This window comes from Natator depressus, chromosome 1 (assembly GCF_965152275.1).
Source record: "Natator depressus isolate rNatDep1 chromosome 1, rNatDep2.hap1, whole genome shotgun sequence".
Lineage (NCBI taxonomy): Eukaryota > Metazoa > Chordata > Testudines > Cheloniidae > Natator > Natator depressus.
The window spans coordinates 303028300-303100388 of record NC_134234.1 but is presented as its reverse complement, the minus strand read 5'-3'; positions in this window follow the sequence as shown (position 1 = coordinate 303100388).

Below are 72089 nucleotides of genomic sequence, written 5' to 3'. Positions count from 1 at the left end.
ATGAATTCACTACTCAGTACCATGCTGAAGTACTGTGGTTTAATTAGCTATCATGTTAATTCATATTGCTATTGATACAAGCTGTAGAACCCAAGCTTTTTAATTTACAAGCTTTCATCAACAACAATTAACAGCACTACAGCCATCGTGGTAATTGCACCATTACCATGGGAGTTATCAATAAATTTGACAAGGAAGAAGTGGTATTAAGCAGTTAGAGCTACAACCTATGGGATTCAGGAGTAGAGTGGTGTGAACTTTGCAGGGTGTGATTGTTGGCAGCATGTACAAGGTGAACCCTGCTATTCCAGTGGTGTGAGTTTCTTAAACACACCTCCAGTGGAGCATCTCTCACCTTTCTTTTCGAAGTCCCATTCTCTCTCTTCTTTCCTCTCTCTACCACTACTCACCACAATCCGGACCATATACTTCCTATTGCCATCTTTCATGGATGAGCCAACAGCCTTATCCCCTTTCACTGTTTTCGGTATTCATCCTGAAGAGTGACAGCTGGGCTGCTTCCAACATTTTCTGTTTTCAAGAGGCCCTGAGGCAGGGCCACTGTTCCTTCTAAATCCAAAGGGACTTGAGTGGCTGCACAGCTGGATTAGGTCAGAGGCACTATAGCTCCAGCATAGGGTCCAGTTCCTGGAGTCAGGTGATTACTGTGACGTTGCACTTCATATGTTTATAGAAATATGCTTATGAGTGTGAATATAATGTAACTGGAATATGCTATATGCAAAAGGTCTCTTGTAAGGTATCATTACAAAGTTTATAATCTACTGAGTGTGTTCATCCTATTTGTATGAATGTATCATTCCTGTATCTGAAGCTAGAAATATGAAGTATTACTCTGAAGTCTTATTGTAACTATGCAAACTGTGGGCCATTAATGATGGCTTGGAATCTTGATGGCTCCCATTAACTAGGAAAATTGGTGGCAAATGGCTCTGTTTACTTGTAAGCCTTCCTGTATATGTGTGTGCCAGCCAGTGGGTAATGAAGTCTCACAGGACACGTGAACATGTCACATGATTCTGGAATCCATCTTAAACCTGGTGCTTTTCCATTTAGAAGGAAGGGTGGGAACTCAGAGAGAGACAAAGGATTCCTGCCTTGTGCCAAAGATATAAAATGGGGTGGAACAGAACAAAGGGGGCTGCCAGTCACACGAAATCCCCTAGTTACCACCTGAGCTGTAACTAACAAGAACTGTACCAGGGGAAAGGATTGGGTTCAGACTATGAAGGAGTCTAGTCTGTGAAAAGAAAAAAGAAAAGGAGTACTTGTGGCACCTTAGAGACTAACCAGTTTATTTGAGCATGAGCTTTCGTGAGCTACAGCTCACTTCATCGGATGCATAGCATATCGTGGAAACTGCAGAAGACATTATATACACACAGAGACCATGAAACAAAACTTCCTCCCACCCCACTGTCCTGCTGCTAACAGCTTACCAGCAGGACAGTGGGGTGGGAGGAAGTTTTGTTTCATGGTCTCTGTGTGTATATAATGTCTTCTGCAGTTTCCACGATATGCTATGCATCCGATGAAGTGAGCTGTAGCTCACGAAAGCTCATGCTCAAATAAACTGGTTAGTCTCTAAGGTGCCACAAGTACTCCTTTTCTTTTTTCTTTTTACGAATACAGACTAACACGGCTGTTACTCTGTAGTCTGTGAAAGAAGCTTATTGGAACATCTCTGAGGGTGAGATTTACCTGTATTCAGTTTCTTAAATGTATTAGGCTTAGACTTGCGGGTTTTGTTTTATTTTGCTTGGTGACTTACTTTGTTCAGTTGGTTATTACTTGGAACTACTTAAATCCTACTTTTTATACTTAATAAAATCACTTTTGTTTATTAACAAACCCAAAGTAAGTGATTAATACCTGGGGGAGCAAACATCTGTGCATATCTCTCTATCAATGTTATAGAGGGTGGACTATTTATGAGTGTACCCTGTATAAGCTTTATACAGAGTAAAAAGGATTTATTTGGGGTTTGGATCCCATTGGGAACTGGGTGTCTGGGTGCTGAAGACAGGCGCACTTGCTGAGCTGTTTTCAGTTAAGTCTGAAGCTTTGGGGGCATGGTTCAGACCCTGGGTCTGTGTTGCAGCAGTTTTGCGTGTCTGGCTCAGCAAAACAGGGTTCTGGAGTCCCAAGCTGGTAGGGAAGATGGGCTCAGAGATAGTTTCAGCACATCAGGTGACAGTCCCAAAGGGGTGTCTGTGACCGAACCCGTCATAATTACATCAGAATCTCAGCTTTCACTTTTTAAAACAGGAATTCCCACGTGGCTGTGAAGAGCTGCAATATGTGAAAGGTGTAAGTCTGAGTGATGCCGTGATTCGGCAAATTCATGTGGACAGCTTGAAACACTAGCTGTGAGAAGAGTCATTTCAAAACAAAAAAAAATCAAGAACATTTGTTCCAAAAAATGTTGAAACAGGACATTTTAATGCTGCTGGAACTTTTTTCCCCTAGTTTTCCTCCTAAACAAAATTCTGGTGAAATTGACCTGCTTTTGTGAAGCATTTGCCTCAGTGTTTCTGAGAAGCAGAAACTTTGTACATAAATTACAAATCTTTGAAGACGAACACAGAAGACATTTTACAGACAGAACCTGTATTTCCAACCTCAGGCAAAAGGAAAATGTGATGTTCCACACATTAATAACTGTGAACTGTAACATTCTGACAGCTGTTTCACATCCTTAACCTCCAAAGCAGAGATTGGTGGAAAAACTTCCATGTGGCCTGAAATTCCACATTAGATTAATATCAGAATCCTCTTCTCCCAAAATTCTTGGAAATGGTGGTGGAGGCCCTAACTAGGTACCATTGAAATCAACAGGAATTCTGCATTGGGCTTCTCTGTTTCATGAGCAAGTGAATAGATTAAATGGAACTTTATCTGTTACCTGATGGTAAACTTCAGGCAACCCCTAGCTAAGCATTATTGAACCCGTGTGTCACATTCCCCTGATGTTATCTGGACCGGTGATCTGCTAGGCGACTCCAATCCTCGGCTCTGGGAGCCAGCCTTACCCTGCTCTGCTCTGAGAACCCCCACTCCTGGGATGTTCACAGACAGCCTCTGGCATGTAAGTTGCTCCCAGCTATGTGAGTGAGCACTTTTGGCCAGCCGCTGCTTGGATTGTGCAACCGAATGACACTCGCCAATATCTCTGGTCCCAGTCACAACCCTAGGAACCTCCGTCTTGCAGTGTCCAGTTATGCCCATTGCTTATGCAAGCTTATATGAGTTCGTCAATTTAACAAAGAAATTGATATGTACCAGACTTGTTATCCCAAGGGGAGTTTCTGACACACTTCAAATCAAACACACTGCTTCAGGTAGAATAAACAAACACATTTATTAACTACAAAAGCTAGAATTTAAGTGATTATAACTTAAAGCACAGCAAGTCAGATTTGGTCTAATGAAATAAAAGCAAAACACATTCTGAGCTGCTCTTAACACTTTCAATGCCCTTACAAACATAGATGCTTCTCACCACAGGCTGGCTGGTTGCCCTTCAGCCAGGCACTCCACTTTGATCAGCCTTCAGTCGCTTGGTGGTGGTGTCTGTAGATGGAAGTGGAAGAGAGAGAGAACATGGAGAACGTCTCTCCCTTTTATCATGTTCTTTCTTCCCTTTTGGCTTTGCCCTCCCCGCCCCGCACCTTCAGGTCAGGTGAGCATTACCTCATCATAGTCCCAAACTGACCAAGGGAAGGCAGGTGACTCACTCGAGAGTCCAACAGATCCTTTGTTGCTGCCTAGCCAGTGTCCTTTGTTCCTGTGAGGCTGGGCTGGGTTTGTCCCATACACACCCTGATGAGGTGTGAACTGCCTCTCTGTTCCTGGAGAGTGCCTGGGCTTGTTTTAACCCAGGAGGACACATTTTCAGCCTCATAACTATATACATGAAATTACAACCTATAACATTATTATAACATTACTATAACAACAATGCTCAGTGCATCTTGAGCCCACCTGACATGACAAACTTTGCATTGGATATCACACAATCATATTATAAGGATGAACATGGGGGTGCAGGGTATTCCCCCGAGATACAAAGTGTCACACCATGAAATTAAAATAGTAACTGACAACAGTAGGCCAGGGTTCGCTGTATAAGATAACCTATATCCTATTAGGAAAAGGTGCTCAGAGTGTTGGATAACCTGTGGACCTGACTTTGAATTACATTATTTTAGAAATGCTGCCTTCCCCTCACCACCTATCTGAGGCAGGTTTCTTGAATTCACCAGGGGCAACCCAAATAAAACCCACCAGGTGGTAAAGTCTTGCTGATAATTTATGGGAGTGAACTTCTCAACTTGTTTTACAGCTTACTTTGGAATCAAGACACTCAAGTACAAACAGTGCCTCTGGCAATCATTGATACAGAAGGACAGGCTGGTTGTGTCTAACAAAACACTTGGCAGTGTGAGCTGGAATAAGACCTCTGAGCACTGAATGGGTCCCTGGACAGTTTTCCTTTTTATAAAAATCAGTTATTTCGAGTACACTGATTCATTGTAACTATAATTTGTGACTGCGAAATGTAGTTTTCTTGTTATAGAATGTCAGCATAACAAAAAAATTAAACCTTTTAAAATAGGCTTCCTTTTAAATAACTAAATTCCCAGCTTGAAAAAAAAAATCAAGATTCCAGATTTATACATATATCTCACAAACAATAGCACAGTTTGCTGTACTATACATATCACATTTAAAAGAATCCCCTGGATTAAAACTCTGTGAATCATGCTGTGATGGGGCCTAGTGAAGCTATCCTACTGAAATGGAATAGCTGATTTTTGTTATTATTCACCTTATTTATCTAATACTTCATAAAAATAAAATAAAAAGAAACCACTAGGAGTATTGCCTCAGACTGAACTTGAATATTCAGTGTTTTAATTTTTACAGCAGCAGAAGCAATAGTACATATGACCCCTATCTTTGTCATTGCATGTTCATGAATTCAAATAAGGGCATGTCTACATGTACACTTACTGCATGGCAAAATCTACAGTGCTGATGTACTGCTGATTCAAACTGCTGTATGTCAAAGTGAACTAGGAACCTCTAGTGTGCATCAGCAGGGTCCTCACAAACACTTAGTGCGCAGCACAGTGGAGCACAGCGGATTTACACTGCAACTTGTCATGAAGTATGAGTACACGTAGACATGTCCTAAGTGTGTTGGAGCCATAGGAGCCAACTTTTCCCAGGGCCGGTGGGTGCTTAGCCCCCCTGGCCCCGACCCGACTCCACCCTTGCCCCGCCCCCTCCTGCCCCAATTCCCCCCCTCCCTGCCCCTATTGGACTTCTTCCCCAAATCCCCACCCCGACCCCGCCTCTTCCCCGAGTGTGCCGCGTTCCCCCTCTTCCCCCCTCCCTCCCAGCACTTGCAGTCACGAAACAGCTGTTTCGCAGTGGGAAGCACTGGGAGCTAGGGGGAGAAGCGGGGACGCAGCACACTCAGGGGAGGAGGCGGAGTGGAGGCGGAGGTGAGCTGGGGAGAGGGGTAGGCGGAGAGCTGCCGGTGGGTGCAGAGCATCCGCCAATTTTTCCCCATGGGCGCTCCAGCCCCGGAGCACCCATAGAGTCAGCACCTATGGTTGGAGCAGCATTTATCCTGGGATTCATTCTTTTCTAAGACATTCCTTTCCAATCTTAATTACTACAATTTGTATTGCTGCAACATGGTGATACTTCGTAAGACTATAAGGACCTCTCGGATGATAACATTTCAGGTGTCTAGTGAAGAGATTTAGGTCTCAGAAACCAGAATAAACATGAAAATGAAAAAAATGAAATGAAATGAAATGAAAATGAAAATGAAAAAAAATTTAATTTGATCTGAGAAATTAAAACTAAATGACCTTTAACATTCCGAATGAATGTTAATTTCTTCAATTTGTGGTATTTAAATTGTTCTTGTTTGGCTTCGGACAATTGGAATAAGGGCCCATTCTGCGCCACTGTGGTCAATAGGAGTTTTCAACTTGACTACAGTGGGAGCAGGATTTAGTTCTAAATTTTAAACATTTCTCATACCCACATATCCATTAAGCATGGGCCAAATCTTAGAGTCACACATCAGCCTTCAATCAATCCTTATGCAGTCAGAAGTCCACTTTATTTCAACATGAGTTTTTCTGAGTAAGGACCTCAGGATTAAGTCTCATAGGTGTAATCTTCACCCCACTGAAGTCAAATAAGAGTTTATTCATGTTACTTAGGAAACGCAACTCCTGCAAGAGAACAGAAGATTTCCTATTAAATTGAATATTATGCCTTCTCTACAAAACTACATTGCATAAGTATTTAACACTGATTCATGTGTCAGTCAAACTGAAAGTAAACAGGTCAGATGCTGAATGATGTTCTTTAATGACCTGAAAATCAAAAGGGAATCGTACAAAAAGTGGAAACCATGGATGAATTGCTAAAGAGGTACAAGAGAATAGCACCAGCATATAGGGTCAAAATGAGTTACCTAGAAAGCGATATAGAGGCAATAAAAAAAGGTTCTTTAAATACATTAGGAGTATGAGAAAGACAAAGGAAAGTGTTGATTCTCTACTTAGCAGAGAAGGAGAACTAATAATTGATATCAAGAAAGCTGAGGTATTTAATGCCTATTTTGCTTCAGTCTTCAATAAAAAGGTAAATAGTTACCAGATACTCAATGCAATTAATGACAGGTTTCAGAGTAACAGCCGTGTTAGTCTGTATTTGCAAAAAGAAAAGGAGTACTTGTGGCACCTTAGAGACTAACCAATTTATCCGATGAAGTGAGCTGTAGCTCACGAAAGCTTATGCTCAAATAAATTGGTTAGTCTCTAAAATGCAATTAATATTAACAAGGGGAAGGAATGCAAAGCCAAAGAACAAGTTAAAGATATTAGATACATTCAGGTCAGCAGAGACTCATGAAATTCATCCTACGGTATGTTGAAACTATTAGCAATTATCATTGAGAATTCATGAATGGGTGAGGTACCAGAAGGACTGGAAAAAGGCAAACATAGTACTTATCTTTACAAAGGAGAACAAAGGACTCAGGGATTTAGACCAGTCAGCTTAACTTTGACACCTGGAAAGATATTGAGTGGAACAAATTATCAATCCGTATGTAAGCTCCCAGAAGATAATTGGGTTAAAGGAATAGCCAGCAAGGATTTGTCAAGAATAAATCATACCAGACCACCATAATTTCCTTCTTTGACAGGTTTACTGGCCTAGTGGATGGAGGTGGGGAGGGAGCTGTAGATGTGATAACTTGATATTTAGTAAGGAATTTGACAGTCCCACATGAAATTCTCATAAGCAAACTAGGAAAATGTGGCCTAGATGAAATTACGGTAAAATGGGTGGGTGAATAACTGGTTGAAAGATCCTACTCGAAGTGTAGTTATCAATTGTTCACTGGGGAATGTGTCTGCAGGGGTCAGTCCTGGGTTTGGTACTATTCAATAGTTTTGGTTATGACTTGGTTAATGAGGTGGAAAATATGTTTATAAAATTTGCAAGTGACACCAAACTGGGAGGGGTTAGAAGCATTTTGGAGGACAGGATTAGAATACAAAACCACCTTGACAAGTTAGAGCATTGTTCTGAAATCAACAAAAGGAAAGTCAATAAAGACTACACTTAGGAAGGAAACATCAAAGGCACCACTACCAAATGGTGACTAATTGGCTACATGGTAATACAGCTAAAGAGAATCTGGTGGTTATAGTGGATCACAAATTGAATGAGTCAGTGTGATGCAGCTCTGAAAAAGGCTAATAGCATTCTGGGGTATAGTAACTGTCCCACTACTGAGCACTGGCGAGGCCTCAGCAGGACTACTGTGCCAATTCTGAGTGTGGCACTTGAGGAAAAATGTGGATAAATTGGTGAGAGTCCAGAAGACACTTGTTCTCTATGGTCCACTGAAGGCAGAACTAGTAATTGGCTTAATCTACAGCTGGGGAGATTTTGGTTATATATTAGGAAAAAAACTCTCATTTTAAGGATAGTTAAACACTAGAACTGGCTTCCAAGAGAGGTTGTGGAATTCCCATCATTGAAGGTTTTTTTAAGAACAGGTTGGACAAACACCTGTCAGGGATAACCTAGGTTCCTTGGTCCTGCCTCAGTGCCCTCCTGAGGTCCATGCCAGCCCTACATTTCTATGATTCTATTATTTTCAGTTATGAGGCCTTACTTTTGGCACTCAAACACAAGCTGTCTGTTAAAAGATGTACATCCCCATCTTTAACATTCATTTAAATGCGGGGGGGGTGATGTGTGTAGAAGAATACCCTCCCTTTCATAGTACATGACCTTGCTAAAGCTACCATTGGCTGGAAACTATACATTCCAGCATATTTAGGACCTGGGAGGACTCAGACAAATCCACCTAGTGAGCAAACTTGCCATTTAAAAAGAAGAAATAAGCTTTAAATTCTCCAAAATCTCCAGGCTAGCCAAACCAAGTTCAAAGCAGTGATGAATTTAAAGTGAGGGGAAATGAGGGCAACTGAATAAATAATGAAGATGCTAATTGTCTTAAGTAATCAAGAAGAAAGAGGGTTGATGAGAGTTGACATTTACAGGTGAAATATGTCCAGGAGAGGAGTGTCATGTTGAGACAATAATGAGACAATGCAGAGGGGGAAACAACTGTGTCCATCCTTTTAATCATATTACATTAGCATTTTGCACATATGGAAGTGCTTCAAAAGGGTAAGAGATAGCTGACCCCCTACTGAACCAATGTATTAGTGTTCACAAGTGCACCAGGACAGAGAAATGAAAGGAGCTGGTTTATTTAAAGATAGGATCTGTAGCATCTAATGCTAAAAATAATGAGCCATGTAACATCAAGTGAAACACCAAGCCAGGCATCCAACGTGTTGATGTTACTATTTTACACAAAAGGAAATAAAGACATAACATAAAAAAAAGAGAGAGAGAGTCCTTGTGCAGGCGCAGTGGTGGGGATGGACAGCTAATGAGGAGCATCATTGACACAATAGATGGCCCTTTCTCACAGCAAAGATTACAGGAGAGAGTACTCTATAATCAGTATAATCCAGATATGTAGAAAATGTTACTGCAATCAATACAAAGCTAATTGCTGGTAAGTATTCAGTGTGTTCTAAAGGGCAGCTCTAGAAATGCTACAAAAACTACACTGCTTGTTTTCATAAGAGTTTTACTTTCTTAGCCCTGGTCTACACTAATGGGTTAGATCGAATTTAGCCACGTTAGGTTGATTTTAAAATGAATACGTCTACACAACCAATCCCGTTCCATCGACCTAAAGGGCTCTTAAAATTGACTTCTGTACTCCCCAGCGACGGGAGTAGCGCTAAAATCAACCTTGCTGGGTCGAATTTGGGGTAGTGCAGATGCAATTCAATGGTATTGGCTTCTGGGAACTATCCCAGAGTGCTCCAATGTGACTGCTCTGGACAGCACTTTGAACTCCGATGCACTAGCCAGGTACACAGGAAAAGCCCCAGAAAATTTTGAATTTCATTCCCTGTTTGGTCAGCGTGGCGCACTCAGCAACACAGGTGACCATGCAGTCCCCCCAGAATTGCAAACGAGCTCCAGCATGGACCGAAAGGGAGACACTGGATCTGATTGCTGTATGGGGAGAAGAATCTGTGCAGGCCGAACTCTGATCAAAAAGAAGAAATGCTAATACATATGCTAAAATCTCACAGGGCATGGTGGAGAGAGGCTACAACAGGGACACACAGCAGTGTCGCGTGAAAGTTAAGGAGCTCAGGCAAGCCTACCAAAGGACAAAGGAGGCAGTCTCTCTGGGTCAGAGCCCCATACATGCCGCTTCTATGATCATGGCATGGCATGGCATTCTAGGGGAGAGGGGACCCTACCACTGTCCGTGGACACCTGCAAGGGGGGAGTCTCATGCAACAGGGAGGAGGATTTTGTGGATGAGGAAGAGGAGGAGGCGGAGGAGAATGCACAGCAGGCAAGCAGTGAATCCATTCTCCTGGCAGCCAGGACCTTTTCATCACCCTGGAGCCAATACCCTCGCAAGGCAGGATCCCGGACCCTGAAGATGGAGAAGGCAGCTCTGGTGAGTGCACATTTGTAACTACAGCACAGGGTTTAAAAGCAATAGCGTTTAATGTTTGATTTGTCCTGAAGACTTGGGATGCATTCGCAGCCAGTACAGCTACTGGAAAAGTCTGTTAACGTGTCTGGGGATGGACTATTTTCTCTAATGCAGGTTTCCCAACAGTTATCCATTTCTTTTGTTACTCCCAGAATACACTACTGTAGTATGTTCTACCTGAGGCTACAGTTGAAGCCCATCTGGAAGCTCCAACTAGCACAGGATATAGCTGCCTAATTTCTAGTTCGGACAACCTACTGCAAGGACCCCATCTGCTCTGAAGTCTTTGTGCTGGCTTCTTATTCACTTCAGCATGCAATTCAATGGTTGGGGATTATATTTACAGCCCTAAATGGCCTTGAGTCCTTCAAGCTGAAAGACTACTTCTCACCTTATTATCCAGAAGATTGGAGGAGACACGCTCCCCCGTTGTACGAGCCAATGGTCCTGCCCTTTTCTGTCCATGTCAAATCCCATAGAAGCCATGTTGCCATTATACTTGTATTCATTTGCAGTGAGTATTCTTTTTGCTGTCCATTTGCTCCCTGTGAGCCCTTTTGTCGCCTTTCTCTGCACCCTTTTTTGCTTAGCTTCCCCTCTCCCCCCTCCCACACACACACACTTTACTGAGTATTCTCATCTCTTCACCACCACCACTCTCATCTCCCCCACTCTGCGTTCTTTCTCGAGTTGGAGGAGGGCCTGCTGGTTAGTGGCCACAGGAAACTAGTGCTGCCTGTGTTGTCAAGACCAAGATGAACAATAAGTGAAAGTGAGTTTGAGACAGTTCTTCTGCTTGACCCTGAAGGCACGTACACAGTAGCTGCTCCTCCAGTGGGTTGCACTAGGGCCTGCCAGTACCCTGGGAGCAAAAAATCTACAGAATGGTTGTTAGCTGTGTAGAAGGCTGAGGAGGATGGTGTGGGGTGGGGGGGTTTCAGGCTTATTTCCATGTAGATGAGAAACAAAGAAGATTAGCGGTACAAATAAATGATTGAAGAGAAACTAGTCGTTTTCTTGTCTTGCTTCCTTTTTGCAGAGATTCAGGCCTTACCAGATGGTTAACATTGACCATGGTAGCTGGCCATTTGTTTATTTATTTATTTATTAGAAATACAAAGAGCACCATGCAATAGGTTTTCAAGTATCTAATTTTCTCTATAGATCAGTTAAGCAAAGGGCCATTAAAGAATCATCTGTGTACAGTGGAGTGTGCATTTATCTTCAGTAAATACTTAACTGAAGCAAATGCGTGTTTCCCCACTAGAACTCTTTTTTAAGAGGAGAAACAGTAGCAAAGCTTTTCATTTTAATCATTCACCTTCACACAATCTTAGTCAACAGCCAGCAGAAACAAAAGAGCACCAGGGGATACTACCAATAACTTGACTATTTATAAGAAATTGGTGTCTCAGTTAAGACTTTCCCTTTGTCTACTATTTCAGCTAAAATGCAACTCTGTGTATAAAAGTGAAAATGTTGAAAAGCAGAACCTAGCGTTTCCATCCAGTCTACCAAAGCCATCAGCTTTTGATGCTAAATTTTATTTAGAAGCTGTCCAACGTGTGTATCTAAGGTTGAAAAACTAAATCCATCCAAATAAGTGGGCTAATTCTCAGGAGATACTGAGCATGTACAGCTTCCACTGAGAGGCAACCAAGTGTGAAAACTGTGGCTGTAATGTAGTTTACCTTTGACTTCAGTCTGACCAGGATTTTAGCCTGGATGTAGAGAGGAGGAACCATGCATGTTAATACAGCTGAATACACATTACATTACCTCATCACGTTCTCTAATGCAGAACTAGGGAAGGCAATGTTTTGGATGGCCCTGGCCACATTGTCTATTCTAGCTCCTTAATAATTAAGGATTAACCTATGCCCTGCTGCTATGTCCAGTATGTTTTATTACAGCAAGTACTTTTGAGAGAGAAGATGGGTGAGGTAATATTTTATTGGACCAACTTCTGTTGGTGAAAATGACAAGCTTTTGAGCTTTACATAGAGCTCTTCTTCAGGTCCATATACTCTTAGTAAGGGTACCTATGCTTTTATTCCTGGGGCAAATGGCTATAATCAACCTTGTGAATAATCAACCCTTTGAATGGCAATCAAAAGGAGGTCCTGAAACTCAAACTCAAAAGCTTGTCTCTAACCAACAGAAGTTGGTCCAATAAAAGATATTACCTCACCCACTTTGTCTCTAATATCTTGGGACCAAAACGCCTACCAAAAAAAAAAAAAAAAAAAACCCAAAAAACAAAAAAAACCTGCATACAGCAAGTACTTTCATTGGCTCCCACATACTTCCTGTGCATTTTTTAAAACTGAACCAGTGAGTGCCATAATGACTCAAGTTCAGAACACCTTCCACTGGTAAATGTTTTAAATGATACAAATTGTAATTGACTATATGAAACCCACAGTTATCTTACTCTAAGTACAAGATAGTACCCATGCATCTCTGCCTGCCACACCCCGAGTGCTCTCATATTGAGAGTTCTCAGGGGAAGCATCATAAGGGGAACAATCCTATCACTTAGTGTTCCCTATATTGTTACACTTGCTTCCTGCATAGAACTACTTGTGAGAGATATGGCTATTTCCTGAAATATCCTTGAAAAACCTTACTAAATTAAATGTAAGGTTCTTTGGAGTCCATTGTATTAAATGCAAAGCTTATGTATTGTGGGCTGGGATGATCAAAGGACTATATTGAAAAGTGTGACAGATAAGAATGGACTTTTTGGCCAATGCATGTGAAGTGAATTTCCTGGGAAATACCTACAGAGAGATTAATGCAAATTCCCCACTTCTGGTTATGCACAAAAAATCTTGCCTTTTAACCTATGCCCTGTGAAGACCATTGTCTGCTGATTACCCATGCCTAGAGACTAGGAAAGGCCGAAGATGTACAAAAAACAGATCTGTGGGATCTGAAGGAATGAGTCCTTCCAGAGCTCTTGCTGGAGTTGGGGGTCGATGTCTGGTTACCTTATTAGCATGCATGTATGCAGATTCATTTATGTGTTTTCTCTGTAATGCTTTCACCTTAAGAATAAATCTGCTTGCCTAGAAAGGGCTATGTGGTACTTAGCATAACTGCCAGCAGTTGAATTTATAGCCTTTGAAGAGAGAGCAAAATGCAGGCACTGGCCTATTTAGTCAGTCTGACTTGCTGGGGATATCACAGTGTAGGCAGGGAATGGTGCATCCTGGAAAAACCCTGTTCAGGAGGGAGAGAGTGATATGCGAAAGAGAGGTGATCGCTAAGGATCCAAGAGCCTAGAGTGGGTGTCCTCAAGGGACCATGAAAGGGGAATACCAAGAGTTGCCTGAACTATGACACCGCTTCCAGGAGTTCACTTCATACTACACCTCTGTCATTTTGAGTACGATGCCTACATGAGCAGCAGTAGTGACGATTAGCTTTGACTTTAGAAGACAGAAGGAGGAAGCATGGGTCCGTTTATTATAACAGGGAGACCTAGAACAAATACCTTCAACAAGCAATGTCTGCATCATTAGCAGGGTGCTATTAGTCCATAATATTGTCACCCTCTCCTGAGTGATAGCAGATTTTGGGGCTTTCCCCTAAAAGAGAAAACAGTGATATGGAGACTGGATATTTTCTTAACGTAAAGTATTGCCACTATATTGATCAATCTTTGACTAGAGGTCGTCAAAAACAGTGTGCACACGCACACACACAAAACCTTTCAGGAACGTCAGCCCAAATACCAATATCCATTCCCAGGAAACAACCCTGCCCCAAGAATTGACTCTTATTAGAGAGATGAAGGCACAGAGCGAACTCTCCTGCTGCTGTTTGCAACTGCTTTCCCTAAAGATTTTGCATCACAAAACTAACAAGACAGCATTTCTTCAAAGGAAGAACATGAAGAAAACAAAGAAAAGATAATATGTAAGACTGCCATCTGGTGATTCCCATCATAACTTCTATGATTTTATGTTCTCCTCCACTGCTTCAAACATTTTTCTTTCTACAGTAAACCTGCAAATGGCCAGTAAGACAACATTTTCTGGTTTTCATCTGTGATGTTAGCTTTCAGATGTTTCTCTTGCTTTTAAATATGCCCCTATTCCATTCACACATGCTGTATAACCCCAGGACTGTCTGGCGATTAACTTCCCTCTTTTTTTATTTTTTAATATAACTAAAGCAACAAGAGTACACAACAAAATGAGCTTCTCACTTGTTAAGATCTTCATGGAGATTTTACTAAACTTTCATTAGACATTAGGTTCTCTCTAGTCTGTGAAAATTCTAAAGAGGAGACAGACTGAAGTGTGCATGTGTGTGTGTGTGTGTGTGTGTACATTGTAGATAGTTATTAAATATATCAGGCAATATTAATTGAACTATCACATTTTTGGCTTCTGCTCACCCTCATGCAGCTCCACACATTTGTATTTTCCTATTAGAGTGGAGCAAATAATTCAGTGAATAATTTACTTGATAATTTAGCCTCTTTATCTGCTGGCGAAATGCTCACTACCAGATCGCAATTTGCTTGAATAATTTGTTATTCAAATTTACTTATGGAACTCTGAGACTATTTTATGGATTTCTCATGAACAGTTCATTATGATTCAGTGCTTAATATTCAAAATTAGAGGTGTGTCAGTTAGCCAGGATGGTCACTTAAGTCACATTTTTTTCTGTTCTCACATCAGATTACTAACTCCTATAATGAAGAGGAGGATTGAAGAAAGCCCTGTAGCTTTGAGTATCTCAGGGAGAGCATGGCAGAAGTAAGAGGCAGCTTGTCATTAGGAAGTTGATCCTAACCCAAAGAAGTAAATGGGGGGGGGGGTCCTGACTTTGAATTCACTGAGAGCAGGATGTGATTCCAAAAGAGAAAACAGCAATGAACACCAAGTGCAAAAATATACATAAGCCATTGATGCATAGGAATGTAACAGTGAAAACTTTCTCTCATCCTCTAGAGAATAGATCATATTGTGCTTTTCCCTATTCTTATAACTGTTTCCATGAAAATGAGGAGTCATAGTTCCGATGTCATGTTTTTTGTCAGACAAAAGGGTGATATATAATCAAAATGCTCTACAGTGGGATTAAACTAAAGAGTTAGGTTCCATTCTTCCCTGATGTACATTGATATATCACATAACCTAAAAACCATCACTGCCTACAAATCATGTGCAAAGCTCATCTATGTTAAATCTTTGTATTACTGTCACCTCATCCTCCTTCCCTTACCCATCTCCATTTCTTTGTTAAACCCATTTGCTGTGTCTGCTCTTAATCTTATATTGTAAACTCATTGGGGCAGGGATAGATCTATTTGTAACTATTAGTTGCTGCTGTAATATAAATATAAATAAAATTATAATGAATAAACAGGAGCTTCACCCATGCAAAGGAGGGCAAAACTGGACCCTTGGCATTCATCTTATTGCAGTAAGTACTTTATTGATGTTTGATGCTCCTGCAGTGTGGTTTCATGATGCAAATGCCTTGCAATAGGATAAATGCTAATTTTTGAGTTATACTGCTATATGTTACTGGAATGACTACTAGCCATTCACATTTTACCCTATAAGCAATAAGAATCTGAATGGTAGGCTAGACAAAGAATTTCTATAAGTCAAAGTGAATCAAATTTATATATAAAATCAGATATCTTACTTTGTGCATATATTGTGAGGAAAGATATTTTCCCTGGCTCACATGTCCACATACAGAAATATTGGCATACATCTATGCAAACTTCAGTATATTTCTTTATTTAAACTTAGACCATCCTGATTAGTACATTAAAAATCCACAAGAGATTGATGTGGTGCCCCTCTTTCTGTAATTTGTAATTTTCAGTGTGGTATAATGGTATGTTAAATATGTAGTGCTCCCATTTTACAAAGCCTGTTTGCAGACCCCATCTAGAATACTGATTAGATATATAGTACATTGCATAGAACAGTACTGTAGACTTCCCTGCTTTGTCTAACTTCCTTAGAGATGGCCACTCTTTTGGATTTTGTAGTTGATTATTGATTGCAGCCTCTCCAAGGGTATTCAATGCAGTAATTGTCCCTTCACAGGTATCTCATTGAGGATCTCATAATTACGATGTTTTGCAATAATCTCTACCCATCTATTGACAGTTATAATTTTAGCAAAATATATGATTGTTCGGAGATTATGTTTCTCTTCAGTGTTTGTTCCTCCCCTTCTAATCAGCATTGACCTTAGCAAAAAGATACATTTGGCAAAATATAAAGTTGTCACTCCTGTTGATGTCAATTGGAGTTCACAAATGGGAGGAAGAATGTGCTTGATCCAAAGTCCATTGAAGTCAATAGGAGATTTCCCATTATGCATAGGATGTCCAATGTCATAATTATTTCCACAGATTTTTCATTAAAACCACATGGATGAACAAACATTGTGCCTATTTGGGTCCTCCAATGCAATGAGGTCTGTATATGACATGTGTCAGGTGGAAGCTAAAGACACCCAGGAAACCCCAAAACTCCCATATGTTGAAGGAATAGTGTCCTCCACTCCCACAATCAATTTGTTTTCAAGTGTCAATTTCCCAAACAAACATTAACAAGGTTGCATGACCCCATTAGAAGCAACTGGCCTCCTCTTGTCTTGCAGCAGAAAGCTGGGGAGGCCATTAAGATCCCTCACTCCCTCTTCCCTGTCCCTTTAAATGACATATATTCCACTAGGGGTGCCCGAGATCATTATCTCTCTATCGCTTATCAAAATCTTCACATTGATCCCATTCATAGTGGTACAATGATGGAAAGTAACTTGCATTAGGGGATGAAGAGGGCAATATCTGTTTTGCAGAACCTTCCCTCCAAATGCTAATGCTCACTCTCCTGTTTAATTTTAGCAATATTGACTAACACCCTTCGTGGCAATGCCAAGTGTTATGGTGGGTGTAAAATATGGATAACTGAATTTATTCAACCTATGCTATGAAATATAACTGTCTGAGAACTATATTCTGCAGATATTTTCTATTAGGGGTTCTCCTTATCTGATGTTCCTATTTCCCATTTACTAGCAATCTAATGTCACATACAGAACACTGTCACTCAACAGATCTTGTAAGCCTCACAATCTCTATTATATTGTCTTCTTCTCCAATTATATTTGTATTGGTGGATGATTTTATTGAACTATACTTCATCCCATGAGAGGGCAAAGAGACAACTGTACAAAGATAAGTCTACACACTGAGTTGTGACACACACACACACACCCTCGCTTGCCATAAACATATAAGGGAATGACAGGTTTCAGAGTAGCAGCCGTGTTAGTCTGTATTCGCAAAAAGAAAAGGAGTACTTGTAGCACCTTAGAGACTAAACAAATTTATTATCTTCAACTGTTAAGTACTTCATTCTGCCCAGGGCTTCCTTTTTCTTCCTTGTTCTTTGCCAACATTAACTTTTGCAGTGGTTGAATTTTACTAGTTCTGGAATACAAGTGTCTTTTCATTCCATTTATACACCTGGAATATTTGCAATTGCTTCCTCAGAGATCGACAGGCATTTGTCCCTTGGCTAGTTGTTAAGGGTATCTGGAATGCAGTATGTTCTAATTTTAGCTCTCTGGCTAAGGCTATGTCCAAAGGTTATAAAGTATCAGTGACTGAACTAAAATTCAATGTTCGAGTTCTGCAACATAGAGTAGCTACATTTAATTAAAGTTTCCAAGAATTGTTTCATTGTGTTCCCTATTTTAAAAAGGGCATTTCAATTCTGTAAGGAGACTGGCAAGTTCTTTGTGAAGACAGGAGGCCTATTAGTCCTTTCCCCTACATTTTTATGAGGGTTAAGGTCAAAACACATCACTTGCAGCAAAGATCAATGTCTCCCTTTCCCCTTCTTTTCAAGCAACAGTCTCAGTTTAAGGCAGTTCTTAGTAGCCTTTTCACAGCCTAAAGGCATGCATGTGTAATATTCAGCAAGAGAAAGCTGTGTGTAATGAATGATAGATTTTTCCCCTCCAAACTGGATTGGCCACCAGGTTCTTATGCTTTTCCAATTTATGCCAGGACATTAAAAGTTTGAAAGATCAGTCCCTGAAAGACTATTACTCATGCAAGTGACTTCAGTGGAACCACTCATATGCTTAGTCATGTGCTTATGTATCTTGCTCAATCAGGACCTAAATATTAATAGTTATTGAACCCTCAGATTCCTTGCCTTCTACTTTATTTTATAAGTGATCTGGTTATTCTAGTTTTTTCTCTCAGTCCTTCGGATAACTATTGTAAGATGAGCTATTGCCAGCAGGAGAGTGAGTTTGTGTGTGTGGTTTTTGGAGGGGTGTGTGTGTGTGTTGGGGGGGGGGTGGTGAGAAAACCTGGATTAGTGCTGGAAATGACCCACCTTGATTATCATGCGCATTATAAAGAGAGGTTTCAAAGAGGGATGGGCTATTACCAGCAGGAGAGTGAGTTTGTATGTGTGTCTGTGTGTGTGGGGGGGGGGAAGGGTGAGAAAACCTGGATTTGTGCTGGAAATGGCCTTCCTTGATGATCACTTTAGATAAGCTGTTAGCAGCAGGACAGTGGGGTGGGAGGAAGTTTTGTTTCATGGTCTCTGTGTGTATATAATGTCTTCTGCAGTTTCCACGATATGCTATGCATCCGATGAAGTGAGCTGTAGCTCACGAAAGCTCATGCTCAAATAAACTGGTTAGTCTCTAAGGTGCCACAAGTACTCCTTTTCTTTTTTCTTTTTACGAATACAGACTAACACGGCTGTTACTCTGAAACCTATTTTTTTTCCATATGTACAATGATCCTCAATCTATATAGCCTGGGCCTGTAGTAGATAGTATAAGCATATAACTTGTGTTATATGTGAAACAAGCAATTAAACCAATTAAGTTATGTTACTTAAAGTTGCTACCATCCTAAGCCCTGATAAAACAAAAGGAGGAGATGGAGAGTAAGAAAAGGAAGAATGAATGGACAAGAGTAAAATGAAAGGACTGGACAGCAAAACAGAAGAGAATTAACCATGGATATCTTCTAGGAATGAACCCTTGATGCTCACATCAGGCACTCAGATACCAGGGTAATAGTGCAGTATAAATACCTAGGTAGAATAAAGTTAGGGTGACCAGATGTCCCGATTTTATAGGGACAGTCCCGATTTGTGGATCTTTTTCTTATATAGGCTCCTATTACCCCCCACCCTCTGTCCTGATTTTTCACATTTGCTGTCTGGTCACCCTAAATAAAGTAGAACACAAACTCACCTTCATTATTTTGCAGAATGTATGTGAACTTTTCCATGGGCTGCCTCTTTGTCCATTGGCAGTGTCTTAATATCACTACTTTAGCTATCAGAGCAATCTAGGACATCACACATAAGACAACGTTTCTGCAAAAGTGTTTTCGGATGTGTTTAAGAATCTTCCCCAAATCTGAGCAACTCATTTCTATATTTATGGGACATGATCCTGAAAGGTGCTGAGCAAGTCCAGGAGGCATTGAGTGCCCTCAACTCCAGCTGAACTCCTGGGAATCCCTGGGAGATGAGGGCACTCAGCAGTACCTTGAAGGAGCCACTCAGTACTTTGCAGGATCTAGCTCATAATCACCACTTGTTAGAAACGCTTTTGTACAAGCTATGGGGTTTTGAGTATATCTTTGCATTTTGCAGAGAGTCAGGAAATACGTTTAAAGGACATAACACATATGGTTCAAGCCTATCAGCATTGCACCAACTCTATTTTATTTCTCTGGACTTTTCTCTAAGTTAGACAGATATGTTCCAAAACAGACATTCATGTGTGCCAAAATATGTGGACTCATACTGCTGCCTCTTTCCACACTCCATCTGCCATGCTAGCTTTTGTTCTACTGCACATCCTGTGCCACTCCACCTCCCACAAGACCAGTTGCCTTCAAATTGAAAAATGTTATCAACAGCCTTCCTCAGAAATTAGGAGTCATTCTGGCCTGTTCTTCTGTCTGTTCCTTTCTACCTTTAAATGTACATTGTAAACTGTATATTGTCAGACTACTTTCTTTTGTGGTATAGCATTAGCTGTTGATCATATTGAGACACCAGAGTTTCTGCAGGTCTAAGCCCTGGTCTACACTATGAGTTTAGGTCGAATTTAGCAGCGTTAGATCAATTTAACCCTGCACCCATCCACAAGACAAAGCCATTTTTGTCTACTTAAAGGGCTCTTAAAATCGATTTCTGTACTCCTCCCCAATGAGGGGATTAGTGCTGAAATTGATATTGCCATGTCGAATTTGGGGTAGTGTGGACGCAATTCAACAGTATTGGCCTCCAGGAGCTATCCCAGAGTGCTCCATTGTGACCACTCTGGCTGGTACTTTGAACTCACATGCACATGCAGAGCCAGGTCACTGTGTCACATGCACTCCGCGCTGTGTCAGCCTTGGGCGGGGGCATGACCACTTTGTGAGCAGGAAGGCCATAGATATAGACATTGCATTAGGTAGCTTCTGTAGCTAGAGAAAACATTCCTGTGCATTCGGCAAAGTCTGTGGCAAAAAAAGAGAAGCCTCGTGACACACCAAACTATTAAAAATAGACAACCCACATGTTACATAAAGTATAATAGGGACCACACGAGGGATACATTCAAGTTAGGTTTCCATGGTGTAGTGATTATCATGTTCACCTAACATGCGCAAGGTCCCTGGTTTCACACAGGGCAGAAACAGGTCACTGTTCCTTTTTCTGACTCCCCTCCTGCATTTTTAGTCTTAGAACAGATCGTGCTGTGAAATTTTACTTTGAATTATATCAATTATGAGTTAAATAATATGGAAGCTCTCTCTAAGGAATCTCCGGATTCCTTACCCTTTCAGCTGCTCTGATAAATTAACATTTTTGTTAGGGGTGGGGGGAAATTTTCATGAAGCCTTTTATAGGGACTAAATGCTATCTAGGACTCTGAAATAATCTTAACGTGGCCGATAGAGCGCAATCCTTCGTTCTGGATTTGTCATTCCACAAGTTGAACTGCTCCTTAACTACTGTCCAGGCTTCATGAGCCATGGGAGCAAGGGACAGGCTGGGGTAGGTGCGACCGAGTGGTGCTGCCAGCTGGGAGAGCAGCCTGAGGCAGAAGCCTCTAGCTCGCATGATATTGCAGGCAGGACTGAATCTCCATGAGACGAAGCTTAAAGAAGAGAATGACCTGGAGTCACTCCCATTCGGTGCTCTAAGAGGAGAAGAGCCATGTCTGTCCAGGCGCCCCGATCGACCTCACCGAGGTCTGCCAGGAGCACCCAGGAGACATACGACGGCTATCAGTCCTACTGCACCATTTGCCGCGAAGACAAGGAGCTGCTGCTGTGTAGCAATGCAGCACCGCGTCTGCCAGCAGCACGCAGGAGACATACGGTGATGGTGAGCTGAGCAGGCTCCATGCTTGCCGTGGTATGGCGAGCATGGCAGGGGGCTAAGCAGGACCGGCGGCCAAGACCAGCAGTGGGTATTCATGTCTGGATAACTACTCTTTTCAATATAAGCACTCACATATTTGCAAACTGAAGAACCCAGTTCCTGTTTTCATCTTAGAATAATTCAAACCAATCCAGGTTTTGTGGTGGTTGTACTGATTTCTCTGTATTTTATTTTTTTTAGTGATACTGTATGAAAATGACTTCTGAGTAAAACCAAATGAGATTCAGTACATTGTCTTCAAAGAGTTGCCATGGTAATATTCATTAGCTGTGTTGTGATAAATACATAATGCTTCAGGTTACTTTGAAATATGAAAAAAGCTTAAAATTTCTCAGTCTCATCCTAATTCTGTCACCATAAGGATGACATGAAATAGTCAGGGCTTTGATTTTTTGGCAGTCAAAACTTGTCAGCAAAATAAGAGACAGTTTGGACCCTAAATTACCAGGAGATTGAAAGAAAAAAAGAAGTATCATCAGGGATATAAAAGCCAAACTTAAAATAAACGCACAGTCTGTCTTTCAGGGTGGGGGGAGTGTTTTATTTCAGTAACTTCACCCAATAGGAAAAAGGATTTGAGCTGTACCACATTATTACAATCATTACACATAGGTTATGGGAAAAGAGCTATTCCGCAGAATCAAGAGAAAGATACCCAATCTATGCAAGTGGCATACATGAAATTTTAAGACTAATCACTGTGTTCAGGGTTCATTTATTATAACAATCAATCTCTAAAGCATCTCTAAAGACTGCACTAGCACAAGGGGGTGGAGGGAATCTAAAATATACAACAAAAAAAGTTTAATTCTTGGTTCTACTTTGCAAAGTGACGGTGCAAAATGGCATCACGGGGTTCTGTGTTTATTGCATTCTAATGATTTCCATATCAAAAGTGATCTGTTTACAAGTAACAGGAATGTCTTTACTTGCAAATTCATCCTGTTCTGAGAGCCAGCTTGGGTCATTTCCTTGCCATACATTATCACCAGTAATAAAGGTTCTTCAGGCTAAATGCTACACTTATTTCTGTGATTGACATAGAACTGATATGTAATGATGTTATGAATACTGAGATATAGCCATTTTATGAACATTGTACATCACCTGGGCAGTAAGATTATTGTACAACTCTGGTGGGTTATTAGAATTGCCTATATGTCTATTCCACTAACTTATTGGGGTTCGTGGAATGTTTATTATATGCCTATAATGCTGAAATTCAATGGGGTCTGTGAGGAAGGTGATACAATGGCCTCCCAGATAAGAACACCCAAGCACACACTTGAAAGACAATGGAATACTTCCAGGCTCTAGGCCAGTGGTTTTCAAACTGTGGGTCGTGACCCAGTAGTGGGTCGTGGAATGTAAGGCACTGGGTCGTGGTAGCTCTGGTCAGTACCCAAGCCGTTAAAAGTCCCGTCGGCAGTGCTGCCCAGCTAAGGCAGGCTAGTCCCTACCTGTTCTGACACCGCGCTGCACCCCGGAAGCAGCCAGCAGCAGGTCTGGCTCCTAGGCGGGGGGGGGGGCGCCACGGGGCTCCACGCACTGCGTCCTCCCTGAGCACTGGCTCCACATTACCACTGCTTCTGGGGTGCAGCACAGTCCGTGCTGCCAGGACAGGCAGGAAGCCTGACTTAGCACTCCCGCTGCACTGCTGACTGGCAGCTGCCCAAGGTAAGCCCACACCCCAACCCTGCACCCCAATCCCCTGATCCAGCCCTGTGCACCCCCCAAACCTGGAGCCCCTTCCTGCACCCCAAACCCCTCATCCTCAGCCTCACCTTAGAGCCTGCAGCCCCAGCCCAGAGTCCTGACACCCTCCCACACCCCAACCCCCTACCCCAGTCCAGAGCCCCTTCCCACACCCTGAACCCTTCATTCCCAGCCCCACCCCACAGCCCGCACCCCAATCCTCTGCCCCAGCCCTGAGCCCCTCTCACACACCAAACCCCTCATCCCCAGCTCCGTTAGGTCAATTTTCTTCAACTGGGTCACCAAAAAAAAGTTTGAAAACCGCTGCTCTAGGCCAGAGTGACACAGCTGTTGTGCCAGGCTGGAAGGCTATAGATCAAGAGAACTATAAACAGTTTAAAAGTTTCTTGATCCCTGAAGAGAAGTGGGGACAAGTCACCACAGGCTGCCTAGAGGTTGTCAATGAGCTCTGGCAGGGAGATAAAAGTAGAGTTTTGCAGAAAAGTCTATACAGACTTAGCCCTAGGGTCCCTATATGGAAGATGGTTAAACACCTGGTAAGCCAGACACACATGCAATGTGTCCTATTGTTTAAAATAAATTTTCTCTGAAATACTTTTGTTCTAAACACTTTGCCTTAAGGAGGCTTGTGACAGGGTATACAAACCCCACACCAGCATGGAAGGCGTTAAGGAGCTGCTTTGGGCTAGAATGGAAATGACCCACCTCACCAGCAAATCATGCCAGGACTGGAGGAGGAGTTAAGTCAGATGGGGGCAACCCTGGGAAGGACACAGATTCTCAGAGAGAGGCCGGAGCCAGCTGAACCTCTGCCCTTGCAGAAAGGAGAATATGGATCACCTAGGCTAAGAGACTTATACTGGAGACTAGTGGACTCTGGACCACCAAAGCCAGAGGGCTGAACAATGGCCCTGCTAGGTTTCCCCCACCCCCATTCGGTGCATCAATTGGATTCATACTCATATGCTTCCCATGTAGCTCCTGAAGGGGGCACACTGCCAAAGACAGGTTTGTGACAAAGCTTTTTTTGTTGTTGGTTACCACTGTCATGGCTTTCAGAAGGACCAGAACTGCAGGGTCTGAGTTTGAGTCAGACCTGCTGAGGCTTGATCATGGTTAGGGTTGGAGCACCCACGGAAAAGAATGGTGGGTGCTGAGCACCCACTGGCAGCCCCCCGATCAGCTCCTCCCCCTCCCCTCAGCACCTCCCACACACGAGGGTGGGGGTGCACTTGGAGGAGGGGCGGAACAGGGCAGGGCAGGGCCTTGGGGGGGGGACAGGACCAGGGATGGAGCAGGGGTCAAGCACCCCCCAGAATATTAGAAAGTCAGCACCTCTGGTACCAGCGACTGCAACTCAGGCTGAGAAAGAGAATTGTGCAATTCCACCAGGAACCAGGTGACAGCTTGAGGCCTGAGACCTGAAAGGGGGGTGCACTTGACAAGACCAGTTCACACAGTAACTGACACATTTCACCATTGCATCCCTATTGTCTGGTTTGGCCCTGTAATGGAAGTTAGGAAATAATTCTAATTATAATGAAGCCAAGTGATCACAATCCATCTAATATCTTCTTAGATTGTTGCTGTAGTGCCACCAGAGGTGAACACTAATAAATACTCTTGGCACTGAAGTCAGCAAACATGGTTCTGAACACGCCCAGGAGTCAGAGCTGATAAATAAGTATGTGCCATTTTTGCAGTCATTTTTAAGAACAGAACTGCACTTTTAGTGTCCAAGGTGAATGTACCTTACATTTAGCAGAAGCAATATAGCCCATCAGCTAATGAAGGGCTGAGTTCAACAAAGACAGTTTCTCTATAATAGTGTCTGTTTAATTCAGTGTTGGAAGACCAATGCTTTATTTCAGCTCTTCTCAAAACAAGACAGTCACCTGGTTATAAATAATATTGGCTAGCTCTGGGCATTTATCAGCCGCACACTGATTATGGACAGGCAACTGCCTGTGGCTTTAGATCTCAGTTTGGAGACTATAAGGGAGTGACTAATCTTCAGTGTTTGGAGGAAACATGGCTGTCATGGACTCCCTCACAGCTACTGGCCACCAATCTGCATCTGATCCTGTTACCTATCTGAGCTGCTAAGGTAGCCTCTGGCCCCAAGTCTGGAAGTTTCAATGAAAAGCTTGCTCAGCTGTAGGCTGATGACCCACTGGGGACAGAGAAAGAAGACCCAGTCTCCACCTGAACACAGCAATAATAATCTGCCTATGTGGGAAACAACAGGAAAAACACGGGCCAAAGGAAGTGAAGAAACAGTCTCCTCATCTACTGCAACAAATTCACTTAAGTTAAGAGAAAGAATAGGGGAAAACCTCCATAACACAAGAGGGAAACAGGAGAACCCATTCAGGAAGAAATTAGATGGGTGAAGATAAAAGGGAGAGTGGATGTCATGGAAAGGAGGGGAAGGAAAAGGAAAAGGATGGAGAGGACTGGGAAGCAGGAGAGTGAATGGAATGCAGAGAAGAGAGAAAAGAAGGGTAGTGATGAGGAACTGAAATATAGCATAGGAGAGAGTCAGCAGTGGTCAACAGGGAAAGTTCTCTTTTCACAGTAGAGATAAGAGAGAGGAAATGGCCTGGAGGGAGACAGACTCAGAGATGGAAAGCAAAGAGGGGGATAGAGACATGGAAGAGGGAAAACAAGACAAAACAACTTTTCAGTTACTGGGTTTCAATCATTTGATGTATGCTCCCTTGTTTTATTTTACTTCCTTGCAGACATCTGAAGCATAAAGCCAGCAAACCCATCTTATATGCCTCCACCCCCACCACTCCTGGAGCAAGGTGTGAGACAGGCATGGCTGCATCTCACAAATTGTCAGCTGGTGTATGATCTTTTCGGCATCACAGCTAGCTGGCATAATTAAACCAACCGGTGGGATTTTCCAAAATACAGAAGTCTAGTGGTGGTCCAAATATGCTCTCCTCTTTTGGCTCCATCTGCCAAGTGTGTCTTAAATTTGTGAAGGCCCCAAAAATGTCAGAAGCGGACGATCATCTTGCAACACTCCTATAGCCATCCCTATTTGCTGGAGATTATATGCAGGAAAATGCTGCTTGCAGATTTGTCCAGCTGCACGCAAACACCAGGGTCTGAAAACATTCTCTAGATGGATGGTGTATTGTGATCAGTGGAACTGGAGTCAGAGTCCATGTTCCCTGGAGGGACTATTCAGGACGAAACAGGGAATGTGGGGAGTTAGGCTGGGTGGGAGCAGCTCAGCCACATGGACAGAGGGGTGCATAGGGTTTAATAAAGTTCCACTTGTTCAATTTAACCTTCACTCTTCGCAAAGGAAACACTTAGATGCTGCCAGTAGCTTTCCAAATGAGCCCTTTCCCATGGAATATGGTGCTATCAATTAGCTATACAGTGCCATTAATTACCAGCTGTCCTCTGATGGCTGCTGAAATTCTGCTGCTTCAAGCTTGAGGTCGCAGCTACGTCCATTTCTGCTAGAAGCTGCTTTTACTTCAAACAGTGAGTCATTCCTGTTACACAGTGCAGCAGTCAATTGTTTGGCTGAGTATCAGAAGCAGCTGTTTACAGAACAATTTAATTTGCAGCCACCTCCTGATTTTGCTTTGGTTCTCCTGAAGTGCTTAAATTGTAATGAAGATAATGGTGGATAGCTGCCATGTAAAGGTTTGCAACATGCAAAAGCAGATTTAATCGATGGAAGCCAGGATGTATTTTTCATTTTCCATCAAGATAAATGTACCTTCTGTGATGAGGGCAGGCCAGATGCCAGCTCTTGGCCAGGCTGCAGGCATTATCTAAGAACTGAAACTCATAACTGGAGATTAGACCAATTCACCTGTATGTTAGTTTTGCTCAAAATAGGAATTAGTCTTGTAATAATGTAGGTAATGCTCAATTTTTGCCAGGGCTGAGCCCTGGCATCTCTAGACTTGGCAGTTCATAGACCCATCACCTCTAGGCTTGCTGTGTCAGTTATGAAACTGAAAATATCGGTCGAGTCCCCGCACCTCTTTCATTACAAGTCACTGAATGTTTAGTCTATGAAATGCTTGCACGTTACTACATGCATTAATCTCACTTTCAGTGTCCCTATTCCATGTTATAAAGAATATATGTAAGTTTTTCTTTAGAACTTTGAAAATGTTTGCGTTGAACTTGTGAACTCAGGCACAAGAATTGTTCCATCCTCTCCAGGAGGACTATAAAGACAGATGGGTCATCAAGGAACATTGCAATTCAAATGATTGGTTAATGTCCCTATTGCACCTGGGAAATCCTATGTTCAAGGAAGCTGGTCTTGGAAGCTGAATGAAGGAAATAAAACTAAGCCACAGGAAAATTTTCCATCTTTTTGGCTGTTTAAACTCTGACAGGGCCAGAGACTCTAAACTGAAGCCAGAGATCCCCAGGGGCTGCCTCCTGGGTCCACCATGAAAGACAGTTTGAATTGACAGACCACTACAACTCTGTCACTCTTAGGATTTAGATACTAGCTCATTTGTGTATATGTTTGATTGCTTTAACCTGTAAATAACATTTCTTTTTCCTAGTTTATAAACGTTTAGATATTTTGTTAAAGGACTGACTACAGGCTTTGTACGATCAAAAATACCAATTGATATGGGATAAGTGACTGGTCTCTTGGGACAGGAAGCAACCTGAATGAGGTGTGATTTTTGGTATAAGTGACTATTTATCACTAAGTCCCATTTGTCTGGGTGGCAAGATTGATTGCAGAGGCTAAGGGGACTGTTTGAGACTCCATGGTAAGACTTAAAGTGATCCTGGGGTTCGCATTTGTTACTAGGATTGCCAGGTGTCCGATTTTCAAATGGAACACCTGGTTGAAAAGGGACCCTGGCAGTTCTGGTCAACACTGCTGACTGGGCTGTTAAAAGTCTGGTTGGCGGCACAGTGGGGCTGGCAGGTTCTCTGCTAGGCTCCACACGGCTCCTAGGAAGTGGCCAGCATGTCTGGCTCCTAGGCAGAGGAGTGGCCAGGGAGACTCCATGCTCTGCCCCCGCCCACAGGTGCCACCCCGAGCACCTGCTCTGCAGGTCCCAAACCCCCTCCTGCACCCCAACCCCCTACCCCAGTCCTGAGCCCCCTCCTGCACCCAAACCCTCTCCCAGAGCCCATATCCCCTCTTGCACCCCAACACCCTGTCCAGCCCAGAGCTTCCTTCTGCATCCTGATCACCTAATTTCTAGTCCCACCCTGGAGCCTGTACCCCAGCCCAGAGCCTGTACCCTTCCCACACACCCCAACTCTGTCTCAGCCCAGAGCCCCCTCCCACACTCCAAACCCCTTGGCTCATCCCGGAGCCCCCTCCTGTATCCCAAACCCCTCATCCCCGGCCACACCCCAGAGCCCATACCCCCAGCAAGAGCCCTCACCCCCTCCTGCACCCCAACCCCCTTCCTCAGCCCAGTGAAAATGAGCGAGGGTGAGAACGAGAGAGCATGCACAATGGAGGGAGCGGGATGGAGTGACGGGGTGGGGCCTCAGAGAAGGGGCAGGGCAAGGGTGTTCAATTTTCTGCAATTAGTAAGTTGGAATGCCTATTAAGAAGCCTATACAGCTTCAGCCTTCCTGTATCTGAGCTCAGTTAGCACAAAAATCAATGACTTTCAGCCAAATCCATCTTGGGGGAACCCCAAGCCAGACGCCCTGGACTTCCCCCTCCTCAAGTCCCCGACCACAGACTGCCCTGGACCCCACTGCCTGGCCTCCAACCTGCCCATTGCTCCTCCTCTGGGCTTTGTCCTGCTTCCCGGGCAAAGTGTCACCTGGTTGCATACCACTCCAGGGTCTCAGGTTACAAGGGCATCAGCTATCGCCTACATGCAAGCAGCTGGGCAGCCTTACCTAATCCAGGGGCCTCAGCAAAAGTAACACACCCAACTTCCACCACCTAGGCATTGGTGCAGTACACAGGGAAACTGAGGCACACAGTATTAATACAGGACAGTAAGACTCACATGCAACATAACAAGGGGAAAAACCCTACTTTGTCACACCAGGTACCCATGCAGAGCTGTAAGAAGTTTTCCCCTTATTCTCCTGAATGGTGTATAGACCAATCACAAGCAAGCCCTGCTTTTAAAAGAAAATGACAATTTGGGAACTGAACTGAAGCTTCATGAGCTCCAAACGCTACAGAGTGATGAGGAAACAGAGGCAGGCAAATCCATGTAGGGTACTCTAAATAAGAGTATTTGTGTTTAGAAACCTTTGCAAAGGTTTGTGTGGGACTATAGAGAACTTCTTTAGAAGGCAGGTAGGAGGAATGCAATCTTTGGGAGATAATAGAATCAAAGGAATTTTTGGGACAATGTGTGTGAAGTGAATTTTCTAGGGAATACTTGGAAGAGAATGCAGATGACCCATCTCAAATCCATCCTTTTGAAGATGCGTTGTGAACAGAGACCTATTGTCTGGCTGATTACCTACGGAAGGTCTCTTTAAAAGGGAAACTGGATAAATGAGTGACTCTTACTCAGGAGTGTTCTTGTTCAGAGCCAAAGGTGTGATTGACTGGAAACCACTGGAAACCACCTGAAAACCCTTGGTGGGAGTTGAAGGACTGCTTCTGCCAGAGGCCATGTTGCAACTGGGGCAATCTATGGTAAGATTATTAGCATGTGTAGATTTTTTGGTTTTAATACATGTTCTCTGTCATGCTTTTACCTTAAAGAATAAATGTGCTTGTTAGAAAGAATTGTGTGGTAACTTATAATTGTGGCAATTACACTGTCCTGTGTCTGAGGAGAGATGCAAAGGAGGCCTACTTAGGCCAACAGTCTTTTGCTGGGAATGGGACAGTGAAGGCAGGGAACAGTTCAGCCTAGAAATATCCTGGTCAGGAGGGAGAGAGACATGGGTCTCCACCCTAAAGAGGCAATGGCTGGGAAGCCAGAAGCCTGAGAGCCATTGCTGGAGCACTGAGTGGAAATACAAGTGAAATTGCCTTGAACTGTGACAGCCAGATCAAATGAACTGACATGGGCAGGTGTGGGAGAGAGAGGTGTGTCTTAATTTGCCCTATGCATGCAGACGACATATGCCGTGGCATTCAGTCACATTCCATTCACATACTTGAGTGTTTTGAATGCAGATATGGTGGCTATGGTCAATTATTGTTGTTGGTGGCACCTGATACCAAGTGGAAGTAAGACTGTCGAGTGTCTTCCACTTACATCATGCACAAGTGGGCAGAGAGCCGAATGTAGTTCAGTGGTCAGTGTCTAACGCACGATTCACACCCAGTTTATCTCGGTATCATGTTGGATAGAACTCACATATTGTGACCATTTTACAAAGATGGTGACTAAGGTCAAAATGTGCACCAACCTGCTTGGAAAACTGGCTGGAATGACATGGGGCACCAATGCCCAAACATTATGCACTTCAGTCTTGGCACTCTGCCACTGTGTAACAGAGTACCAAGTTCCAATATGAGCTTGCTCACACAAGGATGATCGACATACAACTTCATTCCACCATGTGTATTATTTCAGGCGCACTTCAACCTATTCCTCTGCCGTGGTTACCGGTTCTCTGCAATATTGCTCCATCCAGTGTTTGCAGAGAAGAAAGCGTAGCAAAGCTCGTGACAAAATTGTGCAATATGCCATATCTACCATTAACTAAAGATGTGTTTAATCCACCACATGGTCATCTGCCCTCACGGTGCCCACTATGAATAAATTTACCGGGTGAGGGATCTATGGTAGAGGACACATCGCCAGCTTCATGGTCTGCAGAGAAACAGAGACAAGACCCCACTCAATATCAGTCTGGGTTGGATTTATCATGAATAGGACCCTACCAAATTCATGCTCATGAAAAACTCATCATAGACCGTGAAATCTGAAACCTTGTGACCCCCCCACAACTCCCTTTTGGGTGAGGACCCCCAATTTGAGAAATGTGGTCTCCCCTGTGAAATCTGTATAGTATAGGGAAAAAGAACACAAAAGACCAGATTTCACAAGGGAGACCACATTTCTCAAATTGGGGGTCCCGACCCAAAAGGGAGTTGTGGGGGGGTTACAAGGTAATTTTAGGGGATTGCGGTATTGCCACCCTCACTTCTGCACTGCCTTCAGAGCTGGGTGGCCAGAACGCGGCGGCAGTTGACCAGGCACCCAGCTCTGAAGTCAGTATTGCCACTAGCAGCAGCGCAGAAGTAAGGGTAACAGTACCACAACCCCCCCATAGTAACCTTGCAAACCCGCCCCCCCCAAAACTCCTTCTGGGTCAGAATCCCTACCATTAAAACATTGTGAAATTTCAGATTTAAATAACTGAAATCATGAAATTTATGATTTTTAAAATCGAATGACCGTGAAATTGACCAAAATGGCCCATGAATTTGGTAGGGCCCTAACCATGAAGACAATGAAATGGAGCCCTCTCGAATGGTTTCATACTGGACATGGAATCTGTGCTGCAGCAAAGCTTTGGTGATGTTTTAGAGACAGTCCCCTCTGTCAATGTGGGCAGCGACAAACCATGTGAGTTTGTCATGGTGGTCACGGATTACGTGACTTTCCGGGACCTCCAGTATTTCTGCAGCAGCTGGTGTGACTGACCCCAGGGCCACCGCACTGGCCACTGCTGGAGCTTTCTTGGAACACCTCCTGCTCCCTGGCTAGAGCACTCATGGCAGTCCCAGGCCGCATGCTAACGCCCCTCCTTCCCCACCAGAGCACCTGCGGAGGTCCCGGGTCGCCCCCTGCCCTGGAGCACCCCAGATTTAGTCAGACGTATATAGTACAAGTCATGGACAGGTCACAGGCTGTGAATTTTTGTTTATTGCCCGTGACCTGTCCATGACTTTTACTAAAAATATCCATGACTGAAACGTTGCCATAACCATGACACATATTGTTGAGGACTGCAAAATGTCTCAGCTTCCTGGACGTCTTTGTGCCTTGAACACTGTTGATAAGAACACTGTGGTGTTAGAGAGCTTATTCCTTCACCCACTTACTTCCCTGGTCCTTCTCGCATGAACAGAGAGCAACAATACCCGAAGTCCAAAGGTGCAAACAATTCGATGTTTATAGGGTGAACTTCCAGCAAGTATGATTCCAGTTTCCTTCCTTAGTGTCCCTCTTCCCAGCTCTGACACCACAGAGCCTTACACCTGTGTCCCTGTTCCCATTGCTGCCCTTAGCCAAACATGATTCCAATATCCTTACTGCATTCCCTGTTCCCATTTCCCCCTTTAGCAAAATATGATTCCAATTTCCCCACCCCCATTCCCTGTTCCCATCTCCCCCACGCACACACCCACCCCCTCACTTCCTGATTGACTGCAGACTATATAGTAAAACTGGAGTTCTGCTTAGATATACCTTAACCAATCATTTTCCTGAAATTTAACTAACCAATCCTAACCTGATTCTGTAACCAATTATATCCCACCACCTTAATTAGTTTACACCCAGCAAAATTAATTATACAGCACACAGGAACAATCACAGAACCAGACAGAGATTATACAGACAAACAATAGCAAAGTAGGAACTATAATGACAAAACAATACAGAAGTGAGGATTTCACATCCCAGCTATTGATAAGTGAGTTCTTGCCAGACAGGATGCTATCAAACTAAGTTTCCTTTTACATTTTCTAGGCACTTCCCCCCTTTCTCTGGAGGTGATAGGCATTATCAGGACTGGATTGTATTCCTAACAGCCCAATAGCACCTTCTTTCAATGTGACTAGTTTGGAATGTGAGGATGTGACCGGTTGCTTCCCAGTTTATGGCTGCCTGTTGCTTAGCCAAAGGCCTTAGCCTAAGAACAGGGCCTCAGACTATCACAGTAAGAGAAGGCCCTTACACCGGCAGACAGTGATTTTGATTCTTTCTTTTATCTCTCTCTAACTAGCCAAGTGATAAGAATACACCTAAATTCTTAGAGTATAGGCCTTTACAGACAGACCTGAATATCTATATCCTAACATGTGGCTTGGCTTGACCGGATTGCATACGCTAAATAATAATATTTGCCCCACAAACAACAGAGGAACAGGGATTAAATTGCGACTCACGTGTGTCTAAGAGTCATAATGCCTCTTGGAGCTACCCTAAGATGCTGCAGCTTAGCCTTGCTTTGCTCAGGTCTGTGCCTAAAGTCTTACTAGACATAGCAGGTGTATTAACTTATCCCACTCTTGTTAATTAGCTTGAATTTGAATCAGGACCATTTATATACTAGATAAAAAAAATTACAGATTGCACTAACTATGACCCTAATTACATCTCAGCATATGGTATAAGGAAATAAATAGTGTTAATGTGTCCCAGTGCTGTGCTGTATGAAACTATAGCTTAACCCTCAGAGTGTAAGTAAGTTGATAGTGGCAATGGATATTAGAACTGCCTCCTATGCTGATATTTTTGTTTCAGGGAAATTGAGACTATGTTGAAAGGTTTTTGTGGCTTTTCTATTTCACACACTTCTGCTTGTTCCCTCATTTACCTTAGATGAATAATACCGTTTGTCTGCCAATGGGCTTGCATTGGTGTAGCTGAAAACAGACTCTTACCCATGCTGATTTTGGAAGGACAATGCCGCTATTACATATTGGCAAACCTACTTTCACAAATCACCTGCATCATGTGCCTAATCACCTATACTGTGTCCTCGGTATTTACAGCGCCAGATACACTGAGTGCTCATTAAAGAAGAATGAAGGACAAGCCGTATAAAAATGGCAACTGAAAAGAAAACCTGTTTTAGACCAGACTGGGAAAGCAACAGTGGAGGGGCAAGCTGGAGGCTTCTCCCAACCAGTGCTGAATGTGTATTGAAAGAGGTGCCAGCGAGGGCTCAGCCTCAGCAAGCCCTGGCACAAATTAAGCCCCATCAGAGACATAGCACATTAAAAAGTCAAAAACAAAGATATAAAATATTCATGTGAATCGAGTGAAATATAAGACGAACCAATGAACTGAGCTTTCATTATGGTCCAGTTTACCAGTCATTAGACCTTGTCTTTCATTTCATTTCAATATTGCCTGAAGAAGAGTTCTGTGTAGCTTGAAAGCTTGTCTTTACCAAACAGAAATTGGTCGAGTAAAGGACCCCACCCACCTTGTCTCTCTCCGTACAACCACTTTTAGGCATGATGTTAGGACCTCAAACTGGAGGAGCTGTGTACTTCCAAGCCCTAAATATACACTTATATTTCACTAAAGAAATCTTAGGTTATAGTCACACTATTGTTCATCCTTGAACAACACATACCGGTTGCTTCTGCAAGTCCCCATAACGAGAATGAGGAGATGGCCCTGCGCCCCTCCTCACTAGCCCACAAACTAAAGCCAGTGGTGCTGAAACACTTTTTACAGTGGGGGTGCTGAAAGCCAGTGGTCCCCATACTTCTTACCTCGAACCACTCCTCACCCCTACCCTGCCAGAGCTGTGGCCAGGAGCAGGGCTGGGGCTCCGGGAGGGAGGGAGGGTGTGGACAGGGGTAAGGGGGCAGAGGCTGGGACCACAGATGTGGGTAGGAGCAGAGCCCTGGGTGTGGGGCCAGGAGCAGCCAGGACCCCGGGTGCAGGGCTGGGAGCTGGGGCCTAGGGTTGCCAACTTTCTATTTGCAGAAAATCAAACACCCTTGCTGCGCCCCCTTCCCTGCGGCCCTGCCCCGAGGCCCCAACCCCACTCACTCCATCCATCCCGCTCCCTCACTTGCTCTCCCCCACCCTCACTCATTTTCACCAGACTGGGGCAGAGGGTTGGGGTGCAGGAGGAAGTACGGGCTCTGGGCTGGGGTAGCGCACTTCAGGGATGAGGGTTTTGGGGTGGAGTAGGAGGCTCGGGGCTGGGGCCAAGGGCTTCAGAGTGCAGGAGGGGGCTCAGGGCTGGGTCAGTGAGTTGAGGTGCAGGAGGGGGTTTGGGGTGTGGGCTCTGGGTGGCACTGACCTCAGGCAGTCCCATTTCCCGGGGACAGAGGAAGTCCACGCGGTTCCCAGGAAATGGCTGGCATGTCCCTCTGATTCCTAGGTAGAGGGGTGGCCAGGAGGGTCCATGCGCTGCCTCCACCCGTAGGTGCCACCCCTGCAGCTCCCATTGGCCACAGTTCTCAATGGGAGCTGTGGAGCCAGCACTTGGAGTTAGGAATATTGCCTATGTAACAGTTACAACTGTGTGTGTACTTGGGGAACACACACCAGACAGTAGGCAATCAGCCTGAGTGGGTCATTAGGCTAGACAATAGAATGGGTCTTGGAAGATGCTGATCTCTCATCTTCCTGGAGTTCCTTCCTGTGGACGTTACAAATAACCCTTGTCTCATGGTGGCTTTAACACTGCAAAGTCATGTGATAATGTCACCTGGTATGGAGTACCACCTTGGACACTGCTGGAATTTTTCACCTGAAAAAAAAGGATTCCTGCCTTATGTAAATCCTGTTTAAGGCTGGGAAGTGAGTCAATCAGGGCTCTTTTCCATTGCCACCCTGCCCAAGAAGGAAGGCTGCTGAAAGCACCTGAAGAAACAAAGTAACTAAGCTGGGGAAAGGCAAGGGCTGAGTCCAGGCTAAGACAGGGATCTAGCCTGTGAAGAGAAATAATTGGAACTCTAAGCTGCAGAAACCATGCAACCTGCCTAAAACAACATTTAGGGTGAGAAATTACTATTTGTAACCTGTTTCTTTAGTGAATTAAGCTTAGGTTGCGTGTTGTTTTATTTGCTCAGTAATCTGCTTTGTTTTGTTTGCTATCCCTTATAAATCACTTAAAATTTACCTTTTGTAGTTAATAAACTTAGTTTTTGTTTATTCCAAAACCCAGTTTGTGTGATTCATAATTTGGCAGGCTGGAGGGGTGGGGGAGTAGGCAGAGAGCTGTGCATCTCTGCCTCCACATTGAGGGAGGGGGCAATTTTTTTATGAGCTTATGCTATATAGATCTCCATACAGCACAATACAATATAATTTTGGGTTTACGCTCCAGAGGCTGTGTGCACAGGACATCTGGGCATCCCCTAGCTGAGCCCTCCCCTAGAGAGATAATCGCAGACTCTGTGTGACTCTACAGCTGGGTGTCCCCCTGTCTGTGTGTGTGCTGGAAAGGGGCTTGAGAGCCTGTCACAGCAGCACAGTATAAGAGAAACCCAGGCTGGTAGGACAGGCGGGCTCAATGGGACCCCAGCACATCAGGTGTCACCCCGGACGGGCGGTCCAACCAATCACAGGTATTTCCTCCTAAACGAAACGGATAGGAAAAAAGGATATGCAAAAAAAAAAACCCCCACACCAAACACTGTTAATAACCAGATTACTCACTTCATACATTTGCCAAGAGGAGTCTGGATATTTTCAGTTAGCAGAGATGATATATTTCATTGTAAAACCCAGAGGGTTAGGAGACTAAGAACACATCCAATTCTCGAATTAGTTATCCAGATGAGCGTGGTTTGCAGATGCTAATTTGACTACTATTTTTATGCAAGACAATCTCTCTGCCATATGGTAACGGCTGAAGATTAATTATTATTTCTGTTTTGTTAACAAAGTAGACATAGTTGACAACAGATTATGTTGAAATTTGAGCACCAGCAAGATTGAGTCTACATAGTACATAGACTCTTTTACGTGGTCTTCAAGGATAATTTCACAAATGTCAAAAGAATGTAGGGGAGATACCACATTGTATATTAAAAGACCACCACCCTCCAAAGGTACAGACTTACATTGGAAATGATGAAATTAAAGATTCAAAAATAGCAATAATTTTAACTTCAAGTATCATCTGATAGAATATACCCCAGTTCAGCAAAGCACTGAACATACTCAGCTTTAAGAACAGGATTACATCAATGCCTATAGAGCACAACTCTTAAGACCATGCTTAAATGCTTTGCTGAATTAGGTCCTTTATAATCACAGGTTTTTTGTCTAATTTTAAAGCACATTTAACTAAAAATGACACAGTAAGATGTTCTGGGTCTTAATTTTTAAAGAGATTGTTTCACTACATGTTAGAATATACATACTAATAACCAAGAGTTACATTTAGAGGAATCTTATTAAATTACATTTAAAAAAAAACTATGTTAAGAGGCTGCAAAAATCAGGCATGAGGAAGTTAGGAAATGAGCCAGAATTAAGATTGCATGTGCAACCATAATTCATTCCCCTTGTGCATATGTATTATGATACATTATATTATTATGATAGTTACATGATCCCATGCTATTTTTCCACAAGACCCTCACCTCACTCAGTGCACAGGACGGAGAGGGCTCAGGGAATGAATCGTGGTTGCATAGTGAGTGAGACTTGTTGTCTGTCAGACCCCTGCCTCATTGATTGTACAAGTTTGAAAGTATGGAGGAAATACATGAAGACCAGCTCTACCTCTTTATACCAAATAGTCACACTTCCCACACACCTTTATTTGGAAAGTGGCTAATAGAAAGTTAGTTAACTAAGTATTTTGAATTGAGAGTGGATTTGTTGCTTTCTAGAAGGGATAGGTTCAATCTGCAAATTCAGATAAAAAACTTTTCCCATTTGAGGAATATTTGAATTCAGAGTTTTCATTTTGGCACATCTCCAGCTCCTAAAAATACTAAATAGTGATCATTGTTCTTGTAGAAGTATTGATTATGAGACACGCCTGCACTTAAACCACATGCAGTTTTTCTGACATGTCTGCCAATGAGATGTCGGACACAGTCTGTTTGAGATGGAGGGCTTCCTACACAGTATCACAAAACACTGAACAGCAAACAGGGCCGGCTCTGGGTTTTTCCCCCCACCCCTTTTTTTTTTTTTGGCTTCTACATGTTTGCACTTTGCAATTTTTTTTTTCCCGACTGTTTTAAAAAAAATGAAAACAGAGAATTTGTAGTTAGTGAAATAAAACAGTTTCCTACTAGTGTACTCATTTAAATTTTAACAAAATCACAATTACAAACAATTTCGGTTCAACTATACACTGTAATGAAAAATGTTAGTGTCTTTCGGTGTGCCCAGTTTCTCATAAATTAAAAGAATTTATATGAACTGAATTTTTCTGGTCTTTATACTTGCTTAGTCTTTTAATAATTCAGTGAAATCTAAATTTTTTGCAATGGTACTTTCAATTGAAATTAATGCGAGTCCTGACAAATGATTTTGATACATGGTGGACCTCAAATAATTTTTTAGTAATTTCAGTTTTGAGAAACTGTGCTCACCAGAAGCCACTGATACTGGTAATGTTCAAAGAATGTGTAATGCTATAGCAGTGTTTGGAGTGAGGTACTCGGGGCTATACATCCCGCCCATGGGCCCCCAGCCCAATCTCAGACCTGGCCCACTCCCACAGAGGGGACAGTAACCGACAGAGTGTCTGGGGGGAGGGTCAGCCGCGGGGAGAGGGGCAGACCAGGGGTGCCCACCTAGCGCCAAGCCACCCGGGGCAGTGGGTCCCTTACTGGCCATGGGTCCTTCCCCGACCCTGGGCTCCACTCGGCTCCTCCACCGCTTGTGACATGTGCAGCAGGGGTGGGCGGGGGGGAGGAGCCGCATCGCCCCGCTCCCCCAGCGGCAGGGGGCCAGGGCAGGGACCTCCCCCGGGCCAGGAGCCCCGCGCTGAACCCACTGCCCCGCCCCATGCAGGGGCTCATTAGTTGACTGAGCGGGGCCGGGGGAAAAAAAAGGATGGCCGGGACGCCGCCCCTGGAAATGTGCCGCCCCAACCACGTGCTCACTTTGCTGGTGCCTAGAGCCGGTCCTGACAGCAAAACTTTTCATTGCTGACATTTATCCATTTCAACTTAGAGTATGGACCACAACATAGATAAAGGACAAAGCTGGCCTAAAACCTAGCTTTTTTTTCCTGCTAGATAAAGGATGCTTCACTTACAGAAGTAAGGTGACATCAAGGGGCAAGCCAGGCTACTTACAGCTCTTTGTACCCTTGGGATACTGCTGAGACTGTATCCCAATGAAAGTACTTTGCTTGCAATCACTCGGAAGACACATGATGGCCAACAATCTATCCAAAGCAGTTTTCTATAAAAGCCTTTTCCCCTCCACGCACACACAAATTGCCAAGTCAGAGCTACTCACCTGCATTTGTCCTACCTGCTAAGTTGACTGCCGTCACCAGCTTCTAGTGTGGTCTTTGTAGGGGTCTCTCTGCTTCTGACTGGCCCTCCTTAGCTTGTCCTCAGTCAGGGCAGTTCTTGGACCCTCGCCTCTGATTAAGTCTTCAGCGTCTTGGCTGTGTTTCTGAAGGAAGCATAATGCAGGGCTGTCATCCCTTTGATGCCCTAGGCCTTTCTGCCTCCCTTTCCAGTGCTGTACTCGCCACTTTATAACAGGCCTTGTTTCCTCTATTGGCTGCAGGGGTGCAAGTGTGCATGCCTCCGTGACTGGCAACTCTGGCAGGCTGCATGGGGTGTGACCTGCCTGTAGACAGGAGAGGCTGTCCTTCCCCTTCTACCTATGCTAGGTCTGAAATTTGTAGACCCTGTTAGAGCTGCCTTGTTCAATATCTAAATTTGCCTTAATTATTCCGGTCTTAAAAATCAGTGGAGATTTTAATGAGTTATTGTTTGACATCTATGCTGCTTGAACAACCACCTTTGTAGGAGCTAAAGATTCAATGGGATAGATTATACTTAACATGATAGTTGCCTTCTAAATGAAAGGAGTTAGCACTCACCACAGCCATAACTTGGCCCAAAGGCTTTAGCTTAGTGATTTTTTTTCTTTTTTAATGAGAATGGAACATTTTGTTCCAAAAACATTGTTAATAAAAGGAAGTTACTGTCACTATTCCTTGCCTAACAATTCAATGGATCTTGAAGTACAAACACCTTCCATAGGAATCCTTTATGTTTGTGTGGAGGAAATAAAGGGAAAAGGAAGAATACAGGAATTCACCCCTTCTCATCCGGAAGGTCTGTTTTTCCTTTAGTAACTCTCACTAACACCAATGAATGAGATTCAGAGGAGGTGTAAGAGAGGCTGGGGTCATGGGAGAGTATTGCTTTACATCATCTGAGCTTTGAGATTCACTTTCAGCTGCTGCATTATTGTGTCTGAAGTAGGGCTCATGAGTGGGCAAAATCATGCTCTTATTTCTGGGAGTGAAATGAGCCCTAAATCAGGCACTGAATCAGTCTGTCCTTGAGATTTCCAGTTTAACTGTGTGCCTTCTGGTTTTTTTTTGACAGAGGTGAATCATTTTGAAGATGTCTACATATATATTTTAAAATATATACAATGAGGAGTTCTTGTGGCGCCTTAGAGGCTAACAAATTTATTTGGGCATAAGCTTTCATGGGCTAGAACCCACTTCATCAGATGCATGGAGTGAAAATACAGGAGCAAGTATAAATACATGAAAGGATGTGGGTTGCTTTAGCAAGTGTGAGGTCAGACTAACGAGATAAATCAATTAACAGCAGGATACCAAGGGAGGAAAAATAACTTCTGAAGTGGTAAGAGAGTGGCCCATTACAGACAGTTGACAAGATGGTGTGAGTAACTATAGGGAGAAATTACTATTGGGGAAATTAAGTTTAGGTTTTGTAATGACCCAACCACTCCCAGTCTCTATTCAGGCCTAATCTGATGGTATCCAGTTTGCAAATTAATTCCAGTTCTGCAGCTTCATGTTGGAGTCTGTTTTTGAAGTTTTTTTGTTGAAGAATTGCCACTTTTAGGACTGTTGTTGAGTGACCAGAGAGATTGAAGTGTTCTCCTACTGGTTTTTGAATGTTATCATTCCTGATGTCAGATTTGTGTCCATTTATTCTTTTGCGTAGAGACTGTCCGATTTGGCCAATGTACATGGCAGAGGGACATTGCTGGCACATGATGGCACATATCACATTGGTAAAACTGCAGGTGAACGAGCCCTTGATGGTGTGGCCAGTCCTCACTTACAGACAGCCCCCGCAACCTGAAGCAAATACTCATCAGCAGCTACACACCACACAACAAAAACACCAACCCAGGAACCAAACCCCGCTACAAACCCCAGCGTCAACTCTGTCCACATATCTATTTGAGGGACGCCATCATAGGACCTAACCACATCAGCCACACCATCAAGGGCTTAGGAAGGTGAAAATAGAAAATAAGAGTAAAAGAGCTTTTGAATTGTACATGCACCAGTGAATTCAAGCTCCTAGAGTAACAGCCAGTTATGATCAATTGTACTTCTAGATGGCCTGAATGCACCAATAAGAACCACCATAGAACACATACAGTACACTAGAAACAATATTGTTAAAACAGTGTTTGCAAACTTTTATTTTAACTCCAAATAGCTGTTTTATTTGATCAAATTCCTAGCCTTTTCTCTGTGTCATTTACAATTATTTGTGTAAATGGGTTTTTGTTGGCACAAACATTTGGGGGATGTCTGGGTTTTAAAAGAACCATATTTGCATGTGAACAAGTTATTTGTACACAAACAAGAGTATTCACTATTCCTTATTCATTACTCACTATTTTCTTTTAAATTGACTATTCATCATCCATTTGTCTGTTTAAAAATTCAGATGTCCAAACAAGAAATGGAAACAAAACCACATGACTGAGGTGATCAATCACACCATGAATAAGAATGCATCAAAGTGAACAATTCACAAACAACCTATAGGGTGAATATAGTTCATGAAGAGTATCCCAGAAATCAGTATCATTTTGTGAACAAACCAGCAAAGAGATAAGAGCTAAATTAGTTGGATAAATGTGTTTTCAGTTAATAAATTGACCAATTCACTAGGGACAGAGCACAAAAATTATGGAGCAATAATTGTCTCAACTGTGGACACACTTGGCAGGGGTACACAAAGGTTATGGTTACAGGAGCCTTCCATCCCACTTGCATCTCCCTGCTCATGGGTCAACCACAATTGTGGTCCCTGTGCTCTTCAAAGTACAAGGGCTGTGCCCTGCTACCACCACAAGCCACCTCAAAAGCATCAGCAAGTAGGGAATAGATAAGGCCAGGTTCCAAGGGCAGCATATGCTGGACCCTCCAAAGGAATGGTACAGCAGGCCTGCTCCCTTTGCACTCTAGGAAGTTCTTGGAGGTAAGTCAGGAAATAATGGTTCCCGTAAATGTAACAAACTCATTCTGTGATGCTCTATACCTCAGGGGAACACCCAGAACCCTCATGTTCATCATTGTAAAATGATTGTGTGGTATCCAGTGCAAAGTTTGTCATGTCAGGTGTCTTCGGAAGGCTCATGATGCACTGAGCATTGTTGTTATAGTGATGTTAAGCAATTGGTATAGTAATGTTATAGGTTATAATTTCATGTATATAGTTATGAGGCTGAAAATGTGTCTTCATGGCTTAAAATAAACCCAGGCAAAAACTCTCCAAGAGCAGAGGGGCAGTTCACACCTCATCAGGGCATGTATGGGAACAAACCCAGCCCAGTCTCACAGGAACAAAGGACGCTGGCCTAGGCAGCAACAAAAGGATCTGTTGGACTCTTGAGTGAGTCACCCCCCTTCCTTTGGTTAGTTTGGGACTGTGTTGAGGTAAAGCTCACCTGACTCTGAAGGGGGGGGCAAAGCCAAGAGGGAAGAAAGAAAATGATAAAAGGGAGAGATGTTTGCTATGCTCGCTCTCTCTTCCACCTCCATCTACAGATATCACCACCAAGCGACTGAAGTGCTGATCAAAAGGGAGAGCCTGGCTGAAGGGCAACCAGCCAGCCTGTGGTGAGAAGCATCTACGTTTGTAAGAGCATTGAAAGTGTTTGGATCAGCTTAGAATGTGTTTTGCTTTTATTTCATTTGACCAAATCCGACTTGTTATGCTTTGGCTTATAATCACTTAAAATCTATCTTTGTAGTTAATAAATCTGTTTGTTTATTCTACCTGAAGCAGTGCGTTTGGTTTGAAGCATGTTGGAGACTCCCCTTGGGTGTCCTTTGAATAGATATGTGGACAGAGTTGGCACTGGGGTTTGTAACAGGGTTTGGTTCCTGGGTTGGTGTTTTTGTTGTGTGGTGTGTAGTTGCTGGTGAGTATTTGCTTCAGGTTGGGGGGGCTGTCTGTAAGTGAGGACTGGCCACACCATCAAGGGCTCGTTCACCTGCACTTCATATGTACAAGCCTGGTACATATCAATTTCTTTGTTAAATTGATGAACTCATATAAGCTTGCAGCGTCCAGTGGGCATAACTGGACACTGCAAGACAGAGGTTCCTAGGGTTGTGTCTGGGACTGGAGATATTGGCTAGTGTCATTCAGTTGCACAATCCAAGGAGCAGCTTACATGCCAGAGGCTGTGCATGAACAGCCCAGGGGTGGGGGTTCTCACAGCAGAGCGGGGTAAGGCTGGCTCCTAGAGTCAAGGATTGGAGTGACCTAGCAGATCACTGGTCCAGAGAACACCAGAGGGGAATGTCACATATTCCCATTGCAGATACTGTATGGTACAGGATACATTTAGAAGCCTGGGAAGAGATTTTTAAAGATCCAACCAATTAGGTGGCAAATTTCCAATGAAAGTCAATGGGAGTTTGGTGCCAGACTTTTCTTTGTACCTTTGAAAAATCTCTTTCCCTATCCCCTTGTTGAAGATATGATAGTGGGTAGTGTGAATAAAGTTAAAACTGGTTTGTACTTTTCATTTCCTTACTTTTAGTATATTAACATAATTTTTGCCATTTAATTGCAAATGACTAGATCTTACATTCCCATATAAGCTATGATAACTATGTAAGCCACAATAGAATAAATGTTAGCTTTAACTTTGCATTTCCTGGCTTCTGGTTATTTTAAACCTACTAAGTTAAACATTAAAACATAATTGCTGTGGACAAATCAGCTTCCTATTTGGCCAATTCACCCATTATGTGAAACTTTGTGGTTTACCAGTGAAGAGCAGTAGGTTATGTAGGATTTGCAAAACATAATTTTATTATGCAAAACTTAATCAAGAAATTATGTTTTCCTATAGCTCAAAGTAATTCCTAAAAACCTCATTAGAATCCCTTTAATTAGTGTTGGCAAAATTGTTCAAGCATCAAAGGAGATCGTATTCTCTACCTCTGGTAGAAATGATAAAATCATTTTGCAATTTACATGCACTATTACTTCTGGGGAAATGTGTCCTGCTGACATTTTCTAAAAGAAAATGTTCAAAGATTGTGTGTGTACGTGTGTGTGTGTTGAAGTGCAGATACTGTACTATATATAACAAGGAGGATGAAAATGGGACTTATCCTATGGAAAATAGAATTCCAATTAGACATGTATAAACAAAGGAGGCAAGATACCGTGGTTGTCAGTGCCATAACTTTATATATTGATCTATATTTTAAAAGTCTAATTAAAACCACTAATAACTTATGAAAGAAAATGCTAAGAATACTAAGGTTTCTAATGTACTGTCCTGTTCTTGCAATGCATTTGGATATGTTCCACTCATGTTCATACAGTACAACAGAATGATGGAGGCCAGTCAATAGCAATCATTAGCCCAGCAGTGTACTGTGCACTGATAATGTGTTGATGGGAATGGCAATTGATCTGGAAAGTGAATGAATGCCCTGTGTACAAACAGATTTCAGTGCTGGCAAATCTGATGCATCTGAAAAGTGTTTCTCTCATATGAGCGCTCCAGGTATTTCTAGTCATGGCCAGAAAGGCAGATACCCTCAGAGTAAATAGCTAGTTAATAATGTGTTAGAAGAAAGAGGTATCTGTAGCCTTTACTCCCTGAACACCAAATGGCAGGTGAACAGATCAGTTATCAACACACAGACAACCACACACATACCTTAAGTAAATCGCTAGAGATATTACCTGTCCTCCCTATCCCACAAAGAACAGCCATTCCACAACTGTGGCTAGTTAGTAGTGTTAAAAGTAAGGGGAAGTGCAGAGCTCCATATCTTATGGGGAAAGGAGAGAGATGTTCCCTTGCTTGGGAGAGCAGTTCTTCCTCCTTCTCCTTGGCTCATGCAGTGAGAGTGCCCTTTCCTGTTTCAATCTGCCTTACCTGCCATGCTGGAGGAGGAACTGGTCCCTCTCAAAGTAGCATCCATCATATTTCCAGAACAGCCTCATTTTCATCCCTTTCCCTGTTTTTGTCAAGAGCAGACACACCAGTTCTCCCACCTTTAGCTCAGCAGACTTGCCCTTGTTTGCAAGTACTTTGATTGCATGACAATAATATATTTCTTGGATTAAACTTTTAAAAGATTTCTGATGTGTAGTAGGGGTCTTTTTCTTCAGATAAATGGTATGTTACTTCCAATTAGAGAGGCGAGGCTCAGGGTCATTCAGGCAGCTGAAATCAGCTCCCTTATGGAGTTACACTGACACTATAAAACAGTGGTTTTCAGCTTCTGGTCCATGGAGCCTGGAGATCCACAGACTATGTTTAAGATGTCCAGAGGGGTCGGCACTTCCATTCAAAATTTTTTAGGGGCCCGCAAATGAAAAAAGGTTGAAGCTCACTGATATAAACCATTTATTACTTACCATTAGGCATGATAGTAGCTGTCATATGTTAGATCTTCTTGTGTCTGACACGTTGCCAACATAGTGGTACTCTGCAAAGCATCACGAATTCTAACTGAATGGCCACTGACATTGTGGCAACCTAATCTGTGCCACCATTTCGTAAGAATACATACAAGACCAGTCCCTATGGGCCAGAGTCTCATGCCTTTTGTCAAGGCTGAGTCCCTACTCTGGCACTTCGAGTGCAGAAGGTGGGGGCCCTCAAGGATTTTTAAAAATTAATACAGGCCACTCCAGGCTTGTACTAAACCTCCAAGGTTACAGCTTTTTTCTGACCTTGACTTGGTGAATGCTGCCACCACCCAAATGCAACCTCCCCCTTTTTTTTGGAACCCAGGAAGGCGCACTTGGGAATTCCTTCCTGTGTGGGGGTACTCTCAAGCTCTTTCACACCCTCTCCAGGGAAGAGCTGAGAAAGAAAACAAAGGAAATTAGCTGTTACCACCAGCTGATTAAACAACGTATGCACAAGCCTCTTAGGACACCAAAATCCAATTCTGTTCTTAAAAAAAAAAGGTAAATTTTATTAAAACTGAAAAAGAAGGAAAATACATCTGGAACTTAGGTTTTCACTCGATTTTAAAAGAGCAATTCCAAAAATTTAGCACTCAAAATAGATTTATTGGGGGTTCAGCTTAAAGGTTACAAGCAAACAAAAGCATGTGGGGTTAGCACAGAGGAGTCCACTAGCCATAAGAAATAAACAGAAATAAACCTAATCGCGTCTTTCTAAACATTCCTGATCTACTTACACATTTGGGGGTTCCAAACAAGTAGTTCTAGGTATGATCTGATGATCATGCCTGGCTTAAAGCTTCTCATAGCATAACTGCTCCCTGTTCCCCTCTTTCCCAGAGAACAACAACAGAGACAAAGGGGAAGATTTTTCCCCATTTTAAAAAGCTCTAGCCTTCCCATTGGCTTTTTTGGTCAGGTGCCCACTTCCTTCCTTTACTTTGTTAAAACACTACAGGTAAAGCAATCAGAGAACAGCCACCAAGAGGGACTTTATAGCTAACTGGCTGGCTGGGTGTCCATAAAAGGGAGCTCCCCCGCCCCGCCCCCCTTCATTTATCACACCCTTACTTACAACAAGTAAATTCTTACTCTGCTAGTAGTCCCATTGAAATAGATGGGACTACTTACAGAGTAATTTACTATTTAATGTAAGGCATCATTTTCCAGTGTTAAGAAAATAGTGTAAACAATGGCTCTTTTTACAGCTGTAGAAGTATCTGACCCTAATTGCTTGTGGTTGTTGTCTGAACAGTAACCACAAATTGAGAAGGCTCCAAATAATTTCCCTGTGAATAAGAGCATCCCTAATACAAATTGCAACTCCAAAAGAAATGGGGAGAATCACATTTTTAATTAAGACTGATTGTCAGAAAATCAATAGGGTTAGCACAGTAGTAGCAATCCATGATAGAGACATCACTTTAATCAGTTAAACTTTTAGGTTAGTTTTTGATGGCTTTGTTCCAGCTTACAGCAGAAAACATTCTTCGTTTGACATATGGTTCCTGTTCTGTGGTGGTTGTTGTTTTTCAGTTGCCCGCTCTAATTAGTCAAGAGACAGCTGCAAAGGTGTGGCCACTCAAAAACAAGATCTCAAGACAATAACTCTGGGGTTTTGTATTCATATGCACCCGTATTGATTGTCTCTGTGTTGTACGGGGGAACAATCCAAGGACACAGCAATGACGCTTAGAAGCCATTTTTTTAGGGTCCTTATAATCATTTTCTGCAGAAATGTCTGGGGCAGGGAGGATCACTGTGAGAGTCTCTTAATGGATTTTCCCCAAGATCAGTCATGGGGTTGAGGGGGCTCCCAAGTCAATTTTGAAGATAGGACTTAGGATCCTAGATCACTTAGATGCAGCGCCTCAAAAATATTTAAAACCTAAATACTGAGCCTGAAACACTGAGCCTGAAATGCTTTTGAGATGTTACTCATTGATCCTTTGTGAGGTGGGCCATGGGAAGGGCACAGAATCCCATTATATAGGTATAGTCAGTTTAAAATGACTGAAAAAAGTTGCCAAGCATAAGAAAAGGAAAGTCACTAAATATTATACTTTACAAGATCATTACCAGTGTCTTGGAGTTCTTTTATAGTCAAACATAAATTTGCCTTTCTTATATTATGCTTATATATCATAACCAGTAATTACATTTTTAATTAATGATTGCAAAGTTAATTGTACATCACAGGATTCAGAACAGACTCTTGTTGCTATCGCTGAAGGATCATGCTGCCATTTCTGTGCTATTAGGTAAGTCATGTATTGCACACTATAAAAAACACATGCTGAATGTACGGGCCATAGAATCAATCCTGGGAGGTAAGTAGTAAACAAATTAAATACAGTAGAACCTCAAAGATACGAACACCCAAGTTTCAGACTGACCAGTCAACTGGACACCGGGTGGCATCAGAAGTAAGCAATCAGGCAGCAGCAGAGATCCCCTCCCTCCCAAACGCAAATACTGTACTGTGCCTGTATTGCATCTTAAAGGTAGGCATATCTGGGGTGCCTGTCCCCACCCCCACGCAGCTACTTACAGTTAGGACGTGAAGATGCTGGTGCTGCCAGCCCAAGGCAGCTCAGCCGGCAAAGCAGGAGCAGTGCTGGGGTCTGCGCTGCTTTCTCCCCTCCCCACTCAGGCCAGGAGGGGGATGTGCTGTTTTCATCCCGTCTCCCTTGACCGGGAGGAGAATGCGCTGTTTTCACCCCTGCTTCCCCCAGCCAGCAGGGGGACAAGCTTGCAAACAGTCCAACTATCTAATCGCACAAAACTGAACACCCTTGCCCTGACCCTTCCCCAAGGCTCTGCCCCTGTTTCGCCCCTTCCCTGAGGCCACCCCATCCCCCCTGCCTCTGTTGCTCACTCTCCCCCACCCTCACTCACTTGCTCATTTTCACCGGGCTGGGGCAGGATGTTGGGCTGCGGGAGGGGGTGAGGGCTCTGGCTGGGAGTGTGGGCTCTGGCGTGGGGCCAGGGATGAGGGGTTTGGGGTGCAGGAGATGGCACTGGGCTAGGGCTGAGGAGTTTGGAGTGTGGGAGGGAGTTCCAAGCTGAGGCAGGGAGTTGGGGCGTGGGAGGGTGATCGGGGCTGGGACAAGTGGTTGGGGTATGGGTGAGGGGTGCAAGCTCTGGGCAATACTTATCTCAGCCAGTTCCCTGGAAGCAGTGACATGTCCCTCGGCGCCAAGGCAGAGGCACGGCCAGCCGGCTCTACACGGTGCATGCTGCCTGCGCTCGCAGGCACTGCCCCCGCAGCTCCCATTGGCCGCAGTTCCCAGCCAATGGGAGCTGTGGAGCCAGCGCTCAGGGCAGGGGCAGCACACGGAGCCCCTTGGCCACACCTCCACCTAGGAGCCCAGGGACATGTTGCCATTTCTGAGGAGCTGCATGGAGCCGGTGGGGAGACTGCCTTAGCCCCACTGTGCCGCCAACCAGACTTTTAACAGCCCAGTCAGCAGGGCTGACTGGAGCCACCAAGACCTTTTTTGACCGTGTGTTCCAGTCGAAAACCAGACACCTGGCAACCCTAGTCCAACCCAGGAAAGCAGCTGCCTACAAGGAAGCTGCCGGTGCTGAAGAGAGAGCTGCTGCTGGAACCTGGCCTGGAGTGTCAGCTGCAGGAGCTAGAGCCCAAACTGCATTTTGTACAGAGTTATAAACATTTCAGAGTTACGGACAACCTCCATTCCCAAGGTATCCATAACTCTGAGTTTCTTCTGCAAACAGGCTGCTAATTCTACCATTCCACACACAAAAATCTTGTTCAGTTTTCTACATGGAGAGTGTGTCAATCAAGGCCCTACTACATGAGCAGACTGGACTGTAACAAGGGAAATGCCACAGCTAAACATTCATAATGCTTCTCACTTATGAAATAAATCAGCATGCCCACAAGAACGAGGCTGGCTTCTGTAAAGCAATGCAGTGCATCCACATACAATATTCTCTCCAGCCATTGCTGTAACTGTGCATTGTGGTACCTATCCCACAATTTGCAGCAGAGTTCCCTGGAGCAGGCACAAACACATGTTTAGGTGTAGTGTGGGATTTTCAAAAGCACTCATCGTTGGCCTAACTCTGTTCCCAATGAAGTCAACAATGAACACTGAAAATCCACCTGCAATGTGCAATTGTACGTCATATATATATATATAATCCATATATGATATTGTCCAACACAAACACACTGCTGCCACATGGAGCTGAGGTTACTAAAGTCCATTTCTAAAAAAACAAACTCAGTACAGGATACCCTGAGCAAAGATTCTTTCACATTCTTTAACAAAAAAAGGGCACTTCTCTTTTCATACATAATAGTCCTCATGTAGAAATACAGATAAGACATCTGAGTACATTTGCCATCATCTTGACAATAGGAGAATGCATTGTACATTGGCTTTATAGCAATGAAGGACCCTGCCAGGTGGCAGGGAGGGGGCAAAAGTTGGGGGAAGGTGCCAAGCAATCATTTTAGACTAAGTGTCTTAAGAGGAGTTCTGTACTGGTAGCAATTCCATTAGTGACTCTGGATGACTTCCCCTGCCTTCTGAGCACTACTCTATGGAGCTGGAACACAGCAGTGTCTTGCTGGCCACCAACAAAGAGACCAGCTTCCTGCCATTGTAGGGAGAGTAGTTCCTAGTGCCCACAGAATCAAAGTACACTTGGCATCCAAAACACTTTTCACTGATTCAACAAAACAACTCTTCTTTGAATCTACCTTTAGATTATAGGAATACAGTAGAACATCCAAGTTATGAACACCAGAGTTACAAACTGACGACTCAACTGCACAACTCATTTGGAGCCGGAAGTCTACAATCAGGCAGCAGCAGCAAAAAAAAGCAAATACAGTACAGTACTGTGTTACACATAAACTACTAAAAAAAAAGGGGCAAAGAAGCATTTTTCTTCTTCACAGTAAAGTTTCAAAGCTATATTCAGTAGGGCTCTTGATTAATCAGAGTTAACTCGTGATTAACTCAAAAAAATTAATGTCAATTAATTTTTAATCGCAGTTTTCATTGCACTGTTAAACAGAATACCAATTTAAATTTATTTAATATTTTCAGATGTTTTTCTACATTTTCAAACATATTTATTTCAGTTACAACACAGAATACAAAGTGTACCGTGCTCACTTTATATTATTTTTGGTACAAATATTTGCACTGTAAAAATGATAAAAGAAATAGTATTTTTCAGTTCACCTCTTACAAGTGCTGTAGTGCAATCTCTTTATCATGAAAGTGAAACTTACAATGTAGATATTTTTTGTCACATAACTGTATTCAATGTATTCAATGTAAAACAATGTAAAACTTTAGAGCCTACAACTCCACACAGTATGCTTTCAGAAGTATCAAAAGAGCAACTCTCCGATGCAGAAACTATAGAATCCAAACCACCAAAAAAAAAAAATCAACCTTCTGTTGGTGGCATCTGACTCAGATGATGAAAATGAACATGCGTCAGTCCGCACTACTTTGGATAGTTATAGAGCAGAACCCATCATCAGCATGGACGCATGTCCTCTGGAATGCTGTTTGAAGCATGAAGGGACATGAATCTTTACTGCATGTGACACGTAAATATCTTGCCACGCCGGCTACAACTGTGCCATGCGAATGCCTGTTCTCACTTTCAGGTGACATTGTAAACAAGAAGCGGTCAGCATTATCTCCTGTAACTGTATACAAACGTGTTTGTCTGAGCCAGTGGTTCTCAACCTTTCCAGATTACTGTACACCTTTCAGGAGTCTGATTTGTCTTGCATACTCCCAAATTTCACCTCACTTAAAAACTACTTGCTTACAAAATCAGACACAAAAATACAAAAAGTGTCACAGAACACTATAACTGAAAAATTGCTTACTTTCTCATTTTTACCATATAATTTTAAATCAATTAGAATATAAATATTGTACTTACATTTCAGTTATAGGATATAGAGCAGTTTAAACAACTCATTGTCTGTATGAAATTTTAGTTTGTACTGACTTCACTCGTGTTTTTTATGTAGCCTGTTGTAAAACTAGGCAAATATCTATATGAGTTTATGTCCCCCGGAAGACCTCTGCGTACCCCCTGGGATACACATACCCTTGGATGAGAACCACTGGTCTGAGTGATTGGCTGAGCAAGAAGTAGGACTGAGTGGACTTGTAGGCTCTAAAGTTATTGTTTTATTTCTGAATGCAGTTTTTAATATAAATCTACATTTGTAAGTTCAACTTTCATAAGTAGATTACACTACAGTACTATTTCTTTTGTTTTTTACAAAGCAAATATTTCTAAAAAAAATAGTAATATAAAGTGAGCACTGTACACTTTGTATTCTGTGTTGTAATTGAAATCAATATATTTGAAAATGTAGAAAACATCCAAAAATATTTAAATGGTATTCTACTGTTGTTTAACAGTGCGATTAATCACACAATTAACCATGATTAATTTTTTTTAATTGCTTGACCGCCTTAGTATTAAGTCAATGTTCAGCTGTAAACTTTTGAAAGAACAACCATAATGTTTTGTTCAGAGTTATGAACATTTCAGAGTTACAAATGGAGATTATTCCTAAATTGTTCATAACTCTGAGGTTCTACTGTGGGATAATATCCCTTTAAATTGTTTGAGCTTTCTAGTGGCCCTCCATCTTTTATGTTTCTGAAGCCACCCAGATCCCAACCAGAGCAGCAGTGTGTATATGTAGATAGACCTTGCATGTTGTCTATAGTTAATAAACAATTATTTGTACCCTACTGTGTCTGGGTGAATTTGTCATATTATGTGTCATGCAAAGAGCAGAAGATACAAAACTATCTTAGATTTGTCTTTACTACCCTTCACCATAGTATCAAGCCCTTCTCAAGTAAATGTGTTCTGCATTAGATCTAGAAATCCCTAGTGGATTTCATGGAGGTGTCTGTTCAACTCCATTTCCTGGTGTGGCTCTGCTTGAGTTGAAATATATATCAGAAAAAAGAAAAAAATCTTTGCTAAAGCTGGAATTAAGGTTTCTGCCATGTTTCCCCAGCATGTCTTACAAATACATTTGTGTTGAAAATAGACAAGGACATACAGAGTTGAACCACTCACACAAGAACCCAAACTACTCACATCTGCCTCCAGGCCTACCATCATATCCATACAAAACAAACAGCCATTTTATCACAAAAAATGCCTTGCTCTTCACCATATTGTGGTGATCCTTGATGGACTTCTTTCCATTCATATGCAATACACATTCAATATTTGCACCATTCTGAATTAGACAAACCAAAGAATGAAGGCAGGCAGTCCCCACTCCTTAATAAGGACCTATTCTGAGAAGGTGCTGGTGAGGGCACAGTGCCCTTCACAAGATGATGCCCTTGTTAATCCATGTGGTGGACAACACACAGTGTCATTAGACACAAAAGTATTTTCATATGCAAACCTCATGTCCCTATTATTTTCCTGTAAGTGCTCCAAGTTTATCTGGTTATCAAGTCATCACACTTGATATCAGAGACAGTATGGAAACATCTTTTACCATGTGTTCTGTATACTGCAAGAGAAGGAAGAGGGAAGAGTGTTATTGTTCCTATGTCTCAAGTCCGCCATGTGCTCAGAAATAGCTAACCTATTTGACATAACAAACTAAGGTCCTACCTAATCCTTCTCCCACTGAAGTAGATGAAAATGTTGTAATTAATTTCAGTGGGACCTGGAACATGCCTCAAGGGCTTCATTCTGTGAGTTTGAGTGACCTCAACTCTCACTAAGGTCAGTGGGAGTGGAAGGGGCTCAGCAATATCCGATCCAAATGAACTCTATTCAGTATAAAAATAGCCATCATTTCGTAACATAACCAGATGAACATAAGTGTGGCAGCTCTGAACTTCTAGGGCTCTGCTGCAAGCTAATGATGAGGCAGAGGAATAGACAGAATGAGACAGCCCTTATTTGCATATTTTTTACCCATCATCCCAGTGTGAACATTTTGGTCATTCTGGTAAAGAATGATTTAAGTTTTGGGTGCAGGGGTAATAAAATATTATCCTTATTGTGTGAAGAAGGGCAACAGAACTGTACTTACTATGTCCAGAGCTAGGTGGTACCATAACCTAAACTTCAACTTTACATGAGTAGGCAGTGGACTTCACTTAGCAGTGTACCAAATGACTCAGAACTGGAACATGCAGAAGGCCTGCTCCTGTCTACTGTATGTTAGAGCAGTGGTTCTCAAAGCCTGTCCGCCGCTTGTTCAGGGAAAGCCCCTGGTGGGCCTGACCAGTTTGTTTACCTGCCGTGTCTGTAGGTTTGGCCAATCGCGGCTCCCACTGGCCACGGTTTACCGCTCCAGGCCAATGGGGGCTGTGGGAAGGGCGGCTAGCACGTCCCTTGGGCCGCGCCGCTTCCCGCAGCCCCCATTGGCCTGGAGCGGCAAACCACAGCCAGTGGGAGCCGTGATCGGCCAAACCTGCAGACTCGGCAGGTAAACAAACCGGTCAGGAGTGCCAGGGGCTTTCCCTGAACAAGCGGCAGACTGGCTTTGAGAACCACTGTGTTAGAGGATCTGGGTATTATGTAGTGATATCATCCTTAATAAGCAACAAAAGTTCCATGAGAATTGGGAAGGACTAGTTATAATTTAAAGAGGTTTAAGCATTCCCTTTGCACCTTTCCAATGAGACATTGAGATAGCTAAGGTACTTTCCATTTTATGCCTTATGGGTATGGTAATACTTTTTAATTGTGTGACAGAGTGTTCCATAGCCGTGAACGTTTCCCTCCAGTCTTGTTACTACAATTGTCCTTTTAAGATAGATTATACCATCTTATAGCTATCATATATAACTATATTCTGAACAACAATGGTACAATTGTATGTTGGCGCAAAAATGTCATTGTAATGAATGAGTGTTGACAAAAGCACAAAATATTCAATTATTCCACTTGGAAATGATCTGGTTATTATGTAGGACTCCATGCCACATTCTTAACAATATATTATGCTAATACTTGTTTTTCCCTATTAGAATAGCAACTAGTTCTCTAATTCATTTAGCATTAGAGAAACAATAACTTTACATATATGAATTATCCCTTATGGATGCTTAATATTGACAACAGCTGTGTTTAGCAATTTATGTTGTTTCTTCACCTCCTGTGAAGTGCAGCAAACTACTGTGCACATTTAGGCCTATGAATGCTTGCAGGTTTATTTTTCTTCTCTTACCCACCAAAAGGGCAGTTAATTCCCAGTGGAAAGGAGGTGAAATGTGTTTTTAGCCTCCTGCTCACAATCCCACACATGATTTTCTTTAATTCCTTCCACTCCTCTTTTTAAGCAAACAACTGTTTGTCTCCTTGCCTCCCACTCCCCAGGAGCTCTGCTACTACAGACTGCCTGCCTGAATTTCCTTGAGGAATCCAATCCTCTTTCCTCCAAATAGTCATATTTCAAACAGAAATATCCAGAGGGCAATGACTGTCACTTTCTATAAGTAATTTTTTTTTTTGGCTGAACAGCCTCCTCAGACTCTCCCATATAATGAGATATTCAAAAGCCCATTTTTTTCTGTATTTTGTTCATTATCTGTGGCCTCTCATTTGTTTCAGATCCCACTGAAAACAAAACAAGAGGCCTGAGGTGACACGGTTCATGAAGGGTGGGTTGAGGAGGAAAGGGATGGGAGGCTGGGAGGCTGGTGTTTCTGGGAGATCACCAGGTAAGGAGGCAGTCAAGAAGATTTCCTGAAGGGCAAGAGGAAGCCTGGGGAAGTGCTTGAGGGATGAGGAGGAGGGAGGCAGAAATAAATTGAAATGGGGCTTTAAGGGATGGGAAGGACAGAGGATGAGACAAAAGGGAGATTCCCATTGGATGGGGAAGTTGCTATGGAATGGGGGCAGAGATGGGAATGCCTGAGGACTGGTGGGAAAGAGAGAGGGGATGGGATAAAAGGAACAAAACATGAGGAGGGGAGCATAAAGGTGATCAAAGAACAGGAGAGAGGGAGAAGGCAGAAATAGAAAGGGAAGAAAGGAGACTTGAGGTGAGAAGGCATGAGGGGCCAGAAGGAAAGCTGGAAAGAGTATAGAGAAGGAGGGAGAGAACGCACACAATAATCAGAAAGGGAAATGGTAGGAAAGTAGAAGTAGAAGTGAGAGATTTAATAGTGACCTGAAACAAAAGCAAAAACTGAAGTGAAGTTTCAAACTGCGAGCCAAAAGCCCCACTAGGCAGGCTGGGGCAGTCACTTGGCACAGATATCAGTTTAAACTCACCTTTTGGAAAAAAGAAATCTTCGTCCCACCAAACCACTTGCCGGTTCCAGATTCAGCAGAGCCATTATTCTGGGATGCTGGGTACTCATCAGTAAGGCTGCAAGTTTGTCACGGAAGTCACGGATTCCGTGACTTTCTGTGACCTCTGTGACTTCTGCAGCAGCCAGTGCGCCTGGCGCAGGGGCAGCTCGCGCAGCCCCTGCACCAGTCGCACTGGCTGCTGCTGGGGCAGTCTCGGGACGCTGCCCCCCTTCCCCACAGCAGAGTTTGGTTGTGAGAGGGGACAGGGGGTTGGGGCACGGGACGAGGTGAGGCAGGCTCTGGAGGGACTTACCTGGGGGGCTCCCCAGAAGTGGCGACATCCCCCTTGCTCAGCTGCTAGATGGAGGCATGGCCAGGCAGCTCTGCGCACTGTCTCTGCCTGCAGGCACTGCCCCCACGGCTCCCATTGGCCAGCACTCCGAGCTTGCCTCACCCTGTCCTGTGCCCCAACCCCCTGCCCCCTCCCACACCCAAACTCTGCTGCTGATGTGGGGGGGAGGTGCGGAGCCAGGTAGGGAGCCTGCTGGCCCTGCCAACCCCCAACCCAGCACCAGCAGGGGTCCGGGGCCACACATCAACACTCAGCACCCGGACCGCCCTACCCAAGTCTGAGTCAGGGATATATAATAAAAGTCATGGACAGGTCATGGGCCATGAAATTCTGTTTACTGCCCGTGACTTTTACTAAAAATACCCATGATTAAAATGTAGCCTTACTCATCAGGTATAATACTGAATCAGTCTACAGAAGCTCAGGTAAGATGCAGTTTTTTTCGCTTCCTCCTTTTATTATTTTATTAATTAAAAAGTAAAATTAAGACCACTCCATAAGTGAAAAGAAGTCTTGGAATGACCTGGGTTGATTATTATAGCTGACAGTTGGCATCCCAGATGGTGTATCCTGTGGTGTCTGTATTGAGCCAAGAGCCAATAAGGTGATTGTGGGACAAAACTTTTTTTTAAAAGGTTAGTTTAAATTCATATCTGTGTTGGCTACTGCCCACAGTTAGCTTAGCTCATATTTCCAAAGTCCTTAACTTTTTGGTTTGCTTCTCAGATCCCTGGAAGGGGTCAGACAGAGGGAAGGAAAAGGGGAGGAAAAAGAGAAATAAAAGATTCACCAAAAATACAAAGTGAAAGGAAAGAGAGGAAGAAGCAGAGTGAAGGAAAGAACTGGGAAACAGGGAAGGACAAAACCAAGGCAGACAGTTCACAACGAGTTCTTTCATTGTTTTACACAGTCTGATTGGCATACAAATGTACAATAAAACACAAGTGAATATTTACTTTGTCAGGAGATGCCAGAGGATAAAATGCTGTAAGAGATGTGGTGGGTGGATAAATGTTCCTACTTATGCATTAGGGGATAACTGGCTTTATTAGTAGTGGGTGGAATTGTTAATTTAGAATAAAATGCTTTTTAATGTACTTTACAAAGGGTGATGCTGGAACCTACAGAATATATTTTCCTGTTTTAATATCGGTTTCCATGAATGTCTGATGGGAGATTCACAATTTCTTCAGGGTCATGGTTATTTTTTTAATAGAACACAATTTGCTTCTGGGAATTTACTCACGTAAAGAATTCCATATGAAGAGGTTAGCTTTTAGGGCCTAAAATGTTCAGGTTTCCTTAAAAAATTAAAGGAAATTGCATTTGTTAAGTGAACATTTTCTATAACACTCCCTACCTTACTCTCTTCTTTAAAGCCCCAATCCTGCAAAGGCTTTCACACATGCTTAACTTCACTCCTGGGAGCAGTCTCACTGAAGTAGGGCAATTACTCACATGCATAGCGCACATGCAGGTCTTTATAGGATCCAGACTTAATTTTGTCCATTCTGATCCCCCATTCAATATAATCACGTGGCGCTATTCTTCAGTGCTTTAACTGAGGTGGTTCTGAGTGGAGAGCTATGGCTAGGTGAGGATAAGTCATGCCTGGGTCATAGACCTTGCTTGGGTTTGAATCAAAAGGTATCATTTAATCCATCATCCCCACAGGCAGCAAGAGAGGGACCTGGACGAACTGTAGGGAGACTTTACCCCACCTTCCTTCTCCAGGCAGGAAGAGGTTTTTAGGGAAGCCTTTTCATCCTCCTTCCCTGGGGCAGTAATTGAGGATACCCTTGGGAGAATGGTAGGGAGGGCTGGCTGATTGGGATGAAAGCAGGCATGCAGAGAAAGACTCATTTGAGGAAAGAAGCCTCACCTGGAAACAGAGTCAAAAACTGGTCCTGGCTTGTTGTGCAGTTGGCTCCTGTCCTTCATACTCCTCCTCATTCACACCACGGCCAGGGCCTGTGACTTGGTTCCTCGGAGGTATCCACGGTGCTGTGGAGGGCGGAGGGAGGGTCTCCACTGAGAATGGCATGCAGCTCTTTGTAAAAGCGTCAGGTTTGTGGCTGGGCACTTGATCAATTGTTGGCCTCCCTGGCCTTCTGCTATGCTTGCCACAGCTCCTTGGCTTTCACACAATTAATAGCCCAGCACACTGCATGACAACAGCCCCTGCAGTGGATTTGATGACTCCAAATTGATTCCCGACTGACTGGTAGTAATCTGGCACAGTGTGATACCCACTCACTTCTACACTGTCAGTACAGTTCTCATATTGGTGTCCCAGCCCTGGAGGGCTGGGGTAGCCTTAGTGCACAGATCCAGGAATGTGGCACATCCAGAAGTTCTGCAGCCACCGCTCAACATCCCAAACCTGCATTATGATGCAATCCCACTAGTCAGTGATCATTTCTCGGGCACAGAAGTGGTGCTCCACCATGTGCAGCTGCTCTGTGAATGCCGCCAACAAACTTGAATTGGTTCTTGCTATGTCCCACAGAAATCTGTCCTAAAAGAAATCTTAATGATCCCCACTCATTTGGTTCATCTTGTGGTTCTCCAAATACTCCAGGATTTTGCATCATGTGTTTGCAATGCTCATGACAATAGTGCAGAGCAGTGCAAGCTCCATGCTTCTGTCAGAGATGGCGGGCAGCAAGGAGGGATGCGCGGGTATTTGGGATTTTGAAAAAAGGCGTGAAAATTATGGTATATAGATAACTTTATGGGAGGAGATAGTTGCAAACTGGGAAGTTGACCCCATGCTCCCAGGCACCCCTGTGCAACTATTTCCCTTTCCTAATTATTCCTATAACATTATGTTAGCTTTTTTTTTACTGTCATTGCACACTGAGTGGATGTTTTCAGAGAACTATTCACAGTGACTCCAAGATCTCTTTCTTGAGTGGTAACAGCTAATTTACACTCCATCATTTTATATGTATAGTTGGGATTATGTTTTCCAATGTGCATAACTTTGCATTTATCAGCATTGAATTTCATCTGCCATTTTGTTGCCCCGTCATCCAGTTTTCTGATAACCCTTCGTAACTCTTTGCAGTCAGCTTTGGACTTAACTATCTTGAATAGTTTTGTATCATCTGCAAATTTTACCACCTCATTGTTTACCCCCTTTTCCAGATCATTTATGAATATGTTGAATAGGACTGGTCCCAGTACAGACTGTTGGGGGACACCACTATTTACCTCTCTCCATTCTGCAAACTGACCATTTATTCCTACCCTTTGTTTCCTATCTTTTCAGTAGTTACTGATCCATGAACTTTCCCTCTTATCCTATGACAGCTTACTTTGTCATAGGACCTTGTCAAAGGCTTTCTGAAAATCTAAGTACATTCTATCCACTGGATCCCCCTTGTCCACAAGTTTGTTGACCCCCTCAAAAAATTCTAGTAGATTGGTGAGGCATGATTTCCCTTTACTAAAACCATGTTGACTCTTCCCCAGCAAATCATGTTCATCCATTTGTCTGATAATTCTGTTCTTTACTATAGTTTCAACCAACTTGTACACGCACCGCCAACACAAGGAGCCAAGCATGCACGTGCACAAGTGATGTGCTTACTGTGGTGGCTGTATGTAACCTGAGTCAACATAAGTTTATAGTGCAGACAGCCTTAGACCTAAGTCATTCAACTACTATTAGCCTAGCATATTTATTAAGAAATAAAGACTGAATTTTGACTATTCCTCTGGGAGAAGGGGTTACTTGCACAGTGTGAATGACATTCTAAAGTGTGGCAGTGGGACAATGGCTCCTACTTTTTAACCTAGGATGAGGTAAACCAGTGTAGAGCTCCGCTGTGCTGGAATACAAGCCTTACATAACCCAGGACATGGCCAGAAACAGAAATATTTGGAAATAGAGTTTAGAATTATTTCTTTAGAAGCAGCATGGGTTAGAGAACAGGCTACAGGCCCAGGAGTCAGGAGACCTAGGTGCTAGTCTTAGCTCTACCAGTGACACTGGGAAACCTTTTACCTCTCTGCCTCAGTTTCCCCTCTTGCCCTTTGTCTGTTTTGTCTGTTTAGATTGCAACCTTTTGGGGGCAGATATTGTCTCTCCTCTGTATGTATGTGTCAATAGGCCCCCAATCTTGTCTGGGGTCTCCAGGATCAACTGTAATAATAAGTTATTTCTCCATTTTCTGTAACATACCATATTAGGCTTACCTTATTCACAGGTGGTCCCATTGATATCAGTGGTACCACTCCATAACTAAGGCAAGCCACATTTGATTCAGATAATTGACTGTTCTTTAAATTGTTTGTACTGAGGGGGGGCATAAAAAACAGATTGGATGTTCTGGTCTATGATAGATGAGGAGACAGCAGAAAATAATTGTATCAAATCTTTCTCACTTTACTCTTAAAAGTCCAATTTCTTTCAATAGAAGTATTGGTGCAGGAATGTAGACAGTGTCTTTTATTGTGGAGGCTACAGTAAAAAAATAAATACATGGCAAATACTTTGTTAGTGCAGAGTTAAGGTTGCCCAGTGATAGCTCATGCTTTCAGTTCTTTCAGAATGGCGAGTTCAGCAAAACTCAACCTTCTGAAAACCAGGAAATAAAATCTTGATTTAAAAGTTGCCAGTGATAGAGAATCCACCACGGCCCCAGTAAATTGTTGCAATGGTTCATCACATGCACGGTTAAAGACTTATGCCTCATTTCCAGTCTGAATGTGTCTAACTCGGTGATTCTCACCCTTTTTTTATTTACAGACTCCTAAAACATTTTGAATGGAGGGTACAGACTGCTTTGAACATTTCGAATGGAGGGTACAGGCTGCTTGAACATTTTGAATGGAGATGAAGACCCCTTTGGAAATCTACTGTCTGTACAGATAGTTGAATTCTGTTCAGTCAGTTTTCAGTCTTAATCTTTCGTGGACCCCTCAGATATAATCTGTGGACGCCTACGGGTCCGCGGACCACAGGTTGAGAACCACTGGTCTAACTTCAATTTCCAGCTATTGGATGTTGTTATACATTTGTCTGCTAGATTGAACAGCCCATTATCAAATATTTGTTCCCCATGTAGGTACTTATAGACTGTGATCAAGTCACCTCTTATCCTTCTCTTTGTTAAACTAAATAGATTGAGTTCCTTGAGTCTATCACTATAAATCAGGTTTTCCAATCCTTTAATCAGTCACATGGCTCTTCTCTGTTGAGCCTTGCGCAGATATGAAATTTATATCTGTGGATGTGGATATCCACTGAAATCAATCAGTATCCGCAGAGCTGCAGGGCTATACCAGGAACCGCAGTGGCGAAAGCAGCAGCATGTCAGGCCGCTGCTCCCAGAAGCCAGTGTCCCATGCCGGGAGCTCCTCCGACATGGGTGTACCTACTGCAGCCCTGCCCACAGCCACATCCACTGGAGTGGGCACCAGGCTCACCAGCAGCTGTCCCTGGTCACACTAGTGTGTGCAAGCAGCTCGCATGCGCCCAGAGAGGAGTCCCTTCCATGCAGCGGTCTGCGTCTCCTGTTCAGGAGCATGCGAGCCGCTTGCACACATCAGCAGGTAAGGAGAATGGAGGGGAGGGGCATGACCCATCCATCAGCAAAAGAGCAGGCTCAAAGAGGTGTGAAGTGACCCATTTATCTCAATGCGATGTTCTCAGATGAAAGTGAATACACAATGGAGATTAATACAGCCTGAAACAATAGCTCTGAGATGTGTGAACTGCTCCAGTCATGTCAGTGAATGTTCGCATTCCTGCCCAGTATCATGGAATTTCTGATATGTGGCAAGCATGCCCGTTCTCAGCTCCTTATTTCCAGTCACAGCAGTGTGTGTTCTTGGTGCATGCTCTGAGCATATCTGTTTTAAAGTCCCTTTCTCCAGATCCTGTCTCAGGGGCAGGTCAGGAGACAGGCTCAGATCTCCTCTACACAGCTACTAGACACCTGAGGCTGGCCTGTGCCTGCCGATTCGGGTTCACAGGGCTTGGGCTGCAGGGCTGTTTTATTGCTGTGTAGATTTCCATGGTCCAGCCTGAGCCTGGGCTCCAGGATGCTGAGAGCCTGGGCTCCAACCATCCCAGAACACATGGGAGTAGGGAGTGGGGCTCAGAGAGCCATCCACTAAGGCAAGCCCCTAAGCAGGAGCAACAGAAGCTTCCTAAAAGTGGGGGGCCACCAATGCCCAAACCATGGCCCTGCCCTCATGCCCCCCCATTTCCCCCAAACTTCCACCCTCGCACTGCTCCTTCCCCCGAGGCCCCGCCCCTGTATTACCTTTTCCCCCCAAGACCCCATGCCCCACTCACTCCTTTCTGCTACCCTCCAGGGCCCTTTAAATCATCCCCGGAGTCCTGCTGCCGGAGCCCTAGGGTAGCGGCGGTGGGGCTCCGATGGCTATTTAAAGGGCCCGGGGCGGTAGAGGCAGCAGGAGCCCCGGACCCTTTAAATAGCTGCTGGAGCTCCGCCACCAGTACCCCAGGACTCCAGCAGGCTCTAGGGGTAGTGGCGGCCTGGAGCTCTGGGGTAGCGGCAGTGGGGCTACAGCAGCGATTTAAAGAGCCCGGGGTGGTAGCGGCAGCAGGAGCCCTGGGCCCTTTAAATCGCCACCTGAGCCCCGCTGCCACTACACCAGGGTTCCGGCACCGGGGCTCTGGCGGCAATTTAAAGGGCCCGGGGCTCCAGCTGTTGCTGGTCTGCCCTGGTACGGCGCACTGGCTCTTGCAGGAAGGGGTAGCAGGTTTGTAGAAATTTTGGTGGTGCTCAGAACCTGCCCCTGCCCAAACTCTTTCCCCCCCCTCCCAAGTCCACCCCCCACCTGCCCAAGGCTCTGGGAGGGAGTTTGGGTGCGGGAGGAGGTCTTGGGTGCAGGCCCTGGGCTGGGGCAGGGGATTGGGGTGCCGGAGGGGTGCAGGGTGCAGGCTCTGGGAGGGAGTTTGGGGATGGGAGGGAGTGAAGGGGTGAGAGCTGTGGGGTGAGGCTGGGGATGGGTTTGGGGTGTGGCTGGAGATGAGGGGTTTGGAGTGTTGGAGAGGCTCAGGGCTAGGGCAGAGGGTTGGGGTGTGGGGAGATGAGGGCTCTGGCTGGGGGTATGGGCTCTGAGGTGGGGCAGGGCTAGAGATGAGTTTGGGGTGCAGGCAGGCTGCCCTGGGACTGGAGCCAGAGAGGAGGACTCCCCACAGCCCTCTCCCCGCTGGCAGCAGCGAGCTCTGGGGTAGGGGCTCCCGTATCCCCCCTGGCAGCACACTCACCCCCAGCACTGTCACTGCACATGCTCCTAGGGCCCCTCTCAGGTCCAGGAATCTCCCTCGCCTCCCCTGTGGTGGGTGCCATGGGGGCACGGGGCTGCCATTAATGTGCACCTTGTCCCCTGCTGCTATCCCTCACTGTGGCCTCACTGAGGGTGGGGGATGAGGCTGCCCCTTGCCCAGCATGGGGCAGGAGCGGTGACTGCAGACATGGGGAGCGGCTGTACTGGTGGAGGGTCCTGTTGGAAAATGAAAGGGTCTGAGGGGGAAGGGCAGGGTAAGGGCAGCCTGCCCTGGCAGTAGTGGCTGGGGGGCGCTAGGACCCTGCAGCGGTAGATGATGCAGGGAGGCAGCATGGAGCTGCAGGGGAGAGCCAGGGACGCTCTGCTCCAGGACCCAGGGAAGCGCATGGGGGCAGCAAGGGGAGGCCAGGGGACACTCTGGGGGAGGCGTGGAGGGGAGCAGGTGGGACCAGGGTGGAGAACTGGCCTGAACATTGGTGGAGCCAGGCTCCCGGGCCCTCAATATTTCTGAAGCCATGAGCCCATATAACTCGTCTCTGCTGCTTGCCAGTATGCCATACCGGGGCCTACTGGCTTACTTTCACCTCTGCCCCTCATCCCCTAAATACCCAGCTGTCTATACCCATACGGTATTAGTACTCATATGAACATACCTTACTGTAGTAGGAATTTTGCTGTCAGATCCTCAATTGTGCCATCCACCCTATGATTTTATTTATAAATAAGCATAAAATATCAATTAGTGATGACTTTTCTCCCATTTCATAGGTATGCTTAAAAAATAGACAGTGCCATTAATATTTCTTTTAGAATGAATGGGATTTGGTTGTTTTGTTTTGTTTTAAAAAGCATTTTCCTGCAAGTAATTAAAAATACTTTAATTCTTGTAGTTTCCAGGTGCCTTTTAAAATAATATCAACATTTATAATTTGAATAGGTTTTCCTTAGTACCAAACTATAAAAGGGGCAATATGTCTGTCAGCATACTGCTCCTGTAGAGAACAAACTACTGAATATCTCTGACAAAGAAGAACTGTCTAATTAGTCTACATTTTTCAAAAAATAATTGCCTGTCAACTAGTTAAACCATCTTTCTAGGACCACATTTCCCAGGGCAGCAATTGAAATTACAGGTATGTTCATGTGAATTCTTGATAATATAAATCACACAAAAGCTGTCCTATTTCTATTTTTTATACAAAATATATTTTCAATGCTATTTTCTGTTTGAAGTACAAACTATAAAATTAAGGGGGAAAGATATTTAAAGGGTTTTCAGGTTTCCAGCAACAATTACTATGCAAGTAATATATAGTAGCTCATTCCAAACAACAAGGCCAATGTCTTCTTTTATGGCATGTGGTAAATGTACCTCATTTAGAATTGTTTAATACACTGCTGTTAGTTTTTCAGAAGACAAAGCCCATACATTAACACTGGCATGAATAGAATTGGATGAGGTTGAGGAGTGAGGCACTGAATATTAATGTTGTCACCCAGGTAAAGATGGAAGCTATTTTTAGATCTTCCTTTTCAACTGTGGTTAGAACAATAATGTATTTGTGATATTACTCCATGGGGACTTTTGCTCAGTAAAACATAGGCAGTCTGCAGTGTTGCAGAGGTAAGAGTACCTGAGAAAATAATAAAGCATAATAAATGTTAGCACAGTATTTTTAACAAAGCTTCGAGGAGATGTTTTCCAATATCTCATTATGTTTCATGCCTACTGATTCTAATGATAATTAGGCACCAGGGGAGGAACAGATCTGATACTGAGATAAACTAAATTAGAGATGCCATTTACCCATTATGTTCCCCCTGTATTATTATCCCAGAAAATTAATCCGGTATGATGCAACCAGAAAGCTGGTGGGAACATACTAGAGAATTCCCTATTTTTTAAAGCAGTGCCCTTGTTTACATGAACTAGCTTTGCACAGCTCAGGTGTTCATGCTCCATTATTTGTATGTCATATTTTATGAATAACCAAGAGCAAACGGGCCCTGATCCAGCAAATGTATGCTTAATTGTACAGCTGTGATTTAAATTAGGACTACTCAAGGAAGGAAAGCTGAATGGGTGTATAAGTATTTGCAGGATGAGGAGCCAGAATTAATAAGCCCCTGCTCATCTTGAATACTGATACAAATACTAATAAGCATCTGATTATTTTAATGTACAACAACTTGTGCAATATCTGCATAATTAATAAAAACTTCATAGCAAAAATATCCTAACCTCCAGAGGTAAGAAAATACAGTTACACCTGCTCTGTGCCAGCTGGGAAGAGCCAGCTGTTCTCTGGCGGCTTTGCTCTACCAGAGTGGTGTAAAGAGGCTGGATTACAGCATAGAATCTGGTCCATAGAATGATAATGACAGCATTGCCTCTAATGAATGCCTTCTTTCAACTGGCTTTGGCAATTTAGGGAAATATCCCCAACTTTTTGTGAATTATACTCAGTTCAGACACTCATCTGGTTTTCAGTAAGATCCTATTCTTAACCATTAGTTTTCCCCAGTGTTCAGGGCATTGTCATTATTACCCAAGCCACGGGTTATTTAATTAATTTATTAAACATTTTACTGATAAACAATGCCATTTTTACTAAGCTGTTTTGGACTAGTTACAATATTGAACTCTAACATAATCTACCCCTTAAGTAGGAGTATTGCTTCTTTTAATTCTTTATACTTCAGCATGTCCTTTAGGAATAAAACTGACCATCATCATTAAAGTAGCTGTAGAAGCCACAGCAAAAACTTCTGTCCTGTGGAATCCCATGCTACATGCACTGCAAATGCTACGAGTGGAAATCCAACATCTGCTTGTATTCTCAGCACTTCCCTGTAATTCCGGTTACATGAGTATGACCAACACCTTATCAGTGAAGCAAGACTCGCAATTTTCCTCTAATTTTCAATACATAAAATATTTTAGTCTCCCCCTTCGTTTGTGAGAGAACCATCAGTTGCAAACACAAAACAAAGCACGTCAGTAGAACAGTGAACATTTAAAATTGTGTTTTAATAACCAGACTTGGAGAAAAACTGATAAATGCAAAGTGCACAGAAATAAATAAAGAGGATGAGAAAGGAGTGAATAAAAGCACAGTCACCAGTTAGCTAAGTCCTGTGTACTGCGCTGCTGTTATTTGGCTAACAGTTTGTGTATATGTAGGTAGAAGTGGGCAAAATTTTAGAGACACTGAAACTTTTTAGTATCAGAGGGGTAGCTGTGTTAGTCTGGATCTGTAAAAGCGGCAAAGAGTCCTGTGGCACCTTACAGACTAACAGACATATTGGAGCCAGAGGTGAAAGTAAGCCGGTACGCCCCGGTATGGTGTACCAGTAAGAGCTAGTGCGCCATACCGGGACCGGCTTTCCCAGACGGCAATTTAAAGCCCTGGGGTAGTGGCGGCGGGGCTCCATCGGGAATTTACAGGGCATCGGGGCTCCAGCCGCCACTACCGCCCCGGCTCTTTAAATCCCCTCCAGAGCCCCGCCGCCGCTACCCCAGGGCTTCGGCAGCAGGGCTTTGGCATGGATTTAAAGGGCCGGGGCAGTAGCGGCATCTGGAGCTCCAGGGCCCTTTAAATCCCCGCCGGAGCCCTGCCGCCACTACTCCAGGGCTTGGGCAGCAGGGCTCAGGTGGGGATTTTTTTCACTACTGTCATACATTTTTTCTCTTACTACAGGTTTTATTTTTAGATATTTTATAATTTCTTCTGAAATTATATTAGCTTGTGCACCTGTATCTATTACATACAAAATAAATATTCTGTTAGTCAATAGTGTAACTGTCCAATTCTCCTTTTCAAAGTGATTCTGTTTCACAATAATCAGACACAAGTTTTCTTCATCGGTAATCTTAGCTCTATATTCCTTATTTGGTATCTTCTCTGAAACTTTTAAATTTTGAACTAAATGTATATTTCTAATTTTGCCAGACTTCTCTGTTTACAAACTTTTGCAAAAATGATTCTATTTCTTGCAGATATGACAGGTTTGACCATGTGCTAGACATTGTCTACGTTGCTGCCTTCTTCCACATCTAAAACGTTGTTTCATGTGTTCATATGTTTTAACTTTAACTTTAATACTCTCACTGTTTTCAACCATAGACTTTATTTTTCTTATTAAGTCTATATTTACATCAGTTTGTTTTCTTTCTAAAATGTGCAATTGTTGTTAAGTTCAGCAGCCGGCATATTACCACTGCTCTTCCTAGATTTAGATCTGGATCTTACAACAGTCTTTTTCTTACACTGATATCTATTACAGCAGTTCTCAAACTGTGGGACAGGAACCCAAAGTCAGTCATGACCGCATTTTAATGGGGTTGCCAGGGCTACCATTAGACTTGCTGGAGCCCGAGGCCAAAGCCAAAGCCCCACCACCCAGGGCTAAAGCCCAAGCCCTACCACCCGGGGTCAAAGCCCAAGCCTGAAAGCTACAGCCCTGGGTGGCGGGGCTCAGGTTACAGGCCCCCGCACCTGGGGCAGAAGCCCTTAGGCTTCAGTTTTGGCCCCACCAGGCTTTGGAATTGCCCACCCAGGGCAGCGGGGCTCAGGCGGGCTCAGGCTTCAGCCCCCCCTCCTGGAGTCATGTAGTAATTTTTTTTGTCAGAAGAGGGTCATGGTACAATTAAGAGGTTTCAGAGTAGCAGGCGTGTTAGTCTGTATTCGCAAAAAGAAAAGGAGTACTTGTCGCTCAAATAAATTTGTTAATCTCTAAGGTGCCACAAGTACTCCTCTTCTTTTTATGGTACAATTAAGTTTGAGAATGCCTGATCTATTATATCCATCACAATTTGATCTCCTACCATTGACTCAGATTCTGGAAATTACATATCTGACTTCTTGTCTTTAGATCTGTTTAAAAATTATTCAAAAGTCTCTTCCTCCACTTGATTTCTTGAGTGACACTGCAATCTTTCAAATGTTTTATTTCTTTTTGGTAAACAGCATTCCTCATTTTTTTAAAGAAATACAGACTCATAATCAACTCATTCTCAAATATTAAGCTCAGATGAATTATATAATGAAATTGCTTAAGTCCCTGCAATATTCAAAAACATGGCAACCTTTTGTTCATCTTCCTTATAAATAGATCCAACTACCTTCAAAAATAAAGCAAATTCTTGTTTAAACCTTCTCCAATTTTCTGCAGCATTTCTCAACATTTTTAGGAATGTGGGAACTTATAATTGAGCCATCTTATTTCATTCAAACTTGTTTTTCATTTCTGAGTAACTTTTACCTCATGTTTTTTTTTTAAAACAAAACAAAACTTCCTCCAGTTCTTTTTATCACTTCCTTCATTCCAGGTAGCATGTATTGTTTTATATTCAAGTAATCTACTAGTCTTAATAACAATTCATTGCTAGTATTTTAACAAAGGTCTTTATTAGATACATAGTTAATACATCTAAGAGAATCCAGCTCAAGTCAATCAATCAGTCTGATGTAAAACCAACAGCCTTTTCCCACTGTCAGCTCCCACACCCTGAAGATTCTATTCATTATTTTAATGCCACAGTAACACCACATCTCCTTTCTTTTAATATTTTAAGCATAAATGTATTCATATATATCAGAATTAACTTAACAGCTTTCTATAGATCTTTTAACAGGTCTCATTTGACACAATGACCATTTAACTTCTGTATTTGCTGTATTATTGAAGTTCTTATTACTTGGAGGAATGAGGTCATTTTCATTTTCTTGTGGCACTATATCGTTTCTTCTTTCAGCTGAGTCTGGTCTTGAAGATAACAATTGCAAATGTCTCTGATTTTGTATATAGATGTGTCTATTATTAATGTCATCATAAGATAGTTAGAAAGTTTTCCCCAATATCTAGCCTAAATCTCCTTAATCGGATTAAGCCCATTACTTCTTGTCCTACCTTCTGTGGACATGGAGAACAATTGATCACCCTCCTCTTTATAACAGCTTTAACGTATTTGAAGACTGCTATCAGGTTCCCTCTCAGTCTTCTTTTCTCAAGACTAAACATGCCCAGATTTTTTAATCTTTCCTCATAAGTCAGGTTTTCTAAGTGTAACCCTTCTGCCAGGCCAAGTTGATAGCAGCAAGGGCCGGGTTCAGTACACAGGGGTTCCCTCTCATCAAAGCAAATACAAAACTGGCTCGAGCCCCCACCCAGTGACCTGGGAAAATCTTACACACCCCCTGGGCGCCTCGAAGAGGCAATACTTCCCCTCTCGCAAGCACGGAGTCTCGGTGTAGTAGAGAATCTTTAATAACATGAGGTAAACGACATCAGCATTAAATTGGGAAAACACCACAACTAGTGTTCATTAACCAAACCATGAGCAAAGACCCACCCCAGAAAATTGGGCCACATCCTTTCCCTCGGGTTCTTGAGTCCCAGAACCCAAATGTCTCTTGAGTCCAGCAATCCTCAAATCACCCAAAATCCAAAAAGTCCAGCCCCAGAGTTCAAAAGTTCATCTGCAGAGTGTTACTCCCCAGTCTGGCTAAAATGTGCCTGTGTGTGGGGGAAAGAGGTAAGGGGTACCTTACGTGTCCTGAAGCTGACTGCCCCACAGGGCTCTGCTCTGCTACGCTGTCTCACGAACGGCTCCGCTCCACCACGACCGGCTCCACTCTGCACAGCTCGCCGTCTCACGAACAGCTCTGCTCAGCTTGCCGTCTCACGAACGGCTCCGCTCCACCACGACCGGCTCCGCTCGGCACAGCTCGCTGTCTCACGAACAGCTCGGCTCAGCTCGCCGTCTCACGAACACACCGCTGTCTCACGAACGGCTCCGCTCCACCACGACCGGCTCCCTCTGCACAGCTCGCCGTCTCACGAACAGCTCGGCTCAGCTCGCCGTCTCACGATCACACCGCTGTCTCACGAACGGCTCCACTCTGCACAGCTCGCCGTCCCACGAACAGCTCTGCTCGGCGTCTCGCGAACACACCGCTGTCCCACGAACAGCTCTGCTCAGCTAGCCGTCTCACGAACGGCTCCGCTCTGCACAGCTCGCCGTCTCACGAACAGCACCACTGCACTCTAGATCTTCCGGCTCCCCACTACTTGACACAGTGCTCAGTGATTTCAGCTCTTAGTGATTTCAGCTCATAGTAGTGGGGGCCTTAGTGCTGGTGCACCATAAGGCCAAAGTGAATGCAGCACAGTACCTGTAGCAAGACTCTTAATAGACCCAACATTAGCTCTGACATTCCACAGTGGAGAGAGACAGAGGTGCAATTGGTGCTTCAGGCCCTCACAAAGGGGCCCACACCACCAGGTACTAATACCTGTCTCAAGTCTCTCTCCCTTCACAGAGTTTTGGAACCCATGTCCCTTGCCTAGCGAGTGCTACTCAGTTGATGGTGAGTCCCTCCATCATAACAAAAGGCCAAGTACAGTTCCAAGCACAGTTCCCATAATCAGGGTAATAACAATTTACTCTTCCCGCCCCAATAACAAAGACACTGGGGATCCCACAACAGCCAAAGTGACCATTTGGGCAGTTATGGCCTCAGTCTAGGCGGGGTGAGTGTGCCTATGCAAATTGAGATCAGCCCCTGAAGTTCTTTTCCACTACTTGCCACACCTCACCACCAGATGTCAGGGTGGAGTCCATCCTGACTCTGCTTACATAAGCCTTTTATCATTTTTGTTGCTCTTCTTTGGACTGTCTCCAATTTGTCCTCAAGTGTGGTGCCCAAAATTGGAGCCAGTACTCCAGCTGAGGTCTCAACAGTTCCTTCCAGTGTCGTACATATGACACTACTGGTTAATACTCACCAACATGATATTAATTTTTAGCAACTACATGGCATTGTTGACCCATATTCAATGTGTGATCCACTATAACCCCAGATCTTCTCAAGTTTGACTTTTTTTTTTTCCTAAGTGTACTACTTTTCACTTGTCTGTATTGAATTTCATCTTGTTGATTTCAGACCAAGTCTCCAATTTGTCAAATTCATTTTTCTGATGGGGTATCCACCCTCCACAAGGTTTGAAAGGGTTAAAGTGACCAATTAACTCCACAGGCTGCACCTAGAGGAGGAGCTAGGGAGCAGAGAATTAATTGGGAACAGGCTCAGCTGGACAGGAACAGAAGTGGCTTGTATGAAGCCCAGGAGCTGGTAAAAGAAGGCGGCAGAAAGGCAGGCTGCAGTGACTCCCTGAGAGGAGGGAGTTGGGAGTCTGGCAAACCCAGAGAGTGGGGGAAGCCAGGAAGGTAGGAAAGGCTCA